This window comes from Vidua macroura, chromosome 15, assembly GCF_024509145.1.
Source record: "Vidua macroura isolate BioBank_ID:100142 chromosome 15, ASM2450914v1, whole genome shotgun sequence".
NCBI lineage: Eukaryota > Metazoa > Chordata > Aves > Passeriformes > Viduidae > Vidua > Vidua macroura.
Window position 1 is genome coordinate 6876632 of NC_071585.1, and position 70408 is coordinate 6947039.

The 70408-nt window shown below is 41.4% G+C and overlaps 4 protein-coding genes and 1 long non-coding RNA gene across 7 annotated transcripts; 2 read left to right on the forward strand and 3 right to left on the reverse strand.

The window, feature by feature from the left end:
- Positions 1-10581: 10581 nt before the first annotated feature.
- MAT2B (methionine adenosyltransferase 2B) lies at positions 10582-22935 on the reverse strand. 2 transcript variants are annotated; one of them, XM_053991117.1, is made up of 7 exons: positions 22851-22935; positions 17686-17880; positions 16736-16850; positions 16294-16446; positions 14192-14385; positions 13174-13287; positions 10582-12151 (listed from the first exon to the last, which is right to left on the reverse strand). In XM_053991117.1, the coding sequence occupies exons 1-7, from the start codon at positions 22869-22871 to the stop codon at positions 11981-11983; spliced, it is 963 nt and encodes a 320-aa protein (XP_053847092.1). In that variant the 5' UTR covers positions 22872-22935; the 3' UTR covers positions 10582-11980. The 2 variants fall into 2 exon arrangements, with proteins under 2 accessions (XP_053847092.1, XP_053847091.1); XM_053991116.1 differs by lacking the exon at positions 22851-22935 and adding an exon at positions 20818-20963.
- Positions 22936-25123: 2188 nt separating this feature from the next.
- Positions 25124-36981, reverse strand: HMMR (hyaluronan mediated motility receptor). Of its 2 annotated transcripts, none has more exons than XM_053991115.1 (18): positions 36898-36981; positions 36338-36436; positions 35666-35742; positions 34805-34885; positions 33929-34117; positions 33610-33696; positions 33230-33330; positions 32077-32151; positions 31767-31942; positions 30807-30955; positions 30297-30511; positions 29661-29777; positions 28688-28846; positions 27420-27572; positions 27211-27310; positions 26790-26966; positions 26108-26270; positions 25124-25488 (listed from the first exon to the last, which is right to left on the reverse strand). In XM_053991115.1, exons 1-18 carry the CDS (start codon positions 36950-36952, stop codon positions 25469-25471), a joined length of 2193 nt encoding a protein of 730 aa, XP_053847090.1. In that variant the 5' UTR covers positions 36953-36981; the 3' UTR covers positions 25124-25468. The 2 variants fall into 2 exon arrangements, with proteins under 2 accessions (XP_053847090.1, XP_053847089.1); XM_053991114.1 differs by having other exon boundaries at positions 31767-31945.
- Positions 36982-37197: 216 nt separating this feature from the next.
- NUDCD2 (NudC domain containing 2) lies at positions 37198-41554 on the forward strand. The gene is made up of 4 exons (XM_053990941.1): positions 37198-37507; positions 38810-38858; positions 40078-40229; positions 41153-41554. Exons 1-4 carry the CDS (start codon positions 37319-37321, stop codon positions 41234-41236), a joined length of 474 nt encoding a protein of 157 aa, XP_053846916.1. The 5' UTR covers positions 37198-37318; the 3' UTR covers positions 41237-41554.
- A 3029-nt stretch (positions 41555-44583) lies between these two features.
- On the reverse strand, positions 44584-50110 carry CCNG1 (cyclin G1). The gene is made up of 7 exons (XM_053990940.1): positions 49965-50110; positions 49319-49582; positions 48046-48299; positions 47376-47454; positions 47200-47298; positions 46761-46955; positions 44584-46140 (listed from the first exon to the last, which is right to left on the reverse strand). The coding sequence occupies exons 2-6, from the start codon at positions 49580-49582 to the stop codon at positions 46764-46766; spliced, it is 888 nt and encodes a 295-aa protein (XP_053846915.1). The 5' UTR covers positions 49965-50110; the 3' UTR covers positions 44584-46140; positions 46761-46763.
- A 77-nt stretch (positions 50111-50187) lies between these two features.
- On the forward strand, positions 50188-50859 carry LOC128814974 (uncharacterized). The gene is made up of 2 exons (XR_008439524.1): positions 50188-50422; positions 50556-50859. It is a non-coding gene; the product is annotated as an uncharacterized LOC128814974 (long non-coding RNA).
- The last annotated feature ends 19549 nt before the right edge of the window (positions 50860-70408 follow it).

Consider the following 70408-nt stretch of genomic DNA (forward strand, 5'->3'; position numbering starts at 1 on the left):
AGCTAGACCTGAGCTCAAACTGTGCCTCAGCACCACTTTCAAGCACAGCTCTATTCCAAGTATGGGCAGAGCCTTTGAGGAAGGTAACATCAAGAGTCCTTTCAACTGACCTTTTTAGAATCTTTTTATGATATAACCCATTAATAGGCTTATTGGGAATACACTCTGTGCCAGAAAGATTTGAATTGGTCTGGGTAACTTCAGCTGGAGTTTTTCTGCACAGAGCAATCATTTTGCTGGTGACAGCACACCTGTGCCTCCATTTCAGCTTCAGCTCTCCAGGCTCTCAGACTACTGAAACACAATCATCCAGTATTCAGAACATCAAGTGCTTCTGTTAGACCATGATAGCAGCAGGATATCTCCTGATCTTTTCCTTTGCAAGTGCCTTCAGGCAGCACCTATAGATTGGTAATTTAAGAAGAAAGCCAGTCTGAGCCATGGCTTTAGCTTGTAAACAGGATCTTTGAAAGAGCAAAGGTGCGAGTTTGTTTCCAGTAAAGCAAACTTGCTTTGTTGCTTGCTTTCGGCATTTTTGTGATAAATCTACAGAGTAGGAATGGATTTCCTGTCTGCCTCTGCAAACCTCCCTTTACTGAACACAGCAAAACTGCCAAAATTTAATTTTCAATGTCAACATGTGTCAGGGTCAAAGACAAGGGGTCAAAAGTGCATTCCAGGATTAGGTGCATTTCTTTTCAATACTTATGCAATCTGCTGTAGTAAGTGAAAACTAAACACTAGGATTTCCAGGGTGTCAAGAGACAGAACGTGAAGGCCCTGGCATTTTGTTCCTGACTGCCTTATTAATGCACTTCTGTCATCATGTATGAGTAACTGACACTTCCAGACGAAGCAGATGAACACCCCATTTAAAACAGAGAAATTTCACACATTATGAAAATGAGATTGTTTATATTTAAGCTATATAAACAAAACTAAATCTTGTAGAGTTTTTCCCATAGTATATTTTACAAGAAAACTCCCAAAACCAATTGTGTTCAGGATTTTCTTACCAGTCGAGAAAACTACAGTGTAACATCATGCTTGATGGCACACAAACTTTCAGACTTCGGGCATTGTTATTGCTTCTCAGCCATCCAGCATAAAAGGAGCAAGTAAACTCATTACCACACCCCTCCCCAAAAGATGATCCTATTGCTTCCAGCCATTTTACTCTGCCCGTGTAAAAACACACCTGAAATCTTAATGACAGGGTCGGCAGGTAGCATCCAGCAAGTGATGCGCACTAGCAACTAAATATCACCTGTTGTACAAGCCGCGCATCAGCGGGGAAACGAGAGCCCTATTCACGCAATTAGCACGCGTCCATCAAACTGACAAATGAAGATAAATCAGCTGCTTGGCCGCTTGCATCAATGTAAACACAGGAAGAAATGCTAAACATTTAAATTTGTAACCGCGAGCTCCCTCTGCCCCCGATAGCCTGAGACACGCGCGCCCTCCGGCGGCCGCGCTGCGCAACTGCACCCGCGCCGGGAACTGCGGCAAACGGGGAGCGGAGCCCCGGACCGCGGGTGCGGAAAAACCGCCCCAAACCGGGAATCCTGCCCCAACATCCCCGGAACCGGCACCGCGGGTGCAGAAAAACCGCCCCAAACCGGGAATGCAGCCCCAACATCCCCGGAACCGGCACCGCGGGTGCGGAAAAACCGCCCCAAACCGGGAATCCTGTCTCAGCATCCCCCGGAACCGGCACCGCGGGTGCGGAAAAACCGCCCCAAACCGGGAATGCAGCCCCGGCATCCTCCTGGCACTGCGGATAATCGCGCCGAACAGGGATTTCAGTCCCGCCATTCCACCCCGGCACTGACCACCCACGTGTTTGGCCAATTGAGGAAAATACGGAAATTCCCCAATATCCCATTCTTGTCCCTGGCTACGTGTGTTTGGTTTTATTCACCTGATCTAAGTCTGGGTAAATGGAGGGAGCAAGCAGAGTAATGCAAAACACCTGTGAGGAGGAGTGATGAAACCCACTGCCCACAAAAATAGATGGTTTTGAAGTGACTAGAGTTTTGAAGCTCCAGCTGGTTTTGATTCCTGAGGAGTGCTGGATACGTGCTCTGAAGTGTTGGCACAGCAGCAGTAAGGCTATAAGTGTGCCATGGATGGGTGTTTATGACCACTCTAACTGGAGACATGAAAAACACACTAGAGTCCAATCTGTGAAGAGTTTTCCAGCTCAGCTGTATATTCTAAAGTGAAAATGCCCTTGCTCTGCTCTAAGTTCCAAAATGTTGCATATAGAATAAAAGTGAAATCATAAGAATGGCTGCTGGAGATGGAAATGAAAATGAAGTTGGAAGCCCTGAGAGTTGTCCTAGATCCAGTGCTTTCCACCCCTGAGTTAATGCAACATGTGGTAGGTATTAAAAGAGGTTCCACCACATCTTAAAATGGGTGACTTAAGTACTGCCAGGGTCCTTGATGCCAGGCTGGACCCCTTCCTGTATCCCTCACTTCTGTGGCAGTGGATAATCACAGGTGAATACAGACTCAAGCCTCTGCCACACAAACTGCTGCCCTGACTCAGGTTATATTAGGACAGTCCTAGAGCCACTGGGGGTTACTTAAATGCAATTGAGAGAAACACAAAGCCTTAGGGGTTCACTAAGCAGTCTCTGAAAATCAGATGGGGAATTTTTGTAAAAGCGTTGCATGATTTTTATGCCTGTTGTCTCTACCTGCCATAACCCAGATCATCAGCTTTCTTAAGCTATGTTTATGGACTTGGAAAATGAGTCATCTTTCACTTTATGCAGAATTAAGAAATTTTCCCCTCCCTCCCCATAATCCAGATAAATTATATCCACTCTAGCTGTCCTGCCTACTCAGAGCTGCCAAGCACATTTATCTTGCCTAATCTTCTTTTCCTGGATCCATGCTGACTCCCCTTAAGCAATTACATATATCTAAATGTTCTGTGTGCATAATTGCTCTCCATGCATTTTCTGCTGCTGAGATCAGATTTACAAGCCTGCAGTGTTCTCAATCTTCTTCTACTCCTTCTGCTTCTATTAGATGCTCACTGGTGCCTAATGCTGTGTTTTTTCCTTTAATAAATTATCAGTAAAATACACACTTTAGAAAGAAAAAGTCAAAATAGCCACCATTAAGATTCAAGAAGGGAAACATTTTAAGTTGGTTCTGTGATCTCATGCAGCCTAGAGGCCTTTTCTTTCCTCTAGGCCTTCTTGCCTGGCCAGGGAGAAGCCAGAGGGGCAGGCAGGCTGAGCTCCTCATCCTCTGCCCACAGCCTGTCCCCAGCAGACTGGGAGAAGGGGCCTGGCAGTGACACAGTCAGACCTGGGAAAAGGCCCAGGGAGTTTTGGCACAGCTCTTCCCCACTGAGCCCCATCCTAGAGCTGACCCCACACTGCAGGCAAGCCCAGCCCCAGGGCCAGGGAAAGGGGCTGCACGGCCAGTGGCTCTCTCAGGGCCCTGACATGTATCTGCAGTGTACCCTGGTGATCTAAATCATGTCTCTGAGCCTTTCACTCCACTTTTAAGAACATGAGCTTGCATTTCTCACATCTGTTCAATATTTGTTCTGTTTCCTGCATCACTCCTTGCAGTCATTCATTTCCATACTCTGAACTTTCTGTGTTTTATCTCTTCCTACTGGAAGTCCTCTTCAAAAATCAAACAAGAAAGAGATCAATCATAACATGACATCTGTAACTAAAATAGAATTAAAAGAAAGCCTGAATTGAAGGTATTTTGCTGAACTTCCATTCAACTTCACCTGTATTGCCCCAAAGAGAGGAGGAAATAAGAGTCCTTTGCTGTGTGTTGGGAAAGGCCCAGAGCCAGTGTTTTCATAGTTCCCTTCCTTTTGTCTGGACTTGCTGTTTCTAAATCTTTCTCTTCTTTTCCTCTACATTAGTTTAACATTAACCTCCAGAAGTGATTCCTATAGATCTGTGGGGTATGCAGGCACTTACAGGAGTGCCCCCGTTCACCACAGGGTGAATGAGGTTTTTGGAAGCTGAAGAAGCTGGACTTTTCTCCTGATGAGCAAATGAGAACAGTTCTCAGCAGGAGGGAGGAGGACATTGTACAAAACTCCCCACTTAATTGCGCAGAAGATAATGAGGAGAGGGGATATCAAAAGCACAAGTAAAGGTTCAGACTAGAACTGGGCATCCAGTTTGCATGGACTGGATATGTAATACTCTCTTTGTGCTTTTAGAAGTCAGGCTGAAGTGAACAGTGCTCAGGGAGTGTGCAGGCCTGGTGCAGGCTGAGACAAGCACTACTGCTGCAGAGTGGTTCCAACATGGAGGTTTGCTCTTACAGCGTTTACATCCTGTTTGCATGAAAAGATAAGATTAATATTACACATTTTAACATTTTAGTTACTGAGTTAAGCATATCTTCATTTACACTAATGTATTTGTTTTCAGATGGAGAACTTCTGTTTATGGGTACTGGTTATCTTCTACTTTCAGTGTGTCTCTATGCATTTTTTTCTTCCAGTATTTGTTGCCTTCGTGTATCACTGTCATCAGTGTACACAATTGCATTTTTGTTGGAGCTAACTATCCACTAAAGACGTGAAACACAGATTTGGTCCCTGTTTCTTTTTCCTTTAGCTAAACAGAGATTGTCCCCAGGATGTCTGGTGCTCTTGGTCCTCAGAAGCTACTTCACCTGTGAGAACCAAGCAGCTTTTCATATTGTCTTTTTGATATTCACACACCTGGGAGGGATAAAAAATACTGCTGTGTCACCCACTGGGCTATGTTTCTGTATTGCCCTTTATTGCAAGAAACAGTAAAAGTATTGTAAGACCAATGATTTACAATTTAGATCAACTACTTTGAGAAAAATATACAGAATATCACATAGAGGAATATGTTCTGCTTTCATCTGGACCCTTTTCCTATTCACAAACTCTTCCCTTCCTGCCATCTTCATTCACAAATTGAATTTGGGCAAAATGAAACCTCTTTATATACAAGGGCATATTTGTTAATTTTCAGTTCTTTAGACCTACACTCATTTTTTGAACCTCCACTGTTACAAAGCATTTGCTGCTCAAAACGCTTCTCTTCCCACCCCTGCTAGAATATAGAAATATATAATTCATCTTGACCTTGTGCCTTGTCAGTTTTTAATACTTGTAATTGACCGTCTGCTCCAGCATAATCATAAAACCTTTTAACATCTCACTTACTCCAGTTTCCAAAATCTGACCTTCTCCTTTGAATAATGGGCCAAATGAATTCACTTAGACTACTGCCAGTGTCTGTTCCCCTGTTCAGAGCTATCTGAATGGCAGCCTTGCCCTTGAACTTATCAACTGCTCCTCACAATTTGGTGCCATCTGCAGACTTGCTGAGCATGCATTCCATCACCTCTCCCAGGTCATGGATTCATCCCATTTGTTTCTTCCAGCTGTTAAAGAGAAGGAGTCAATTTTTTTTCACAGAAGAATTGGTGCAGTTGGCATTGTCCTTCTAATATTTGTGTTTGCCCTAGAGGTGAGTTCTTCGGAGCTGTTGTTGAACTAATTGAACTTATATAGGGTATTTGTGCTACCTCTTTATATTTCCTGGGTAAACAAAACTAAGTGGCTAGGACTAGTATACAAATCCAAGCTTCTTTTTTAATGAATTCCTTAACCTTGATTCCTTTTTTCCCATACTTTATTTGTCCACCTTCACTCAGGACTTTCAGAAGTACTCTCTGATTTACCTATATTCTAATGACTCAGAATCGTGACTCTAATGGTGAGCAAGATACTAGCTATTAGATGATGATCAGTAATTCTGAAAATTAGACCTTTTGCTTGTTGAGTTAAAAATACCAGTTGAATCAACTGGCAAGATAGGCAAGAACAGAACCTTTATTTGAAATTGTTAAGTACTCAGTTGTTTTGGAAACTTCCCACAAGACAGTGGCAACAAGTACAACCAGTTGTGTGTCAAATACACTAGGCAAATCTAGCATATGTCTATAAAAGGAGGATCAGAAACTCCGAGCAATTAAAATTCCTACTGATGACTAAGAAAGATTTGTGTGCTGGAGTGCTGGTGGAGGGATGAAGAGCGTAGTAGGAGGTGAGAAAATGTCTCTATGTACCAGGCGTTAAAAGTGCATCAACATCAAAATTTCAAAGAAGCTTTTCCTGGACATATCTGCCAAATGTGTCTTTTGTGGTTTCTGGAAGCTGGCCATCCTGGAGGACTCTGAGCCTATTCCCACAACTGCTGGCCATGCAGGCTGTTCCCTTTGCTAAACAGCAGAGCCATGAGTGTTGGTCTAAGGGGACTATTTCCCATACAGTGTTTCTTCAATGTCTTTGCTTGACTTTTAGGCACTGTGAGCAATTAGCTTTCCCAGATTTCTTTCAAGTAAAAACTACAAACTCTCTTAGCCCCTCCTTTGCCTTCTATCAATACAACAGCCCCATAAAATGTAGTGTAAGCCCTATTTGCACACATTCTTACTTGTACAGCATTGTCACTAGGGCTGGGGTAGGAGCAGTGCTTTGGGGATCTCATCAGGTCCATCCCCTGTGATTGCACTCACTGCCATCATCAGTTCCTAGGCTGCAGTGAAAAGACTTGGAACTTAACTGCTGCACGCTTTGATACCAATTTGAATTACAGTATCCCCAACAGAGTACTATCAAAACTTAAAAATACATGGAAGTCCATAATCTGTATCCTTATTCACCTCTCATCAAGGTACTCCCAAGCACTGATGCTTAGAAGTTTTATCCTGTACTTAAATGTAAGCATGGTAAGGAACCCTACTGAAATCAGTGGAACATTAAGCACAGAGAGAAATCTTTTCTGTAATAGTTTTCTTAATGTAATTCCTAATCCCTGCTGCCTACACATTTTTTCTTTTTCCATACCTATTAATGACATTTTTTCATGCTGGCAAATGCCCTATGACATTACACAGCAGTCATTATTTTGGAAGTCAGTGTCACTGAACAGTCAATCCTGCTCAAGAGACCTCTTTTAGGTTATAAAGAAGCCATTTCAGACAGAAGTCTCACATCTCTAAGGTTTTAATTAAACACTAGTTCAGGCAAGTAACTGAATAAAGTTGTTATAAAGTAAACAAGCAACACTGCAAAGCCACAAGTTCCCTGAACTCAAAGCTGCAACTCAGGGACCCTCAAGACAGCACTAAGCATACCATTCAGTGTATCTCTGAAGTCTAAAAGCTCATCAAAACCAGTGATATGGTAAGAGGCTATATATTTTCATCCTGTTATACTGTTCATTTCAGTCCCTGTAATACTATAATTACTAGATGCACAAGCAGTTTTGTATGTCAGTGACTGGTTGTAAAGTAAACACATGAAGCAAATAGCTTAAATAAAGATGTGCCACTTAAAAGAACATCCAGTTTCAATTTAATTACAGAGTATGTGGGATCAGAATGGTTAAAACCTGAATAACTTAAGTCATTAGTGATTTAATGTAAAACAACATTAGGGCAGAAATGACTGATGTCATTGGAGATGATGTTACCTGCTCTGCCAGGTGCCCCACAGGCACAGGTCACAGCTCTGCAGGTACCTCCTGCAGGTACAGCCAGGTGCTTTGGAGCAGGAGTTGTTCCCCTGCTGCCATCCTGCTCTCCACAAGCAGGTGCTTCCTGAGCCTCCTGGAGAGACATGCAGTCCCTTCAGACACATATTGGGCAGTCTGAGGGGTGCCAGTAGGGGAATCCTCCTTAACAGGCTTATTTCTCCTTATATTAATCACTGAAAAACTGGTTTCAGCCAACTGTCCTAATTCCTATACCCATATTTGTCTCTGTGGCAAAACTTGAATTCACTGTGCTGAGATACAGGCTTATATATGTGCATGATGTCATAGGGGGGTGATATCAGGCAAGGCTGACCAAATTATTTCAGCTGTTTCTTATGAACTTCAGCACACAGAAGAACTTCATCCTGAGGAATTATTTTTTAATAAAGCTTTTCTTCACGGATTCAGTTGCAGTCCCTGTAATTCACAACAGCCTTTGAAACACATCTTTCTCAAAGGCCCATGGTGTGTATGGGAGGGAAGCTGCTCATCCAGCTGCCTCCTAAGCCAGCTGGAACTTGGCACATCAGTGTATTACTTCTGAGTGCACTGCAGCCCAGGGAGGTGGAGATCAGGTTGTCCTCTCTTTTTGATCAGGGGTGCAGCATTTGGTGCACTTTGCTTCTGCCTTCCTTCAGCTGCAGTAATTTAGTGTGCAACTGACAGGTGCATTGACCACTTGGCAGATGGAAAAATGCCAAAATGATATTTTGTGACTTAGAATTCTCTGTGTGATCAGAAACGTCACCAACTTCTGTCAACCTGCTGTTATTTGAAATCTACTGTATTACATAGAGAAGGGAGAGACACCAAGAGGTTGGTTTGAGCTGAGGTTTTCCTTGAGATTTTAATGTAAATTTCAAAAAATGTGGCTCTTAATAACCAAAAAGATTTCAATCATCACCTCATTTCCCTGTTTTGCTTTCACTCCATAAACCATGAATCCCAGAGTACTAAAGAAAAGCAGACATGTAGAGCTATGACAATTTTTTCTTTCAGTTTTTACAGAGCAAATATTAAATTTTGGAATTGAAGACGATCTAGCACTCCAGAATCCAGCTATGTAAGTTAATACATTTACATTTTTCTTTTTTACTTTGTCTGCAAAATCCTTAGCAAATTGGGAATTTGCCTATTAGCAAATTGGAAATTTAGAATTCAAGGAGGCAGTTTAAACCTTACTTAAAGGTTTAAACCTTATAAGCAAAAACTAACAAAAACTACAGAAGAACCATAAAACTGGCAACAATTTGCTTTGTAAGTCTAAGGGGCTTCAAATCCTAGCTCTGCACAAAAGTCCTTGGAGATTACATCACTGGTACTTCCACAGACTTTCTACTGAAAACCAAACACTTACACTTGTGCTTCCCAAAACAACCAAGAAATTTCCTGAAATGACTCACTCATGGTTGTAAAGGATGACAACAGTCAGAGGGTCTGCAAAGTTTTCTAAGTTTTATTAGTGAATTACAGACTTGGCATGGAAATTGATACCAGTTAGTCCCTGACCCCCTACATAAGCACATGGCAGGGGGTTCTACATAAAGGAGTAGGGTGAAAGGAAAGAGAGAAAGAGGAAAAGGTTATTTAAATAGGGACAGAGAAGAAGAAAGGGAGAAAAAGAGATCACCAGTCCTGGCTCCAGTGCTGATCCAGCTGATGTGCCCAGGGTCCCGGGCTTGGTGGGGATACCTTTCTCTAGGTAAGTTTTGCCAGCCCTAGAGATGAGTTTATCACTTTCTATGCACATTAGTTATCCTGCAGTCCCTTCTAAACCTTTCTGGAAATGGGTCAGAGAGCTTTGGGGTCTTTTTGAAAAATGTACACCCACTTCTGGACCACACTCCCGTGCTTGTGCTCTGTGTGTTGTGCTGATGTCCAGCAGCCAGAACAAGGATGTTTGTACCAGGACAGCCCCTGTATGGCCCCTTCACGAGACACCACCAGTCTTTGGCTGGCTCTGCAGCCATCCAGCTATCAGTGTTTCAGACACACATCAGCTCCTGCTCTGCTGGGCTTCAACAGCACTGTCAGCCTGAACAGAAAATGAGACTTTAAAACCAGTGACTTTTCTTCCTTTATGCCCACTGCTGACAGACATCAATGAATAAATGAATATAAACCTTAGCAACCCTTGAATGAGGACTCAAGCAGCACTCTGTATTGCCATACTTCCACAATCTTCCCTGGCAGAAAGTGGCACTGCTTCTGTAAAAAGAGGCCACTCTTTCCTCCCAACACCAAGACTGTGTCTCATGCAATCACAATGGTTTTCACCCTAAAAGGTGAAACCATTCCTGGGCCCTTGTGGATGAACACAAACACCTCCAGTGTCACAGAACCAGAAACAAAAAGGGAAGAGTATGACAAGTTCAACAGCAACGTATCTTTAAAGTGATTGGAAGATGACAGTGTTACTTCCACTGCCTCTTGCAATATTTATTGGTGCTTAGATTTCTATAACCAAAGGAGGGAAATGTCATCCAAGGTGTCTGTCCAGTAGCAAAATGCCTCAAGACTGCAATCTCCAAGGGGGATGCTGAGGACATGGATCCCCTCTGACAGGCTGTAACTGGACAGTGGGACTTACTTGCTCAGTGTGAAAAAAAGTTCAAATATTTCAATTTTGTCCTCCCCATAAAATGCCCAACTCATCTCACTTAGGTCCTTTATCTTTGGGAGAGAAGTCATCCTTTTTTTCTTCCTAGTCAAACTTCTCTCTGCAGGAGAAAGGACATAGAATCCTGCTGATCCAGCCCTGAGGCCCAAGATGTTACACAGCTCATATTTTCAACACATTCTCTATCTTTTGTGTGTACATTTATCACATCTCCAAGGCACTGACAGACAAATTGATCCAATCTCATCCAAGTCTGGAAATAATTATTGAATTAAAGAGGGGAAAAAAACCCCAATGCTGAAAGGGCACACAGATTTCAAGAAGAATTGCAAGCATTTCTGATGCAAATCCTGATGGTAAAGAAAGAATCAACAACTGTTTCTCATGCTGGCAATATATATTTATTGTCATTTTGGAGACAGGTTACCATGTGTGTATCAGGACTTCAGATTAAAACAAACTGAGATTATGAATGCTTAGCATACGAGTTGAAATGAAATGACTGAATGTAAAGCTGACCCTTACAAGACCTTCAATTGGTCTTATTTTTGCATGTGTCTCCCCCACACACTTGAAAAAAAAAATCTGAACATCCTTCCCTTCCCCTTCATTTCAGCCTCAGAAAAATAAATGAACATCCAACTGGACTTTTTACTAGCTTTACTAATAATCTGCTAGCAATATCAGAACATTCATATTGTTGATTCTACAACTTCAAAAGGAAGCAAAGCTTTATAATGTTCTTCCTCCACATTACCTGGCTATTGAGTCCAGCTTTAAAGACCGTCTTATATTAGTTTTAGTATGCTGCAAACCTTCAGCACACACACTTTGCTGTTCCACAACAAGCTGCAGCAGTGCCAGCTCTGCCAAAGCTGCTGCAGTGCTACATATTATTGAACACCCTTCCTCTCCATCTCCCATGTACTAACAAACATCTTCCATTAATAACAAGTTGCTGTCCCCAAGAAGGGAAGAGAAGGATGAAGATATTTTGTGCTTTCATACAAAAAACAAACAGCCGCCCAGGAAAAAAAAAAAAAAAATCCTTCAACTCCAATCCCCCACCCAAAAAAAGCCCAGGTCAAAACTATTGGTTGCCCATTGTCCCCACCCTCCCCTAGCTTTTATAAGTCACCATAAAACAAATGCATACAACTTACTGTACAAATACAAAGCTGCAGGCATTCAATTTACAGAACATTCTGAAAATATTTCAAGCATAAAAAGTACACTTGATAATTGCAAAAATAAAGTTTCACTTTTTAAAAAAACATTTTGATCAGAGCTCAAGCAAAACATTTAAGGAATCCTACTTCAGCTTAACTCCCTAAGAACACCATCTTCAGAAATTAAAAACAAAAACCTCAGATTTTTGGTGATAAAGTAACTGACCATGTTTTTTAATGAAGAGAAATGGTATATACAACAATGGCACAGACCTTAAGCATCAACAACATATTTCAGCCAAAAGTAAGTCAGCAAGTGATCTGAGTCATTCTTAGCATCACACAGTACTCATTACCAAGAACCTCAATCCACCCAGAACAGATATCAAGTTAGACTGGTATAAATGGAAGGAAAAAATCCATGACATCAAACAGGCTCAGTTTTTGTCACTGAACTTTTTTAGGCTAAGTTTCACTAGTGCAAGACCGTTTGTTTACCCAATTAAATGAAAGCTCATAAATGTCACAATTTAAGAACACTCATACAAAACTATTTTTTTCTTTTAAAAAAGTGCCACATACCATACTTTTACTAAAAAAGTTACAAACTAATGGAAGACTGTCTGTCTCCATCTCTTGTCAACAAGGAAAGGCCAAAGTGATTCTCTGATCCCAGCACGAAATGGCGTTCTCTGACCTATCCCCAGCATCTCCAACTTGGAGCAGTCCAGCTGAGCGTTCTTTGGACGAAGAGCACCCACAACTGGACTATCAGTAATCTAAAAACAGAAACAGGAGACAAAAAAAAAACACCCACACCAGTAAGTAAACAGAAGTGACAGAAAAATTCTTGTACATGTATATCAGAACATTTTCTTCACAGCTTTCTACATAGGTAGGGTCGCCTCCTCCCTTCTATTTTGTGGGGGTTTTCTTGGTTTGGATTTTTTTGCTATTTGTTTGTTTTATAGTTAACTTTATTTCAACTCCTCATGCCATGTGAACTGTCTTAAGGCAAATTTTTTCTCACTCTCTTTACTGCTACTATTTCTGTTTTTCAACATTTTATTCATATTTTCACTCTGTGATTATCATCACAAGGTAAGGAATGCTCCAGAACGCAAACAGAACCATGTCTTGATCAATATGAAGACAACCATGTCTTGAAGAGAAATAGAGTTGAGCAGAAGAAATTAAGTCTAAGTGTTCTCCAGCGTTTTTCTTCCATCCAAGTCACACTTCAATTCCAGTGTTCACCAATTCTGAATCCTTAGAATTTATTTTGTACATAGGTAAAATCTTCTTGACATGTTATATGCACATCACATTACCAGTATGTCTTTAAGAATAGTCTGAAGTGTCAATAAAACTGCAGGACAGATGTTTTAAGCAAAGCAAAAATAATTTGTAGTTCTTAAGTGCATGTACTCAGACATAAATCTGGACATTGCATAGCTTTTACAGAGCCCTATCTTCAAGTTAATTTCTATCAATCTAACATGAAAGAACAGATTTGCTTGTGACTAAGGGGAACTGTTCTGCAGAAATACCATTATACTACAGACTGGGAAACTGGTGTCTGACTGACTGTGTAATTTTCCTAATTCAGCAGGTCAAAGCAGCTGGTTTTTTTTTTTCCTGAGGTTGATACCAGCCAGTCCCCTCAGCAACAGAGCTGCTGTGCTGGACATGCAGAACCTGTCCTGAAGAGGAAGCTCACTTGTACAGCCAGTGGGAGACCTGCTACATGCAATGATCAGGCACATCTGTCTGCCTACAGGTCTAACAAAACATCACTTACTGGTCTCAAGTGGCTGCTGGGAAGGTTGAAAGCATCTGCAATTGCACAGGCCATCTCATACTTAGTCATCTGTTCATTGCCAGACCAGTGAAAGGTTCCTTTTATTGATGGGTCCTAGAGAAGAAAGAGGAAACACAGATGAGAGGAAGCATTCAGATGGTCCTCAGGCTAATTCCTGTGCAAGAACTGGCAGAATTAGCATCTAGCAAGACCCTATCTCAAAAGGCATCTTACAGCACCTCACTGATGTTCTAGAAAAATCTGTACCCTTTCAGAGAACACCTGACCAGGAACTGAGACTGGAAACTGGTGTTACTTCTATCTGACCTGACTTCACAGTTTGTGTCCTGTAGAATGAACAGGAGAGAAAGGAGCTGCCCACCAACCAAGCAAGGTCAAAGAGCTGGGGAGGAGGAACTCAGCTGTTCTGTGATGTTCACTTACTCAAAAACAAAGGCAAAAGGCATCATACACATTGTGAATGTTAAGCTGCAAACTGTACAAGTCCAGTTCATGTTTTCAAAGTTACCATGTGAAAAACACAAAGGTGGCTGTTTGTTGTTTGGTTCTGTTACCTTGCAAAGATGGTAATCTGAAGGTGCTGTGGTGAGCAAGTACAAGGAAGTAATTCAGTCCAGAGGCATTGTTTGGCCACTTCAGTGTTGCTAATACAATAACAGTGGCACATTTGAGAATGGGTTTTTTAGTTCAAACTAGGAATTTGTAAAAGGTATATCAGAAGAAGTTCAACATTTCTAATTCTCTCCTCTATACCAGGAGACACAAGACAACTTTCAGAAGGTTCTGTCCAATCCTTTCAACCACTTTTGTTTCAAAGACCACAGTACCCTCATAGTCATGTACAGATCCTGTAGTATTACAGCCAGGTCTCTCCTCCTTCCCAGCATTCCAGAAATGCAAATAATCCAGGTGATGTGCAGTTCTCAGTTGTTAAGAAGCAAAGCTGAGAACTCCAATTGTTTTCCCCTTGCAGAGGCTCATTTCTTGCCATTCTTACCAGCATTCTCTTCTCTGCTAGTTGTCTGCAAACAGCTGCTACATCCTTGACATTGGTAGGAAATCTCTGTTGCCAGTGGTCCATGTTGGCAGATTTATTACTGAACTGCACTTTATCAAACATAACTGTCACAGCACTTTCCTCCAGCCTTTCCACCTCTCCATACAAGACAGGAATCCTAAGTACTGCAGTTTCTAAAAGAGAGAATATTTTACATCATGGGTGGGTAGTGATGTAGCAGCATAATCTGAAAAGTGGAAGTGTTAAGAAATATGCTGATCATATTATGCATCTACAAATCACAAATAAAATGCAAGCAGTATGTTAGCTCATGGAATATAAATTTAATTTATATCAAAACCAGTTTATAAACACTAAGATTATAGACATTATTGTATTATTTTTTTTTTATTTATGCCATTGATTTCCAGAAAGTTAACAAGCTTTCATTAATTACATAGAGATGCCTGTTTGTGTTAGAACAAAAATTAAAAAATTAAAAAACCCGACTACTCTGTGCAGTTACTCCAGCACTCCCCATCCTCACTGGGTAAGAGCAAGGAGAAAAATTCCCACCAATCACAGGTCATCATATTCAGGCATAAATTACAAAGATTTTTCACCCATCATGCAGAAGCCTCCTGTAGAAAGGAGGATATTATTTACCAGAAAAAAAAAAAAGACATGAACCTTGAAATAAATGAAAAGCTTGACAAATAAGGAATAGGTTCACATAACACAATAGTAAACAATGTTAGATTCCAGGACAGTGATTTGAGAAATTAACAAAATGCAAAGAGAAGCATATTTTATGATGGAACACATCATACTAGTCTATCTCTGTCATGAAGACTCAAAAAGCCTCTGAGGAGAAATCCAAGACTATGACAAATTACTTAAAAGTAATAGTTTTGCTGAAAGAGAAAAGAAAAAAATCGGACCTGAAATTAGAAGCTGAAGTCATCAAAAAATTGCCATTCTTAATATACTTGGGAAAAAATGCTATAGCTATTGGAGAGAAACAGAAAAAGCTAACACAAATTATTCTCACAGAGAAGTAAACCAGAATAAGTAATTAAGAAGAAAACCCAGAAAAACAAATAGAAAACCCAATGTGACACTGATTTCCTGCTGCTCTAGATGCAGTTATTTGGTCACTCAGCAGATATGCTTTTCCTCTCTTTAAATACTAATTGAAACATCTATGTTTAAATTGCTTTAAAAAGATTCATTCTTTGAGAAGACAACTGCCTTCCTTTTGTTCTCAGCTCTCTGGCATGCGGAGAGGATCAGCCTCATGGCTAACAGCTCTGAGGACCTCCTGACACTTTGTAGTTCTATAAGCATGACTTTATACACATACATATATCTTTATAAGCATGTACTCCTTTCTAACCGAAGTAAAGTATCTTTTTAAAAAAATGTTAAAACCACTTACTGGAGATTTTTGCATTTTACAACAGAAATGGACAGGGCAGTTTTTCACATGGCTACAGATTTGACCAGTGGAAATCTACCTACACCGTATCAGCAAATCAGTGGTTGGAACCCCAGGAAAATACTTGTATTTGTATGAATCAAGAGAATTCATATTTTCAAACTCTTTACTCAGCACCACCTCAACACTCCTCCTGCTAATAATACCACTGCTGCAACCCACTGCTGCCTGACAGATCCTGCTCCAAAAGGTTACGAAACCACTTCAGTGCTGAGCTGGGGGAAGGGTCTAGCAAGATACCCACACATCCTTGGATTTGGTAAAGTCTTACCTTCATTGCCAGTCTAGATTAGTGAGCAAACAGCATCACAGTCAAATCTGGAGATGGTATTTAATCTAGAGGTGGACTGAATAACTTGTCATTTAAATTTATTTTTACTTAAATAAGACTTTTCCTATCAAAGTATTTTTTTTACAAAGTTTCTCTCTTACTAGTAATGCCAAATCCATCATACACAGCATATATTTACTTACTGGAAGACCATCACACTAATTTATCAATAGCTTGGTTTTGCAACTTCATCATTGACTTAGCAGTCTACTAAGCTAACATATAACTGAGTAAAAACAGAAATCCTGAATTAAAAATGGTTTAGTGTCTTACCTTCATTGTTTTCCAGAACTGCCTTTTCGCCCTCCAGTTTGGTTTTACCATATAAATTCAGAGGATTTGGTACATCAGTCTCTTTATATGGAGGGCTTGTTCCATCAAATACATAGTCTGTACTAATGTAGATCAGAAATGCTCCAACTCCAGCTAGGAAAAAAATGTTTATAGATAATTTATATGAATTCATGCCTTCTTTGAAATCCCAATAGACCCTTATATCTCCCAAGGATCTCATCTTCCATGCACATTCATCCCTACTGCTTTGTCTGTTCCCTGATCCTTCACAGAGTTGTGCACAGTACTCTTACGGAAAACAGATCGACAGCACACTGATGGCAGAAGTGACATTAACACTTGCACTCTTTGTACTGATGTCCCTGTATAAATAGATGCAGGATTTTGACCAGACACCAAATCCATGAGATGCTCTCCTTACCTGCCTCCTTTGCTAAATTTGCTGAAGCAGCCACATTGAGCTGAGAAGCAGCATCTGGTTGACCTTCTACAACATCTGGCCTTCTCTCAGCAGCACAGTGCACTATAACATGAGGCTGGAAATTAAAGACTAATTTTAAACAACCAACATGTCAAGAGATGGCAGTTGCACCCTAACTCTAGCGATGACACCCCTCAGGCAAAACTAAGCAATAACATTGTTATTTTTAATTCCAGCATTCCAAGGAACACCTTTTCCTTAGTATCTTTTTACAAATAAAATCATGCTGTTTCAAGATACAAAAAACATTTATCATTAATTGTGCAATTATGTTCTTCAGTAGCTTCAATCTTACAGCAACTTTGAAGTTGTGGGGATGTTTTGCTTTTTAACTCTGTATAGTAAAATATATATTAATATAAGATAGATCTCTTACACCTAAAAATTTTTAGGTAAGCTATTTACACATGGCTTACTTTACATTTGCAGATTAAGATGGTATTTACTATTTTATAGAATGGCACCCTGGATCATATATTTCAGGTTTATATACTCCTCTTGGCACTCAGACTGAAAAAACAGTGAACACTGCACACTACTACTACATACACTACACAGAGTTACTGCTGTTGTATTTAAACATTCCTCCACTTCCCCAGAATTGCCTATTGACACATTACTGAGACAATAACTCAAAAGTATCTTTTCCTTTGCAGTGTGCTGGCACGTACGGCTGTGCCTGCAGCCTGCCTGCGGCGAGCAGAGCAAAGGCCAGAGCTGTCTGTACCTACAGAGCAAACCTCTGCTCTGGGTGGGGCGGAGCACACACTTTTGTCAGAGCTCTGCCAAAGCACCAGCCCCACTCACTCCCCAGAACTCAGCAGCACTATCAGCTGACTACTGCACACATAAAGTACTCCTCCCATGCACTTTATACTCCAGAAACGTACCTGAAAATCATGGATAATGTCATGAACTGCAATAGAGTCCAGAAGATTAACATGTTCAAATCTGGGCTGAGCTCTCCTGTATCCACAACCAACTGTGTTCCAATTATTTTCATTGAATTCTTTAAACACAGCTCTGCCAAGAAGTCCCGTAGCACCAGTGATCAAAACTCGTCTACTGGGAATATCAACATCTTCCTAAGGAAATGACAACAGGAAAAGTTTTGTTTCTACTGCAATTTTTTACTGTTTTTTTCTTGAAAAATATGCAAAATAACAGTCAGAGGCTACTGTATTAAAAAAGCTTCTCCTGAATCTTTGGAGTGCCTCATTCAACACCAACATCTGTGAGGACAGCACTGAAGCCAGTCAACTATTTAAAAATATATTCAAAGGTAATGAAAACAAACTTCAGTGAGAAACTAATTTACTTCTACAACAATCCAAACCACTAGTGGAGACTGAATTTTAAATTCATTCAAAAGCTGGTAACTTTGTGCAATCTGAAAGGAGGGAACTAACTTCTTTAGAAAATGGACCCAAAAGATGTAACATATAGGGCCCAAATCCTACAGCAAATAATTCTGGATAGACTTTGCCTGCTAGAAGCTGCAGCAATACAATTTAACTTACTGCAGTAATAAAAATCTTTAACTTTATTATTAAATAGAAGGATAATTCATTGTTATTCAACACAATAGTCTAATAGTAAGCAAAACTGAGATACAGAACTCTGGTCAATTTTACAAAACGCATCTAGGAAAATTTGACAATTCAGCTCCTGCACACTTTGGTACTTGGGACAGCTGTGAACATCAGCACACATGAACTTCATCCCACCGCCCCCCCCCCACGAGAAAATGAAGTTTTCAAGACAGCAAACAGAAGATCCATGTCTGTCTCTGCAATCTTTATTTTCCTTTAACGCTTTCTTTCTGTATCCGCCATGAACAAACCCAAAAACTGCCTGCTAAAAACAAAAATGAAAGCATATCTTTACCATGCCAGTGCAGAAAAAACTTTGGGTGTGCAGAACCCACAAATCTTGGATTTCCTGACCACTTTACACACAAGGACAATTTGTGACAAATTACTATAATTCTGTACATCACAGAATACTTTCTGCTATGCAATCTCAACAGCCCAGTAATTTCTAAGCATTGTACCAGGCTGCTACTTTTTGATTGCGGCACAGGAAGCCACAGCAATCGCTCCTAAATTACTGTCTTTCACCCGTGAAGTTACAAAGCTTTTGTTCCATAAGAGAATATGCAGAGGGGCACGATGGAAACAGCCTACCCAAAACAATTGTTCCAACTTCCCAGCACAGTACATGCATTTTTCTCAACTCTTTATCTCCAGATGAAGGCTGATTTATTCCATTAGTACTAGATGAAAATTAATAATTTACATTTGGACAGTTGCCTGAAAATGACAGACTACAACACGTGATGCATCAAAAAGTTACTTTTATCCTTAAATTTTACCTGAGAACACAAGCTGGTTTACTATTTTTAAGGCTACCCAGGATTCTCTGAACAGCATGACCAAGAACATGCAATTACTATTTTCTTCTTGTCTCTTAGCAAAGTCTGCACAGTGTCACAGGACCTATGATCAAGCTTCCACAGCCAGAGGTGCCCACTAATAAATATCCAACACTTGCTGAAGAACAGAGCCAAAAGGTTCTCTAAAAACATCACTAAATATCTTCAGTAAGTAGGAAATGACCAACCCAAAACCAAATGTCATTTGCAAAATCTGATGTTTTAGAACTTCATTCACCTAAGTTTGTTTATTTTACATATCATGAAGAGGATGTTACATCAGCAGCACAGCTTGAACTGGACACAAACACAGCTTTCACCAAGCACAGCTTGTATGCTACTGTTGCTGTCTGCAAGAGTAATTAATTCCAAGTGATTCCAGTCACTTTTTCTGAAAGAGTACGACAAATGATGGATGGTTCTCACAAATCCAACACCAACCAATTACCAGTTTGAACCTCTTCTTGCCACAAGTTTTAACATTCTGGTGACACAAAACCTGAACAGATAAACTCTTCTTGCCCTGTATGCTGCCTTGCTCCTTCACAGGACGTCACCCAGCTGCAGCAGCATTTCTATGGTCCTCTAACACTACCGAAACACGCATTTTTGAGGTTTATAATGAACCATCCCATTTCATGTTATATGGTGTCCATGTTAACCAAAAAACTATTGTGTTTAGAAGTCTCAATTCACATAAACAAGTCACAGCATTATTGGATTTGAAAATAGCATTTATAGACACCAGATCACTTTGCAGACACTACCAAAATATAAAATAACAGCATAATTTATAAAAAGCACAAAACATGATGCATTTCAAATTGAAAACCAGAAACAGGTACTTTTAAAGTTTTTCATAAAGCTTTTCAAGCTTTATATTTTTATTAAGAAAATCGTAATGAACTGAAAACACCAATTTTAAGGAACGGCCACCAAAACTAGGAAGCTACTGGTGTAAAAGATTTGCAACATAATCCGATGAGATCCAAGTCACTACAGGGAAGGGAACGTGAGACTGAGCTCTCTCAGCTCCGACATGCCCTGCAGCCACAGAAAGCAAAAGGCAAAGCCTGGAGCTTTCCGAAGGCTCGGAATGACAGGTGAACCTACATCCGTGTTGCCAGAATTTCTTCTGCCCTTCCCTACACGCCCAGTCCTCATTTCTGCGGCAGCTCACTGTGGGTCCCCACCGAGCCCGCCCGGGACAGCGGGCACGGGCGCGCCTGGCAGAGGAGAGGTTGGTTCTGTGGCACCACCGCACACGGTCTCTATGGCCGAGCCCCTCCCCAGCCTCGGGCCCGCCGAGCGCGGCGCCGCGACCCCCGAGCGCCGCGGGCTGCCGAGCACAGCGTCCCGGTGGCCACTCCGGCGGGGCCGTGCGGACACAAAATGACCCAACTCCCGGAGCCCGCGGGCGCTCCCAGCCGCGGCTCTCCGGCACCCGCGGCTCCTCCGGGCGCATTCCCAGCGGCCGCGGCCCCCCGGGCCCGGCCCCGCCGCGAACGCGTCAGCGCTCCGGGCCTGCCCGCCCGGCCCCGCGCTGCACAGCGGCCCCGCGGCGGGCTGCCGGCCCCTCCGCCCTCACCTCCACGAGCTCGCAGCGTCCCGGCGCGAAGCGGATCCTGAGCTCCTTCTCCCGGCCCACCATGGCGGGGCCGGGCCGGGCCTGGTGCCGCTCCGCGCCCGCGGCTCCCGGCGCTGCGCGAGGGAGGCTCCGCGCCCGTGCCGAGCGCCGCGCCACAGGGGGCGCCCGCGCCGCGCCGCGCGCCCGACGCACGCGCCTCCCGCCGCCGCGCGCTCATTGGCCGGGGCGCGCCGGAGGGGGCGGGGCCAGGACGGGCATTTAAAGGGACAGGGGCGGCCCCGCGGGACCGGGAGGGCGCCCACGCGGCGGGGCGGAGGGAGCGGGGGGGGGGGATGCTGCCACGGGGACCCGGGGGTGGGGGGGGATGCTGCCACGGGGACCGCGGCCAGCCCCGGCCCGCGGGACAGAGCCACGGGCACCCCGAACGCCGCTGGCCTCGGGGCAGAAGGGAAGCAGAGGGGGCCTGCGCTCCCGGCGCACCGCGAGCAGGGGCTGCCTTACCTGCAGGGCCGGCTCCTCCTCTCGTGTTCATGGTGCTTTAAACAGTAACAAAGGTTACTGCGTTGCTTTTTAACATCTGACCACGCTTTTGAAAGTGTGAACTTCCAAAAAGTGTGAACTTATTGAAACTGAACTTTCTATTGTGAGTCCTAATTTGTAAAAACAAAGTGGAACTTCAGAATTAGACCACAATATCTTATGATCCTGCATATAGTTCTGTCACATATTCACTAAAAATTAATTCATTCCTCGTTTTAGAGTGGAGAAAAAGAAGTATTTTCAATTGCCTTTATCCAGAATTTGATGTAAAAGCAACTGGTAAATCCCACAGAGAAAGAGGGGTTGTTTTTGAGAGAGCAGTCACTGCTTATAGTACTGCTCCTGTATGTATCATTACATGCTTACGAGGTGACAGATTTGATTTCTTTTTCAATACAAAGTTTTGAAGGTAACAAGCTACTGTATACAAAGTGTTACTGCACCATTTCTGACCCACAAAGGCAGAGACTGTGCCTAGCAGAACTGAAGTTAAGTAGATGCATAAAAACAACTGGCTAAAACTTACTGTAGCTACTTCACATTCATATCTATGCCAATGAATTTATTTCAACTTAACTTGATTAAAATAGTTTTAATTGGAAATAAGGAAGAAAACCAGAAAAATCTACCAAAATTGAATAATACTAAAATTTTATAAAGTATTGTAAATTACCTTTATGACAAACAACTAACATTTAAAGGACAAAAAGCTGTGTATACGTAAAAAATTAAACCACTTCAGCCAGTTTCTGCCTTCATGAAATACAGATGCCCCTTTTTTCCCCCTGTAACAAACTATTCACCTTTAATTCCCTTCCATTAACCTTAGAATTCTATTTCAAAATATCAGTAATTGATAACTTGAAATCAAGAAGAATCTACAAGAAATACCAAACTGTTTAGCAGCATCGAGGCAAGAACTCCTAGTACACCTGATGTCACACCATCTCCTCCCAAAACAGCTTGGGAGAGCTCCCTGTGCATTTTAACAAAAAGCATGATGGGGAAATTAAAATTCTGTCTTCCAGGCTCAGAACAAGAGAAAAATAGCAAAAGCGTGAACACTGAAATCTCAAGCTACCATCTTCAATCAGCCTGTAAATAACTTACCATCTTTGTCACCAGAATAAGTTAAATTATATGCAGGTTTTGTATCTTCATTATATAATATAATCTGTTCTTTCCTCAAATATTTACCTCAAGTTCTGTAGTCTTCTACCTACACTTTCAATTTCTTTATTATTGTTACATCCACTTTGTGAAACACTATGATTTAACAATAAGAATTATACTGTTGTCTAGATCACAGTCACTTAAGCATTATGCATCCCTGGGTGATTAAATGGACCACTCACTAAATTAACATTTCAGACTGTAATTCACAGAGACTAAAGCATAATTAAGTCTCCCTCTCTCCTCCCTGTTTGCTTTTCCCTTGATTTTGTAACCAAAGTGTGGTAGCAACCAGTTAATGCAAATATGCAGAGCCTTACCTGCTCCATTTCCAGCAGCATTTCGGGCACTGCCAAAAGCACAGAGGGAATTAGCAGCCTAGGAAATCACTGCAGTTCAACTGTGCACTCGTCCCTTTGTCTGCTGTGCCTGCAGAGAGCACATGCACTGAGAGCAGCACTGGCTCTGCTGACCTTTGAAACCAAAACACAAATCCAAGCCCTGCATCACGTGTGGCTCCAGCTCCTGTTAAGCTTTTGGTCTGGTCCCAGTGGTACCATTTAAGCAGCTCAGTATGAGCTTAAATTTTTACCTCATAACAGCCAGCATGAGCAAGCACTGCCATTGTGTGCATGAGATCCATTCAAAGCACTGCCACTGAGTCTTATACAGTTTGTCTTTTATAGCAAACAGGAGGAGAGCTCTAATTAGGTCAGGCAGGTTGAGAATTCTAAGAGCTCTTCACGTTACATTTCAACTAAGCACAGCCCAGCTCTTGCTACAATACAGTAAGATGAACCATTAGAGAAATAACATTGTGTTAAATCATGTATTTTTCAATTAAAAAAAAAAAATCTTCCACAACATGAACGTAATGGATTCCTGCTGTGAATACTAATGCCAGTTGAGGTACAAATGTCAAGGTTTCAGTTTTTAATACTTCATTTTATAGAAGTGCATGAAAGTGAAAAAGCCTTCTAGACTGAAGTTGAGAAAAAGCCCTCAACTTCCCCTTGGACTTCCACCCTTTGCTTCTCTCCCCACTCTGCTCTATGATTTATCAATGTTTTAATGCTCAAGGATCACCCTTGCTGTAAGGCTAGCAGAATTATTTGCTGGAGTTTGTCTTTTTTTCTGTCAGTATAAGCATGCTCATGCCAGCTGTATCAAACAAGGACGTAGGAACCCTAAATGCCCAGTCCTGTGATACCTGCCATTCTTGGCTTCCCTTGGCACATTTGTACCTTCAGTCAAAAAAAAAGGTACCTTAACTCAGTGTCTCCATTTTTATGTTTTGAGTTTGAGTTTGGTGAAACCTTCCATTAACATTCCTCTAAATTTTTTTTACTCCATTTACACCTTTCAGACAAGAAAATCTTCATTTTTTTCTCCACAAGAAGAGAACTCCACTATAAAATACTTCTAGCAACTTTACCAAAATCTCTCAACACATCAGGCTGAATACCAAGTGCACTCTCTTAATTAAAATGCCTGAAAGTAATCCTCATCCTCACTCTTCAAAGGATCAAGTAATCCAGCAAATACACAAAGATGACATTAACAGAAAACATCTTGCAACTTCTTCCCTTGGACTTAATGTGCATTTTTTGTATATAATTTCTTAGGAATTATGAAGTCTCTGTAAGCTCATGATGTCAGCATAAATGCAAATAAATTCTACCAGCTAAGCTTTGAGTACTGCCTCTGCAGCACCTTTGTGTAAGATACCTGCACAGACATAAAATAAAAACACAGTTCCACCTTTGACTTAAATTCAGTATTTACTTTTGTATTAAGAGAAATAAGAATTGCAGGTTGTATGTATTGTACAGTTCAGCTAAATAATTTCCCTCAGACTAGAGAATACATAGTTTTTGAGGCAAGAATGACATTTGGCTTTGTTTTGAAGACAAGACTAGAAAAAAGAATATTAGACAAATCCCACTGTAATGTAATTTTGAGTTTTATACCTGGTTTGCAAAGGAAATGGACAAATTCTTTAATTTAAAATTTTTATTGTGCTAAAATGCTCTTAATTTTAAATGCAGTTTAACAGATTCCTTCCCCATGGCTGAAGTTCCAGTCTGCACAATGCATGTGAGGTCTGTGGTGTCCCCCCACCCAGGGGAGAGAAGTTTTGTTATTCCCTGTCACTGTAGCACTGATCACCTACAACAGCTGGCTACAAAGATTTTATGGCAGTTTAAGAGTCCAGAGGACACAGCATTGCTCTTAAGACACTAATCTTAGTCATAGTACACAAACATTTAGATAAATGCAGTCAATTTGACTTTGACTTGAAAATGCTCTCTGAAGATCAACAGATGCAACACCTAACCCCAGGATTTAAATCTGAACATATACTGAACATAGATCCTGTAGGATATCAAAATTAAGCATATAGTCCCATTTCTGCTCGGGTTCTACAGTGTTTAGGCCACAGAAGTAAAAAGGTCTCTTGGCAGTATTGCTGCCATTAGCACCCAAGCAGCTGCAAACAGCAAAATTAATTTAACATGGAATTGTATACACTGGATAGATGCAAAAAAAAAAAAAATTAAAAACATTTAAAAATCAAAAAACTCACATGAAATCCAATTTCATTTGTAATCTTATTCTCCAGTGCTTATTCTCCTTTTCCAAACTTAAAATGCTTTGTTCAAAACCTAACTAAGCAGCCTCAGCATATCCAAAACGTGCAACAGTGAACACTTTTCAGAGTTCATGCCTGTAATGATGTTACCAGGAATCAGAAACATGCTGTCACCTGTTGCTTCTCAGTATAACATAGGTTTTCTAAAAATATATAATTTTAGATCATTTCTCTAGGCCTCCTATTGATTTGTATTATATACAGCATCCAAGTTCACCTTGAAGAAGCAGTCTTGAAGTCTCCTGTAGTCATCTTATGGGCTGTTTTCTTGATACCAAGAAGACTTCAAATTTTGTTTTTATTACCTGCAATGCAAAAATGTTACTAAGTTTGAGTTTTTCACCTACTGCTCCCACCACCAATTAAGTAATTTCTTATCTCCTGGGGGCAGAAGGCCCTACACTGAACCTTGCAGGCAAGCCAGGATTTCAGACCCTGGAACAGACACTATAATGAAACTCTCTCCCCTACCCTGCTTTCCTTGGTGTACCCCCATGTTCTCTCCATCTGTTCTTCCACTTCACATTTATCTGCAGCAGTTTTACATCTTACTCTGACACCTGCAGTGGTGTAAGGTACTGCCAGGTAGCAGCTAAAGAACCAGGGTGCAAAAGGGTCTGGCTGAGCCACTTGTACTCCATGACCTGTGCAGGAGACACTTCCTGTCACCTCATCAGCAGAAACACGTGAGCTGGTGACAGAAGGAAAATGGCTCTGCTGTCTGACCTGGCACACCATCTATTCCTGTCAGGCTGTAAGGATCTGGGCTGGAAAGTACACTGGGAGTACCCCATTGATGCAGCCTCCAACATCTGCTGTGGAACAAGAGACATCATTCACCTCCCTCAGATGCAGCAGACTATGCAAGACTCTCATACCTTCTTTAGTTAAGCTTCAGAGGTACAAAGGCTACATCAAACTTACCTTCTTTTAAAGGTGTTTTTGGGGGAATATTTTCCTTGCTATCGTGCTGGAAAGCTTTGGAAGGATCAAAACGCTTTATGCCCTGTACTGCACACAGCTGCTCCTGGAGATGTCTGTTGGTTTGCTTTTCCTTGGCTAGCAATGCACGCAGTTTTGAGACATCCTGGGGAAAACAAGACTTGGAAGTTAGATGAAGAACAGGAGAAGAGCTTGCTTCATCATTTACTAAGGGAGCCCTTTTGCCTAATGCTAAACATATAGACAATTATTGGTGGCATTAAAACCCAACCCAAACACATAGGTGTAAAGAAACTAGCAGCACATATAGGCATTGTGTACCACCACTAAGCAGTATGGCACTCTGAAAGTGTCAGCACATACTTTATTTAAAGTCCTAGACTTTATTTAAAGTCTAGGACCCCAAAAAAGGTAAGAGAAGCCAACCAAAGAGTAGAGGTACTTATTTGTACTGCTGATCCCTCTGTATGTTGTCATTTCAGTCAAAAATAAAACTCTTGGCATTTCTGGAGGCTGGTGATTTATTGTAATCTGCTTCGTGCAGGGAATTTAGGAACCAAGGAATAAGTAGCTTGCAGGACTAGTCTATAAATATTTTGAACAACAAACAAAAGCATCAAGCACATTAGTAACTTACAGATTTCTAATTTTTCATTTCACAAACCTGCTTCAGGTGGGCATTGTCTTCCTTGAGCTTCATAACATGCTTGATTTTTTGCTTCATGTTCTGGTGGCCAAGTAGTTTAGCATATGCATCACTCAGTTTATTCAGTTCTTCTTGGGCTGCCCCATGCTCCTCCAGGAGAACATTCTTCTCTGCTTCAAAAGCATCTAATTGTTGCTGAAATGCATATGAACATAGAAATCTTTCAACTGAACATAACTTTTTACTGAACTAAAATCTACCAAGGAAGATTAGTTTGGGAAGGGGAATAGCTGGCTCATTGGATAGTAACTTTGGAAACCACTGCAAAATAAATGCCTTAGAATGGGAAGTAGCATATTACTTCTCAAAAGTAGAACTTGAACCAAGTGCAAAAGTCTTATGTCAACAGATACTAACAAACATCTACTTCACTACACACCTGAAAAGGCTTAACTTTGTTGTGTAAATCTTCATACAGTTTACGCCAGGTATTGATCTCTTTCTTTAAGCTAGAGGTCATATCTTCACTTATGGTTTTCCTAAAAAGCAAGAAGCAGAGGTTTGTTATGTTCTTTATTAGCTCTCAGCAGTTCTTCCCAATAAAACTTGGCTGTGCCATCTTATGCAGTTTAAGTTTGAGAAAGTCACCTTGATCTTTCTGCTTCAAGTTCTCTTTTCAGATTTTCAGTTTGCTCCTCAAGTTTCTCCTGAAGTTTAGTCACTTGTGCAAGGCACGACTCTTTTGTCCTCTCTGTTTCTGCTTCGTTTAATGCAAGCTTGGTCTGGACTTCTAAAAGCATCCTGAGGAAAATACCATAATTTCTTAATGAGCCCTTGATTTTTACTTTTTTCCCACTACACTAAATCTAAAACCCACAAGTAACCATGGTTGAAAAGCTTTTAGTAGAATTGAAATAAAGGTTTGCACAAACAGTGCCACAAATAAAATAGTACAGAAGGCAATTAAGATGAACAATATTTTTACCTTTTCCTATAAGGACGCAAGCAGTCCTTTTGAAGCAAAGAAAGATAGTGTTGCTCAATGCCAACAGCTTTCAGCAGGGATGGTTTAGTAGTCAGGCTTTACATAGAGAGATTTGCTCAAGCAGGAACTAATCAAGACTGTTCAGTGTGGATGTATGCAAGATTTCAAAAATCCTACACCTCAAAGAACTGCTCCCTCTTCAGCCCCAGCTGTTTGTTCCATCCCTTCCCTGCCACCTCAGCCAGGAAATAGCTCTTCAGTTTTTTTTTTAACAGCTCTAATGCCAACTGAAGACATTAAGCAGGTGGGAGGAAAGAAAGGGCAGCATCTTAACCAGCACAGAACCATAGAGAACATGGATCACTAAACTGCTGTTAGACAGTCAGAAGCATGTCCTCAGCAACTGGCCTAACACAACTTCTGGGGTCATATTTCTCATCAGCTGCACTGTGATGCCTCATATTAGGCAGAGAGGACCTCAGTTTATATCATCACAGTGTGGCAACTCATGGAAGATTAATTGACATCTGCTTGTGAGCAGAATTTGAGGTGACATCATTCAGACTGGAGTGGCAGAGAGTGAGTTTTGCATTAAGTATTTGCTTGTCACCTCTGGGGATCTCATTTGCAGAGCAGACACTGCAACAGACAATATTCCAACATATTTCATTCAAGTATTTTCCTTTTCCTCTATGTTCCACATATAAACAAAATTCAAAGTAACAGATTGGACAGACCAGTTTCCTAATGCATATAAACTGAATAAATTTTGTCTATCAGTATTTTCAACTTTCTGCACTGGGAAAAGCAACAAACTTCAGCTTACACCAAATACTGATCTGATCTTTAGAGCATCACATGAGGTTCTAGTTAGAAAGGCAAGCCTCACTTTGCATTCTTTAGCTTAAGGAAAAGTTTGTCTGTGTAGTACCTTGCATATTCTTCAGTTGCTTTGTTTTTAGTGTATTCTGCTTCTTGAAGCAACTGCAGATTCTCTTGGCCTACTTTTTTTAGGTTGGCAATTTCTTCTCGCAGAGAGGAATTCTCCAGTTTAAAACTGCAAATTTCTTCAGCTGATGTTTTCTTGTAGCTGGTATTACAGTATAAGTGAGAAAAACCTTGTTACTTCAGGCAAAATACAGATTGAAATGTTCACACATTACAATGAGCAATATGAGCTCATGTTAGCAAGTATCAAAGATTTTATAACCTGAAGATATGGCAGTGTACAGGCACTGATAAATCCAAAGGAAGGAAAGAAACCACATCACTGGTCCATAAAGCCATAAGCACTAACACTATGACAAATTCTGTGATACAGATATTACTATATCTTGTAGGTATTTTAAAGCACAGAGGACCTACTCTCTCTGAAGCTTATTTTAAGCAGCAAAGCACCTACTGTCTGTAGTTGGCATTGGCAAATATCCCACAGGATCCTTCATGGGTGACACACATACCTAGTAATAACAGTATCACTTTTTATATACTTTCTAAACCTGAATATTTTAAGGTAAAAGAATTGCAATAACTGTAGGAAACTTTCAATTCAGTGCAAATTTTGAGTCTGTATAAGTATTTTTGCAAGATTTTTCAGTGTCAAGAACACCATCACTAGTTACAAATCTCTTTTTGACTCAAGACCACTGAACTCCTCCAGCTGGTTACATTTTGGAAGAAATATCGAATTCCCTGAACTAGATAATGATACTGTGTCGCTATACTTGCCCAGTACTCAAGACACAAATTCCTAATGCCACCAAATACCATCACAAAATCCTCTGCTCAAATGCCATGCCAACACTAACATGTGGTGTGAAGTACCAAGGCACATAAATGAACAGTACATTTTATTGTCATCTTAGAGATAATGCCTGTCCTACACATTAATAAAACTTAAATACCTTTCAAAGTCAGCAATAGTCTTTCCAAGTTCCTGCAGTGTATTGCTGTGCTCTTCTTGGATTTTCAATACAGCACTGCTATGCATTGCCTTGATTTGCTCCAACTCTGCATTCTTTCTGCAATAAAAATTCAGCATTACACTCTGGATAGAAGCATGTGTGAACACATCACCAAATGCTGTTATCAGTTACAGAAAGCTCCCTCCCCTTGTTTTCCAAGGGAGCTGTAGAATAGACTGAAGACATAATAGTAAACTTAAACAAGAAACAGCTGGATTAAAAATATTTTTGTCATTGCCTTCTCCAGGACAGAAATAGCAAGTGCAACATGCACATATCTTACCCAGCACAGCAAGGTCAGAGCACTACAATGCCAGCCTTTCAAGGAAATCCCAACTGGCTTTTTTTTTGTTTCAAATTACAACAATGTAAAACTGACTCAAGTTACTATTAATACTGACTCAAGTTACTAGTGCTAGTGATTAGATCTCATCACTATCAGTAATCAACAATCAACAAGAAATAACTTCTGATCTGCTCAGGTCTCTAAAACATGAACTGGGCTCAGAAGCTCTGCTGATTTACTACTAATTTTTCCTTTCAAAGCTTGAATCAGAAAAAGTTTCTTTCACAAACCCTTTCAATTCTTCTTCCATCTGTGTGAGTTCAAGACCTTGAGATTTGATTTCTTGTTCCAGTCGCTTCACCAACTTTTCAGCTTTCTTCTCCTTCGCATGCAATTTATTCAGCTCCTTCATGGTACCATTCAGCTCTTCTTCCAGAAGATGTCTCTCACTTGTTAGCTCATCTTCAAACTCTAGTAACTTCTGCTGCATTGATGCAGATGACTCCTACATGCCAGAGTACCACAGATTTTAAAACTACCAGTAATTTCTGGGTAGTCAAGGGTTAATTTACAGCATTTAAGTTTCAAATCTATGGGAAGAACCAAAACTCCCATCCCACCAGCAGTGATTCTTAGTCCTATTAGGCCACACAAGCTTCTGCAGGCCAGTACTCACTTTGCCATATTAACGACAACCTAATCTGTAGAATGCACATCTTTTGCATAACCAAAACAACAATTTTTAGTGCCAATCCTTGGGATTACAATCTATTGTAGACTAGCTCATAGCCTATATTTACCTTCTCTTGCTGCAGCTGAGAGATGACCTCCTCATGTTTCTGAAGGAGGTTTTGGTGTTCTTGTTCCACCAAATCAATTTTTTTTTTCAGGTCTTCTATTTCAGCATTCATACTCAGGAATTGTCCTTTGGCCTCAGACAACTCTTTCTCTGCATGGAAAAATTGTCAATATACCATAAATTCCCTTCTCTATCTTCAAATAGCTACAATATATATTAATCATAATACTTCCATTCCATCTTTGTTTTTCCCTTGCCTAACTACGAAAAACACAGAAAGAAAACCCTCCACAAAACAAATCGATACCTACAACCCATCTGGAAACTCCTCAAAATTGGCTCGAGGTATACCACTTTAAAATAACTTTAACAGCAGAAGTGTTTGGATCAAGCAATTAGCCTTCACCAGAAGAGCAGTATGGCAGGGAACACAACTACATGAGTTCCCCAAAGCTTCTTCCACAAGCTAGCACACAGAAGGCAGCTGGTACAGAAAATTGAGTACATGTCTCAGATTGCAGAGTTGCTACTGTTGGGAGAGAAGGAGTAAGGAGGTGAAGAAGGATCCTTGCCACATTCCCAACACCTCAGTGAATCTGAGAACAAGCTGCTAGCAGTGAATTCACACACTATTTTACTGCTTCTCAGTGAAGAGTACGGAACAAGAACATCTTAGTGTTCACCTTTCAGATAGATTAAAGCCACTCCTACAAATTTCATTGCATACTATGCACCCAAGGTACCCTCCACAGAAACACCAATTCAGACTTAACAGATGACAGATGTGAAGTGATTTCTCTGTTATTAAAAACATGCCTTGATGTTTCTAGCTGGAGCTCAGAGACTTGACTTCTCATTTGGGACAAACCAGTCTAAACTGACATTTTAGAAAACACCTATTTGAGATGCTTTAAGACATGTGAGTGATCCCACATATGGAACAGTGTACAAGAACAATTACCTTTCTCTTGTTGAAGCAATTGACACCTCCCATTAAGTTCTTTCATCAGCTTACATGACTCTTCCTCTTTTGCTTTGAGGGCATTCCTCAGGATCTCAATATCTTGGTCTTTCTTACTCAGTGTCTCCTCCATCTGGGCAACATCTAGTTTGTATTTCTCAGCTGTTTCTGCAACACTACTGTAGAAAAAAAAAATCAGGCACTTGTTACCACTAAATTTTGTTTGTAAGCTTACACATGAACACAAAGGAAAATGCTTCGGATTGTTTTCAAGAGGAAAGCTGCCTTCTTGAGAACAATTTGTTGTTACCTGAGCTCTGTAATATATTCCAAGAGTTTCTCAGTGTCAGACTTTTCTTCAAATTTCTCTCTCTCAGTAGCAGACCTAAAACCAGACAGTTTTTATGACAGATATATTTTAAGAAGTCCAGAGTTAAGTAGTAACACATACGTTTGACTGAAAAACTGATATTGGCTCTAAGAGATGATTCCACCCTCTTTTCATCCCTGTTCCAAATAGTCTTCTCATTGTAGAAAAGATGCTAAGCCACATTTTGCCACAAGCAATATGCCACCAACACAATAATGCAGCTTTTGTAGAAAATCAGCATGTCATCCCTTTGTGACCTGCACTACCTGCATTATTACCTTTGTATATTTTAACAGCCAAGTTCGTGCTGCAGTGCCAATTGTGCCAACCTGACACTGAACATAGCTTGGAAGTTCATCCCAGGTCACTATCCTCAGCAATAGGCTGCACATTAGTGCACTGTTCCTGTGCAGCATGTGACATTTTTTGGGCAGAATAGAAAGTGCTGAGTTAGAACCCACTCTCTATCTACCTAGAGCTGCTGAAACCAAGAGACTCTGCAGCTGCCTTTCTTCAGAGCAGGTGTCCACATCAAAGCAGCTCTGAAGGCATCACAATGGCTCTTCAATGCACTTTTCTGGTGAACATGAATGTGTTCATCAAATCCAAGCCAAATGCCTGGCTGCTCAATTAGGATTTTAGCTCCTGCTCTAATGCTTTTCTATTCTTGCTTATTCCTAACTTAGTAGTCTAAAGGGCCAGAAATACCCCATCCATACAAATGTTCTCCTCCAACCTGAACAACAATTATTTTCTAAAGACACGTCTTTCCTCCCCATACCCAAGAAAACCCTCCCCATACCCAAGAAAACCCACCCAGTAAAACTTTGTCTTACTGGAAGACAAAGGCTTGACATGATACAGTTTGTTTTTTGGAAAAAAGGCTAGATACACTAGAGAAACAATGTTTCTAATGGCAGTTTTAACAAACCACAGCAGTTGTTAGAACTTCATTCCATGGTATTTGTTCCAGATTACAAACACTGACAATGTCTACTCCTTCTCATTTGGGAGACAGCCTCAATTTTTGATTACTCCAAAGGACAAGAAGGGAAACGCACCCATCTCATCTAATTCCCTTCCTAGCACTTACAATTTTTCTTGTAACTGTGCTACTTTTCCTTTTGAATGCTCTAGATTCCTTTGCACTTCCTGCAGCTTCATTTCCATGTTTTCCTGCTTTGCCAGTGCAGTCTTAAAAAAAGAAACAAAATACACCATATTAACATTAAAATGAGATTTAGTAAAAGAAAAAAAGGCATTGTGGAAGAGACAGTGGTGAAATGAAACTTAGTCATCACTCCTGTTTAATAACAGCACCAGCTACTATGCTAAATGTGATTGCAAGTATCCCTCTGTAAAGGGATCAGCCACTTATTAAACAACTACCACCAAGAGCTTTAAACTATACTGAGGATCACTGGTTTTATTCCTGAGCAGCTCAGAATTACTGTCCTGTACAAACGGTCATACCTTTTCCTTCGCATCCCTCATGTTTCTGAGCTTCATCAACTCCATGCACAGGCTGCTCATTTTCTTCTGCACACCATCTTCAGACAGCTTGTTAGAAAAGAAGATAAAAACACCAAGTGTAATTCCTTTCTCCGAATTGCTGTTCACACAACCCTTTCCAAGCATTCCCCTCCCACTCTGTGTTTAGACAGAAGGGCACAAGATCCCAAACCAGACATGCTTTATGTCAAAACACGAGCTGATCAGCAAAGCTTCCTCTTGCACAGGAAGCTCAATAACAGCAAAGGCAAAGCAAAGATGCACTTATTTGTCTGAATACCTTTGACTTTAGTAGTTCATTGCTTCTTGTTAACTCCAGAAGCTGTTTTTTCAGGCATGCAACATTTGCTGAAAGAGAGGTTTTCTCCTGAACTGCAGCACTCAGTTTCGCTTCAATCTTAACAAGATCTTCATCCAGAGCCCGAAGTTTTTTATCCTGCTCTCCACGTTCTCTCACTAATGTACGAATCTAAAACATGAGGTATTTTCTTTATTTCCAACTATCATTAGTTTAGCCAAGTAAACCACAAGCATAGCTATCCAAACTATTTACTTTCATTCAGAATATGTATCTGCAACTGTCATTCACAGGAAGGAATCACCACAATTCTCTATTATTACACACCATACAATAGCAACATTTCATCTGACTTATTTTATGTTACCAAGCCAGCACAGCATGTTAAAATTAGAATAGTCTTAGCTTTAATGGGCAACAGAAGCCAATTCTCCTTTTTGGCTGTGACAGACAAAAGGCAGAACATGACATTTGAGACACAAGGCACCAATTAGCACACAGAAGTGTACTGATACAGTTTAGGGTACCTCATAAGCATTAAAAGTATGACAATTAGTGAGCAAAAAAGTTCAGCTAGAGATTGTTCAATAAAACACAGCCTTTTTGGGGTAGCCAAAGAGGCCTTAGTTCTGTTTTTGAAAAAACTGACAATAGTCATTCACAATCAGCAGGAATTAATGCAAATCCATTAGCTTTGTACATCCATAATATCTGATAATCTTTCTTGTGCACAGAGCTGTTTGTAAACTACTTGTATGCTGTCTGATGCAAAAGAGCCCAATTCTACCAGCTTGTGGTTTTTATTATTGTAAGGGGGCGGAGACATGACAGAATTTCACTCACACAATGGATTCATACCTCCTTCTCCAGTGCCTTCTGTTTCTTTTTCTCTTTCATAAGCATAGCATCTTTTTTAGTCTTCACAATCCCATTAGCTGGCTTTGGAAGAGAGATGTGTTAGAAATCCCTAGCTTCATAGTAGCTGAACACAAATACTAGTATGAATGCTACATATAGACAATACTACAAAGATACACAAAAAAAGAGCAAACCTTTGTCTCTCCCAGACATGGCAGAAAAGTATCAGGTTAGGATGGGGTTTACCCTTATACTCTGAAGGGACAGCTCATAACCACAGGGACAGGAAGATTAACAAAGTTGGAAACTTTAGCTTCATAAAAACATTTTAATATCTTCACCTCAGGTTTGTTTGTAGAATTGCATGCTGCATGATCAATACTCATGAATCTAATTAGCACATCAGGGCGATCATTTTTCAGCCTGTTAAGCTATTAACATAAAATCCATATCCTTGCATAGGACATTGAGAACCTGTATATGCAGTACCATCCCCTCCCTGTTTCTTTCACCACCAGGTTTCCACTCTGTCTTGCCCAGCCCATGAGAGCAGGAACACCATCTCTTTAAAAAGGAGTCAAACCATAATTACATGGTAAGCAAGAGGAAAAGAAACCCCAAGAGGGTAGCACCAAAAATAACAAGCTGCTCAGTAGTCTCAAGTTAATTATCATGATTCCCAAGGATGCAGCAATTTCAGCAATTTTTCCGCTTAGGTCTTAAGGAGTACAGATAAAACAACATGTTCCATAGCTCACTTGGTTAGATTAATGACAATTGCATGAAGAGGCTGCATTGTTTAAGCAGTCAGAGAGATTTAGCTGGGATTTAGCAGCACTACAGACACCACAGCAGTCTTACTGTTGATCCAAGAGATGTGAGTCTCCTTGCAGTTACTGGGGTGGGTGCACTCTTCTCACTGCTCAGATTTGTCTCACCTGCAGAAGGCAGTAGAAGGGGATGGTGAAGGAAGAGGGTGTGCATGCACACAGGGAGGCAAATGTAACCAAACTACACGAGGTTAATTGACTGTGTACAAAAGACAACATTCCACCTGGTTGTTAGACTATCAGCTTCACAACTCAATACCAGCTACTTTTTTACTGAAGTCAGCCAGTTCAATATTAGTCATGGGGGCATTTGACAAAGTTTAGAGAGAGAGACTACCAGGTGACAGACAGTTTTGGTATTTCCACTTCTGCCAAGTTTCCCTGCCATGATCCAAATGTATAATGTCAGTTTTGATCTGAGGGATGCTTTAAATATTAAAAATACATGAAAATATCTCTAAACCCTATGTAAATAAGTAGTTTATTAGACCTCCAGAGGTCCCCCTCTAATTAGCAGAAATCACATATAAAGCTATTTTTGGAAGATTCCAATAGATGTCTTGACAGCTGCTCCTTTGAGCTGGAAGGCAGGCAGTGAGTCTCTGCAACAGAAACGAATTCTGAACAGCAGAACAGTAACAGCACTAACCATTGCAGCATCTAAAGATATGTTATCATTGTGTTCTGGGCAATTTTTACTTACTCTTCTGTTTCCTAACCCCTTGGCATGCTTCAGAGGACAGCAAACGTCCCACTCCATCTGATGGCTTAACGCCACGGGATCCTTGCAGAGGGGTACGTGCTAAAAATGAGATTTTCAGAACAGCGAAGAACAATGAAGGCAAATGACAGGGTTTTCAGCTTTGATGAGTTGAGGCTGATAACACATCGAGGGTAAATCTACAGCCAAAACCTCACTGTGAGACTCGTACATCAGAAAACGCTCTCGCTAGCAATGCCTCAGCCGTGACAAGCTCTGCACGTTCCTCTTACAGCGCTGTACTACCGAACCAGAGGCCAGCAAGGCTTGGCACGCTTTAGTTACTACGTACGTTACACACGTTACTGTACTTGGCATGGCAGGGCTAGACACGAAGTCGGGACCTTCTGCGTTAGAAGGGGACCCCTGCGAGAACTGAGAGAGCCCTCAGACACCGCGCTACGGGCTGCTCCTCACAGGAAGGGACACCCTGAGGCCGGTCCCCGCCCCTCTGTCGCCGCCGACGGGCTGCCCCGCTCCCTCCGTCCCCTCTCCTCACGTACCAGCGCTCCCATCGCGGTGGAGGTGCCGGCGGAGCGGCGCGCGCGCGGACGCCATGACGGCGCTGGGACCCCGCGGCCCGGCGTTCAAAGGGGCCAACGGCCGCAGCGCGCGCCGACCAGCCAATCAGCTGCCGCCGCCCCGCCCGCCTCGGCCAATCGGAGCGCCCGGAGCGGGGCAGGCGCGCTGCGGCCCGGCGGGGGGCGTGGCCGGCGGTGCGCGTGCGCGGGGCGGGCGGTCCCAGCGGGCCGGGGCGGGGAGCGGGGCCGGGAGCGCGGAGGGGCGCGGTGAGGCGCGGCGCGGTGCGGTGAGGTGGGGCGCGGTGAGGCGCGGGGCTCACTGTGCCACTGTCCCACTTCTCACTGTGCGGGGCTCTGTGCGGTTCGGTGCGGATCGCGGAGCTGAGCGCTGCCGCCGTGTCCCATGTCGGCTCCGTTCGAGGAGCGCAGCGGGGTGGTGCCCTGCGGGACGCCCTGGGGCCGCTGGTACCAGACGCTGGAGGAGGTGTTCATCGAGGTGCGCGTCCCGCCGGGCACCCGCGCCAAGGACGTGCGCTGCAGCCTGCGGAGCCGGCACATCTCCCTGGCCGTGGGCGGGCAGGAGCTGCTGCAGGTACCGCGGGCAGCCGGGGGGAGCGGGCCGGCGGCCCGTCCGACGCGTAGGCCGCGGGGCGCCGGAGGGGCACGGGCTCAGTTGGGTTATAAAATACCTCTGAGATCATCGAGTCCAGCCTGTGACCGACCACTGTGTCAGCCGACCCTGGGCTTTCCTTAAACACCTCCAGGGACTGACTCCGCCACCTCCCTGGGCGGCCCGATCCGATGTCTCGTCACTCTTTCTGTGAAATTTCTTCCTGATGTCCAACCCAGACCTGCCCTGGCACGGCTTAGACTGTGTCCTCCCTCATGTGCTGTCATTAATGGCCTGAGAGAAGGCTTGCACATCTGTGCCCTGTGGTGCGTCTCCGTTCTTCATCCCAAGCTTGATACATGAGAAATGACATTCCTTGTTCACTTTCAGGAGGTTTTACAAATGGTGCTTGTCCTCCAGTACATGCTGAGAGAGCTGGAGAGGGGCTTCTTACAAGGCCATGTAGTGATGGGACAAGGGGGAAAAGCTTTAAACTGTCAGAAGACAGTGTTGTGTTGGATATTAGGAGGAAATTCTTTGCTGTGAGGGTGGGGAGGCCCTGGCACAGGGTGCCCACAGGATGCCCCATCCCTGAAGTGCCCAAGGCCAGCTTGGATGGGGCTTGGAGCAGCCTGGGAAGGTGTCCCTGCCCATGGCAGGCAGCTGGAATTAGATGAACTTTAAGGTCCCTTTCAATCCAGTCCATTCTGTGATTCCATGAAAAATAAAAATACAATCTCACATGGATTTTAATATGAATGTGGACAGCATTTCAGTGCACAGCTTCAATTGCTCCAGAAAGCAAAAAAAAAAAAAAACCAAAACAACAAAAACCAACAAAAAAACAAACAAAAACAAACAAACAAAAAAATAAAACAAAAAACCAAAACAAACAGCCTAAAGACAGATTTACTTTCACATTTATAATGAGCTGCTCATACTACCTGTGCCCTGCACCAGAGCTAGATGTCTCTCCTGGCAAAAACTTGCATTTTCATGACAAGATTATTAGAAATGACATTACCTGCTGAGAAACACAAGCCTTTTCAATGACTCCAGATACTGAAACAAGGTATTAAATGCTTCAATTTAAAAAATAATTGCATAATAAGCAATAATTCTTTGACAGGCTACATGCAAGTATGTAGTTGTAGGGCCAGATCACTCTCTTCATTTTCAGCAGAATATAAGGTGGTTAAGTTGTGAGTAAAATTATATAACTCAATGTGAACTGGATGCTGAAGAGGTTTTACTGATTTGTAATATTATCCCTGTCTTTTGCAGGGTAAACTTTTTGACTCTACAGTAACTGATGAAGGAACGTGGACCTTAGGTAATAACCTCCATCTGAAGTGACATTATAAAGACAGTAAAATTTTCCAGTAGACACTGCAGAATAATTTAGCCCCTCTTTATTAATGGAAAAGATTACTTTCTTCCCATAGCTTTGTAAAAAGGCAATCATTATTGCTGGATTAAGGAACTGAGGTATTACAGAAGCACTTGAGACTAAGGTTAATGAGATGCCACATCCTGGAAGGTCCTCATCGATGGGTTGCAAACATTTCCATATAGTGAGAAGCTTTTTCCAAACCTTCATTTAAAGGTAAACAGTTATGGTACAGCTGTGTGGTCCATGACTTTCCATAATTATTACCTTTTATGCATTACATTTTCTTGAATGACAAAAGTGACAAAATCTGCAGTCCAAGAGAATCAGAAAGAAATTTAAAAATCACACTAAAGTTCCTACATATAATGAGGAAAAAAAGCATATTGGGCCATTATATCATAAATTCTGTAAAATATTCGAAATATTTTGGGGTTTGGCAATCATATTTGTGGACTGTGCCTCTCAGTGTTTTCCTGTGAAGGATTTTCTTTTCCATTCAATATGTATATTAAATATTTATTGATAATTTAGTAATTTAAGCCACTAAAATTAAAAGTGTTAATATACATTTTGAAGTGAAGCCCAATCTTTTTCAGTACACAAATTATCTTCAAAATACACTTCTAACACTGTATTTATTCACTTCAGTAGAACTAAACACTCTGCACATTTATTTTGAAACATGCTTCCAATATATTCTCTATGGCCATACACACTGTTTAAATAATCATCTGGTCATATGTTGCTAAAACTTAGTTCTGGTTTTTGTTGGTAATAACTCTCTGTAAAGCCTGACCTTAAATTTTTCATTATTGCCTTAGCAGAGTTGTCTATATTAATAGATTAAATCTTTGTTTTGAACATCTCCAAGAGATTGCTTTATGTTTGCAATAGAAGTACTTATGAGCTGTGTTTAATCCCTTAAAACAGCTTCAGCATCTTACAGGCCAGAAGTGGAGAGATGACTGTACAGGCTGTCTTTGCTTCAGCCTTTTTTCTCTTGTTAATGTTTATTTATTTATCAAGAACTAGGCATTGGCATTAAGAATTCAAATTATTTCACTTCTTGTGCTTGTTAACAGTGAATTCACCAAACCAAGAAAAGAACCAGCACATAGGACTGAGTTTAAAGTTTGCTGTATGTGTTTTCATTCAACAGAAGACAGGCAGCTGATACGAATTGTTCTAATGAAGACAAATAGAGATGCTGGAAATTGTTGGACATCTCTGTTAGAAAATGAATATGCTGCTGATCCTTGGGTACAGGACCAGATGCAAAGGAAACTTACACTGGAGAGATTCCAAAGAGAAGTAAGTTAAAGCACCATAATTATTCCTTATATGTTTTGTTAGCACACAGAGGTTATGGCCAGGAAAGCTGAACAAATGGCATGGAATATATGCTTTAGTTCAATATCCATAAAATGCTTACAAGGTTTTATCACTGCGCTTTGAAGAGATTGCACTCTGTCTGCAGGCTTTCTGATAAGTTCAGGTGAGTTTGGAGGGGTGCTATTGCTGTTTTAGTAATTGCAGCTTCCTAACAACTTTTCACTTGTTAGGTTACACACAACTTCTGTTATGTAGAATTATGACATAGCTGTATTTACAATAAAATTTGAACATCAAACTCTACTGGATATGCTTGTTTATAATGTAAGATGGAGTGGAATAGTTAGCTGAAAAAGATGTTCCTTGTGCTTTCACTAAAATTGCCTAAATTGTTTTGCTATACCTTTGGCACACAACTATTCCTGTACATGTCTGCAGAGGTGTAGAATTACAACATTTTACATACCAGCTGAATCAGCAGGCTATGTACTGCAGCAGAGAACAGCAGTTTTATGAACCTTGTTATCCATCAGGGCACATACTTAGATTTTCAAAAGGCAGTTTCGAAGGACACCAAAAGCCAGATCTCTTTCTTAAATTTTCCTTAATATTTCTTTTCTGGGAGATCTGACTACTTGCTAAGTCAAGAACAGCATTACAAAGTCACTTCAGCAGTAGGCAACCAAACTATGACAATTCAGAGTTTGTTGATGCATTTTCCAAGAATTTCAGTGCTGTGATAAATGTATGACAAGTTGATTGTTATATGTTCTTGCTACAATAGCAGAATATTAACAAAACGTAATTTAGGAGGTTTTTTTGTGGGTTGACTGGGTTTTTTTAAAGCATTTTTATTCTAAATAATTTACTTACTAAACAATTTTTAATTTTACTTCCATCAGAACCCTGGGTTTGACTTCAGTGGGGCAGAAATTTCTGGGAACTACAGCAAAGGAGGACCAGACTTTTCTAGCCTTGAAAAATGAACTTTTTATATGCGACCCTTTAGACAAATTACATGTTACAGTTAAGGACTGGAATCATGTAACTGTTGAAGACTTCAGTGATCTCTACAATGGATTGTTGTCAAAAGTAATTACTTCAGTGAAGAGAAAGATCTTTTCCAGCAGAATGAAGACAAAGTGTTACCAGCTGATTTATAAGCTGTGATAACTTTATGATACTAAGGCACAAACTATAGAGAAAGGTGTACATAAAAAAGTAACGTCTTTGAGCAGAACGTTTGGTTTGGGTGTTTTTTTCTTTTTAGAAACACCATAGTAAACGAATCAGTTATAAATTTACCACTTGTCTTAATGCAAGGATTCTTATTCTTATTCTTGCTTATCTCCACCTGGGAAGGAATCTCCCCATGCACCAGGCTGGGGCTGATCTGCTGGAGAGCAGCTCTGTGGAGAAGGACCTTCGGGTCCTGGTGGACAATGAGCTGTCCCTGAGCCAGCAGTGTCCTGAAGGCCAATTATATCCTGGGGTGAATCAGGAAGAACTTTGCCAGAAGATCAGGGAGGTGGTCCTGTTCCTCTGCTTAACCCTGGTGAGGCCAGATTGGAGTGCTGTGTCTAATTGGGCTGCTCAAGACAGGAGGGATGTGGAGCTCCTGGAGCGAGTCCAGCAGAGGCTGTGGAAGGGATTGAAGGATATCCCTACAAGGAAAGGCTTTGGGAGCTGGGGCTGTTCAGCCTCCAGAGGAGATACAGCTGAGAGGGGACCTCATCCCTGTCTGTCCCTGTCTGCAAGGGGGGCTCAAAGCAGGGACCAGACTGCTCCATGGTGCTCAGCAACAAGGCAAGAGGCACAAACCAAGCAACCTTTGTTAAGACCAATCTTTGTTCTCTTTTGGATTAGGGAGGGAACTCAGTACCTGCAGATAAGGAGAAGGAGGAAGTGCTTAATACCTTCTTTGCCTCAGTCTTTAGTTGGAAGATGCCTTGTCCTCGGGACAAGTGTCCTCCTGGGTTGGTAGATGGTGTCAGGGAGCAGAATGGTCCCCCTGTTATCCAGGAGGAGGCAGTCAAAGAAGTGCTGAGCTGCTTGGATGTTCATAAATCCATGAGACCAGATGGGATCCATCCCAGGGTGATGAGGGAGCTGGCAGATGAGCTTGTGAAGCTGCTCTCCCATTATTTACCAACAGTTCTGGCTCACTGGTGAGGTTCCAAGTGACTGGAAGCTGGCCAGTGTGACACCCATTCACAAAAAGGGTGGGAAGGAAGATCCTGGTAATTACAGGCCAGTCAGCCTGACCTCAGTACCTGGTAAGGTAATGGAACAGTTTATACTTAGTGTCATCATGCAGCACTTAAAGGATGGCCAGGGTGTCAGACCCAACCAGCAGGGGTTTAGGAGGGGTAGGTCACGTTTGACCAATCTGGTCTCTTTTTGTGACTAAGTGACCCACCTGGTGGATGCAGGAAAGGCTGTGGATGATTTCTATTTGGGGCTCCAGCAAGGCCTTTGACACTGTCTCGCACAGCACACTCCTGGAAAAGCTGCAGCCCATGGCTGGGCCAGGAGCACTCTGTGCTGGGTTCAGAACTGGCTGGATGGCCGGCCCACAGAGGGGTGGTGAGCGGTGCTGCATCCAGCTGGGGACAGGCACCAGTGGTGGTGGCTGGCTCAGTCCCTCAGGGTTCTGTGCTGGGGCCAGTTCTGTTCAGTATCTTTATTGACAACATGGATGAGGGTGTTGAGTCTTTCATTAGTGAATTTGCACATGACACTAAGCTGGGAGCATGTCGATCTGTTGGAAGGTAGAATGGCTCTGCAGAGAGACCTGGAACAGTTGGATGGATGGGCAGAGTCCAGTAAGATGAAGTTTAATAAATCCAAGTGCTGAGTCCTGCCTTTTGGCCACAATAACCCCAATGGCAACATTACAGGCAGAGAATGGTGTGCCCAGCAGCAAGGGACCTGGGGGTGCTGGTCAGCAGCCAACTGAACATGGGCCAGCAGTGTGCCCAGGTGGCCAAGAAGGCCAAGTGCATCCTGGCCTGGATCAGGAATGGTGTGGCCAGCAGGAGCAGGGAGGTCATTCTTCCCCTGTACTCAGCACTGGTGAGGGCACACCTTGAGTACTGTGTCCAGTTCCGGGCCCTCAATTCGGGAAGGATGTTGAGACACTCGAGTGCGTCCAGAGGAGGCAACGAGGCTGGTGAGGGGCTGGCCACACAAACCCTGTGAGGAACGACTGAGGGAGCTGCGGGTGTTCAGCCTGGAGAAAAGGAGACTCAGGGGTGACCTCGTCACTTTCTACAATTCCCTGGAAGGTGGCTGTGGTCAGGTGGGGATGGTCTCTTTCTCTGGGCAGCACTGACAGAACCAGAGGACACAGTCTCAAGCTGCATCACGGGAAGTATAGGTTGGATATTAGGAAAAAGTTTTTCACTGAAAGAGTGATAAAGCTCTGGAATGGCCTGCCCAGAGAGGTGGTGAAGTCACCATCCCTGGATGTGTTTTAAAAAAGACTGGATGTGGCACTCAGTACCATGGTTTAGTTGATGTGTTAGGGCATGGGTTGGACTCAATGTTATCTTGAAGGTCTGTTCCAACCTAGTGATTCTGTGATGCCTGTGCTCCACCTGGACATGAGGATGGCCGAGGTTGAGAATCAGGATGTTTTCTATTAGCAGCTGTGTAGCAGTTGTCTTCTGGGCAGTTTTCCTCATCTCTTGTTAATGGGCCCATCAATGTCTTGCCACCTGACTCAGAGATAACTCCCTCCAAAACCCGTTTCTGTTTAACAGGTGATTAAGAACTCACCGCAACGACTCAGAATGACATCAGCCCATTGTGGGATGCTCCGCCCAGGGGGGAGGAGCTAAGCATTCCCACCTAGATATATTCTGGGATTTTTGGGCAGAGAGGCAGCCTTCCCACAGGTTTCCAAGAGGACACAGCTGGGGTTTCCGCTGAATGACTACACCTTTTCTACAGGACCACTGCGCCAACAGAAACCACATCTGCCACTCCAAGAGGACTGCAGCCACTCCAATTTGGACTGCTACCAACATGCTGGACAAAAGGAGTGTCAGGTTGTATTCTGACTTTTGTCAGTGGTCTTTCTTTTGTATTATTGCGTGTATTTTGTTTCTTTGCCCTTTTCCCAATAAATTGTATTTCTGACTCTCACTGGTTCTGCTTTCAAACCAGAACAGAGGAAGAAGTTCTCTCCTGTGCAGAGAAAAAAAAATCTGCATTATGTCTTAACTTCTGCCTGGAAATTTTTCTCCAGGTACTGTTCAGGTATAAGTCATATTTATAGGCTTCCTACTAAGATGTTTCATAACGTACATACAGGAAAAAAGCTACTTAGTTAACCTCATTTCAACGTTTAATTTAAAGGTACATATCTTGAGACAGGACAATTAGAATTGCACATTGCATCCTCTCCCAGTAGGCTGACCACACCTTTGAATCACTTTGCACAGGTCAGCACAATGCCCAGGCAGCACTGACAGGTGTGATAGCCAGTTACACATTTTGCAGTGCAATCATTCCCATGACCTCATGAGAACACCTCATCTGTCCAGTGGAGAGCTTTGGTATGGAGTCTTCTGTGAAAGCTTTAACTAGTTTGAGATACGAAAAGAATGGTTTCCACCTCAGCTGGTACCATTACAAGCAAGGATTAGCTGACCAACACCTCATCCCACACTCTGATCTCCTCTCCACTCCATCAGTCCATATGACAATCAAGTTTAACAGCCTGCTGCCAACAGCCTCTGTCCCACAGCGGGAATCCAAGTCCCCACAGCAGAATTCAAGAGGACATTAGCAACACTCTCCCAGAACCTCTTTTTATCTAACATACAGTAATACATTCTTATTATTCACTTCCTTGGTAGCACTAGAAGCATGAATACCTCAAATATTGACCTGGTCTTCAGAACAAACAGTTGTGTTGTACAAAGCTTACCATTAAAGAGATTAGAGTTGAAGCAATCGTCAGTGTTTCTCATCTGGATTACTCCTACGCAGAGGCCACAGGGGGAACTAGCCCTGCTCCTACTGTACCTGTAACAATGTGCTTGTTCAGTGTCAGCATTTACCTCTAATACAGGAAAACTCTGGAAAACTAATGTCAGATTTAGGGCATGAAAGGGTCACATGTGACCCCGTTCCTTCCCTTAGTCCTGCATTAAAAAACTTGGTATCACGAAGTTTTTATACTCAATGAGAGTGTACAGCTCTTACACAATACTGCAGTTACTGATGCTGTACTAATGACTGTCTTTCCTAAAGGAACACAATAAAGATTCTCTTTTCTCCTGCTCTACCTACTCAACACGTTCAATGGGTATCACAGGCTAATGTTTAATGTGTCTGTGGTAGGAGGCCAGTGCCCATCCTGGCAGGAACACGTGGACACAAGGTGCTGCCCAAACAGCACACCAGGTGAGCTGCAGGCATTGGCTGTTGTCATCGAGTGGGATTAGTCTTTCTTAACACACTGCAGCACTGCACTACTGCACATCAGATTTTCCTAGTATTGCATAATCCTCAGAAAGTGAACCAGGTTTTAAAAATTAATACCTAATTCAGCACCTGCAGTTACTGTAAACCAAGGTTAGATTAGATTACACAAGCTGCTCTACAAACTTTAAGGTGTTAAAATTCCTTGTATTGGGATTGTGTTATTTCACTGACTAGTGAACAGTCTACCAAGTGAGACTGAACACTGACACCACGTACTGTTGAATTCATCACGAAAAGAACTGTTATTTGCTGGAAGGATCTTTAGTCTGAAATGTTACATGTTCTTTCCATGAGTTGAGTTCTTCATTATTAAGATCACGGTTCAGACTGTTTCTCAAATATTTGTGTGCCTGTTGACAAGGTCACAGGATGGTCTTCCCATTTGACTGTACTCCTGTAAAAAACCCAAACAAACCAGTCAACTGAAGTGCTTTCTACAAGAGCCAAACAAAGCATGAGATCTTAAAACAGCAAGACAACAAGCAAGATGGTTGTTATAGAAAAATGTGTAGCCTCTGGAAGTAAAGTCTAGGTAAGGAAGTTTACCATTTTTACAGAGTAGAACAACAGTAACAGGAATAACTGAATTACAGATTTTAGCCTTCACTAAGCAGTTATACGAGTAAAAACTGTACAAAACTGTCTGTTGTAAGTGGCTTAAGTGAACAATTTCAAGAAACTCATTCTAGCAGGCTGGTTTTCTTTTTGGGATAGGAGCAAGGCAAAGGTTTTTTCCCCTTTTGCAAGCTTTACTCCACATTTTAGTGTGAATGTGGTCCCAATGTCCGTAGAACATTTCTGCTACCACGACACACATCAGTTCTTTCTCCAGTGTTCATACTTTAATTAGGTTGTCACTTCTTTAGGTACAGCACTGGTTTAAGCATGAACATGAGAAGAGGCCAACTACACTTCTGTTACATGATTCCAGGAGGTAACCTGTAAGGACCCTGGAGGTAATTTACAGCTAATTTTACTTCTACGTTATCAGAAGTTGATTTTACAAGGACTTACCTATTAGGAGGTGGTCTCTGGAATTGTAGGAAGGTGTGTTATTCTGTAGTAGCTATGTTTAAGCTGCCGAGCTGTACGTCCAGACACAATCCATTTTAATTTCTGCACATTTGGTTTGGAACACTTGCTTGAGGAATATTCTGTAAGGCACTTTAACACTAGCTCCTTCCAGAAGGTCAAATCTCTGTTGCTTATCTACATAACAAGACATATTATCCTATGTTAACAACTAGCTGAATCTTTACCTTGTACATGTACTTTCAGCTTCTTCAACAGGATAGGCAGCCAAGCATCTCAGGCCAAATGAAAAAACCCAACAAAAGACCACAACAAAGCCACAAAAGAAACCAATATGCCAATGCACCCGTTCCTTCCCAACTGTGTAGACCTTTCCATGCATTTTTCTTCCACCCTTCCCTGAAATTTTATCTGCACATACCTTGGAATGTAACTGTAGAAATTCCAATGCCTCTGTCAACTCCAGCAGTTTTTGTTCTTCTATCTCTAGTGCCAAAATAGACAGTGCCAAGACAGAAGGCTGGAGAGAGAAGATGTTTTTAAACACTGCTTTGCTAAGTTTCAGCAGTTTAATTTTCTTTGAACTAAGATGTTTACCTTGGCTTTAGAAAACATGATTCTGCAGTGACAGGCCTTAAGCTGGGTCTCAAGTCTCTCAAAATTAAGGTATTTTCTCCTGTAATAAAAACAGATGAGTGAATCTAGAGGAATGCAAGCTTGATCAAGGCAGCATCACTCTGGGAACTCAGAGAAGTAGCAAGAATGTTCATTATCTAAACAAAGGCCTCATTTGTCCCAGAAATTCTGGGGTTACATTCAAACAGGTGTTCAGTTTTGGCAGTCCCAATGCCACAAATATATCTTGTGTTACATTGGGGAATAGTTGCATTACCAAAGCACACTTAACATGGAATTTCGGTCCTTACTAGCAAAAGGAGTCTTTTTTTAAACCAGATTTTGCAATCTTTACAATGAGGCAATACTTCACTGCAGCATAAGCAGAGATTTATTATACCATCATTATTGAGCAAGTTTGGTTTTTGGCTCAAGAGAGCAATACTCCATTTGTGCAAGCAGTATTTTAAATTACAATAATATAAAACCACAGATGCTCACATTTATGACAATTACCAGTAGGGGAGAAAGTTTGTGGCATTTTTAAAGTATAGAAAGGCTAATTACTCAAGCAATTTCCCTGCTTATTTTTCTACATTCTATATTTTCTGGTCTTAGGCAGTTATACCAAAATCAGGATTAGCTATTGTACCTTTCACAGCTTAAATTCTCATGAATGAATGAATGATAGAGCTGCAGAAATTGGAAGGCGGTTATAGCTTTGACTTTCCAACACAATTTCTCCAATATGATTTTCTCCATTCTCATCATATCAGAAACAGTGAACCTATACTGGCTTATTCGAATTAAGTCAGTGGCTAGGGGCACATTTCTCTCTTCTTCTGATGCCTTCACAGCCAAGTAGAAGCAGCTGAGTCCAACACAGCCCAAGTGTTTAGGCTGTACCTAAAGAAAAGTGAATTGTTATTTTCAAAGAAGAAGGCCTCTGATCAGCTATTACAACATGCAAGCGTCAAACCGTAGGCACCAATCTATTTCATCGAATAATTATGGGGGATGAGGGGTTGTTTTGTTTTTTGAAGATTGAAAACTAAGTCTTTTATTGTACATTATTATCTTTATTTAACCAAACGGGAAAACAGTTACGCACCATAAATTGCATCTCATTCTTATAAAAAGCAAGACTGCAGAGCAATTTTGATTGAGGCAGAACTGACTTGTTAATAAGGTTCTAAAATAGCCTAATATGAAGCTTTTAGGACTTAAAGTGTTGTACACATTAGGGGTGATAGTAAAAAATTGGGGGTTTCTAACTCTATTTTAAGTATGTATACACACATATATATGTATATATAAATGATCCTGTTTTATTCCATAGACAATGTAGTCCTGATTTTTACTGCTTCATCTGGATTCACAAGTCTTTTAAATCATCATTTTCCCATCCATTCCATCTAGCTTTCTCATTTTTGTTTGCACACACAAGGAAAACACGCTTTTGTTCTTGTCCAAACTGTACAGTGGTAATCCTGTCTTGTTAGACAATTTAAAACAACTCAGGTCAGCACGTCACATCTGCACGGAAAATGCAGTGCTAACTAATGTTTGACCAGATTTTAAGTGTTCCACAGCATCTTGATATACACAGTGCTAACTGATAGTTCGAAAAGGCAGTTAAATGAGAAGTAATTTAACGTGGTTTTGTATCTATGCAACAGGACAGGCACTCTGTCTTGGTGTCAGCCATTAACACATCCTGTCTCCCAGCCCATCGACATCCTTTAGTTTTTCCTTCTTCAGAGGAAACACCTTTCTTAACAATACCAAAATGTGAACGGAGAACACAACTTTTTAGCTCCGCACAATCAAGAATCTCTGGTAGGAGCTTAATCTTTACCTAAACCCAAGACATTCTAGCTTCAAATAGGAACTAGGCTGAGAGCTTATACTTTAAAAAGCCTTACCTTCATTTTCGACAAAAACCTATCTAAGAAATTCACAGCTAGTGAGAACGTTTCAGTGTGGAAGCCAAAGAACTGAGTTAAGCTGAGGAGATCTTTCACTTCGAAGTCCCGCAGCCGTGCGGTCATTCGCAGGCCATTGTCGTGGGCAGCCTCGAGCAGCCTGAGGCCGGCGGCGCGGGGCTGAGCCCGCAGCTCCAGCTCCAGCATTGCGGGCAGCTCCAGCACCAGGTCCCGAGCCCGGCCGCTCGCCAGGGTGTCGATCATCTGCCACGAGAAACAACGCCGGACAATCAAACAGCTAAAACGCGGCAAACTCACCAAACCCTCCCAAACTCCACGGCCAGGGTGCGGCAGCCCGGGCACACGCACGGAGCGCCCCGGGGCACCGCGGCCCGGGAGCGTGCGGGGCACGGCGGGGCCGCGCAGGCGGCGCCTCCCGGGACATGCCCGGGCCTGCCCCTCGCTGCCGCGGGGCTCTGCCGGCGGACGAGCGACCTGCGCGCTCCGCCGGGGGATGGAGGGACGGAGGGACAGAGGGACAACGCTCACCCCACGGAAGGGACGGGAGGGGAGGGGACGGGACGGACACGGCACGGGGACACCAAACGCGCAGCCGGCGGGACGGGAGCCGGCCGCGCGCCCTTACCTTGTCTGCGCGGCCCCGCTCCCTGCCCGGGAGGAGAGGGGCCGGGCGGGCCGGAGGGGCCGGAGTGTCCGGAGCGGGGCCGGGCGGTCGGGGCCGAGCAGCGTCCGGGCCCCGGCACCGGCGCGCACCCCGAGCCCGCGAGCCGCCGCCCGCCCGCGCAGTGGCGCCCTCTGGCGGCCCCGCCGCGCCAGGCCCCGCCCCCGCCAGCCGGCCCCGCCCCGCCTGCGCCGGGCACGCGCCCGCGCTCCCCTCGGCCGGAGCGGCGGCCCGGGCACCGAGGGACTGCCCCGGCCACCGAGGGACCGGCCTGGCCATTGAGGGACTGCCCCGGGCACCGAGGGACCGGCCTGGCCATTGAGGGACTGGTCTGGCCACTGGGAGACCGGCCCGGCCCAGGCCGCTGTGATTGTTTCCCTCACTGGGTCGCTGGGAGCTCCCCGAGCGTGCACCCAGCCCTGGTATTGGTGCCTTAGGTTTTAACTTTTGTGTTTTTCAGGTTCTGTGCTGCTTTAGTGTGTAGGTTTGAGCTTCATGCTAAGTGTTGGTGAGCTTTCTTCACAGGGTAGGTAGACAAAACAATTCCTTCTCTAGGTTGGGACCAAGGACGGCCACCCATATTTCAGGCCCAAGAGCATGGACAACAACGTGGCTTAACAACGTGGACTGAAGAGAAAAAACAAGAATGATGGGACTTCATAACCTAAAGCTATAATTGGACAATTAGCTCCAATATGGAAATGGACCAGAACTTATAAAAGTGAGAGACCTCGTAACCAGTTGTCCATTTTTTTGTGACCATTTGGGTTCATCTTGGCTGTAGCCCTGGCTGGGCTCCTGTACTGCCTGAGGTGTATCTATTGAGGTGTTTTAATAAATCCCTAATTTATTCTTTAAATCTGTCTAGCCTCTGTTCTAGGCTTTGTCAGCCTTGCTAAGGCATCAGTACATGTGGTATTCACATGTCCTCTGAACAGAGAGACATTAAGCTTTCTCAGGGTTTTTCCTGAGAGAAGCTGTGAGAGAAACAAAAAAGAAAAACAATTCTTATCTCACTTGCTACTGCTTCTTGTTGTGCATTGTGGAATGTGTTACAGAGATTGTTTACCCAAGGTGATTGCTTAATTAGTGATAGTGTTTTAGATTGACCAATTAGGTCACAGCTGTGTCAGGACTCTCAACAGAGAGAGTCATTGGTGTTCTAGTTAGTGATAGTTCTTGTTAATGTAATATAGTATAATATAGTTTAATAAAGTAATTAATTAGCCTTCTGGTATCATAAAGTTCTACACATCATTCTTCCCGCATCAGAGATCCCAACACCAATAAGTACAAATGGCTCTTAAAGCATAAATGGCTTCTAAACTCTAGCGATGGCTCCTGGCTTGGTTTCCAGGCCAGGGCAGACGCTGTCCCCCAGGGCTGAAGCTGGCGGGGTTAGGTGCTTTACTGCTCTCACCTCCTGCATGACTGAAACCTCTGCAGTACAAGGCATTAAAGGGTTCATGTCTTCAACGCTTTCCAGCCCCTCTGACATGGTTTGGTGTATTCATGGAAGGTGAGGTTGTCACCTGCGGGGGGAAAAACAAAAACCCTCCGGGAAAAACAAAAACCCTCCAACAACACTTGGTGATTCTCTAGTGTTAGAGAATCAAGGCACTGCTTTATTCTAGCTGGGATGTGCAACAGAAATAATTTCATCCACACATAGCCCGGGAGTGCAGAGAAAATCATTCCATGACACATCCAACACTCAAACCAGCAGTGAAAACTCTTCCAGGAGCTGTAAATAGTCCACTCCTGAACTGACTCTAGGCAAGTAAAGGGAATTGCCTACTGTAAAGAGCTTTTGTTTTGGGCATGCTTGATGCCCAAGGCATTGATTTATTTAATAAATGTTCCATTATGTGCTACTTTATCCAAAGTGATTACCAGTTCCTTAAAAAGACTGAAGAATCCATTTTGCAGACCATTATGATGGTATTTCAAATGGGTTCAAGGTACTTTAATTTTTTCTTAAAAGTGTTGAGGTGTTATTTCTACTTCAGCCTAAAATTTCCAAGATACTTTGTGAAGGTTACTGTGAATTGCTTGAAAGGCTGAAAATTCTCTTGAGGAGTGAACTAACCTTTTCTGAACAGCAAGGTTTTTAGTAAGGCAGACCTCTTAGCTGTATTTGATTATTTTCCCTCTTCAAAGAAAATACATGTTGGTATGTAACTAATACATGGAGTGATATATAGCTCTAAATTGGTTTTTGTCAGTACTGATGCAAATATTGAACATATACACGCCTTGCTGATGGGAGGAGGTGCTCTGCATCTCAAGAGGACATGAAAGAGTTCAAATACAAGTTTATTTATGGTTTTTAGAAATTATCTTAGGTAGACTAAGTTTGCAATAAAGTCTAGGTGATAATTAACCTGAGAAGAATACTTTTTTATCAGTAAAGTCTGTCAGCTTGTTTGATGTTGGGAAATCTTCCTGAAAGAAAGGTTGAGTGATTTATTTAGCTTTTAGCAAACAGTTTTGGTACCACTTTTTGCTAGCATTATTGATAGTTGAAACCTAAATGCACAAGCCAAGTCATCCTATGTAGCCTGAGAGTGGAATTTTTTTTTGTTTCTACATATTCTGCTTTTGAGCATGTTTGTTTTGCATTTGCCCTAAGTTTGGTTTCTCAAGTGCTTTATGCCTCCCTTTGAAACAGAGGAAGGTTGAGTTTAAGTGATGGGACAACTGTGAATGGTATGAATAAAATCTGGTCCCCTCTGCCTGAAATGAGCAGCGTGCTGGATTTGCTCCCAGGTGTTTGTTTTATAACTATGGAAAACTGCAGTTGTTTTCATTATCTCTGTATGCCTTGGAGTGGCGTTGTTAATGAAGATCAGCTATAAGGTATTTTTGTTCAGCAAAAGATGTTCATATGTGTGGGGTTTAAACTGTTTAGAAACACTGGCTAAAAACTGGTAAGGACATTGCGTGTGTTTTCACAAGAATGTCAACTCACCAAAGGAACGGCCTGAGCTGCTTGGAATTAGGCGGTGTTAAAAACATTGGCTCATCCTCCCTGCGTTAATGGCTGTCCTTACCAATGCTCATTGCTCGTTGCTCTGTTGTCACCCAAGGAGGGGATAATGAGAGAGCAGCTCTCTGGGAAGCCTCTGCAGTTGTGCTCTTTCCTTTGAAGAACTGTAAGAGAGGGACTGTTTGATGCATCCGTAAGCTTTATCACTTTATTTACTCAATATATGCATCAAACACTATATTCATCCTACTTTCTCCTATTGTACTTACCACGCATTTTTTGTGGGTTTGTTTAATTCTTCCTATCACCTGTGGAAATTAATTAAAATTTGTTTTATTGGAAGAACCTTTCTACTTCAGAATAACTTGCAGCAGGCAAGACTAGAAGGAAATATAGTTAGAGATGCAGAGATTTTTAAGAAAAATGTGTTTTTCATAGCAAGAGCTTGGATTTCTGGAAGGCTCAGTGGAAGTCAGAATGAGGGAGTCCTTGGGCGTGAAGGTGAAATGACCAAATACCATACCTGTGCCTCTTTCCCCTCCAAAACACTGGCATGAAATCTAAGTTTCTACTTGCTGTCCATTTCCCTTTCTTCCTCTGACCTTTGCAAACTACTGAGATGCACTGAGAGAATGCATCTAAAAGGCACTGGTTTGACCCTCATCATAATGCCCTTGATTGGAGTGTCTATTAGACAAGGAAAAGTAATTTGTTAAAAAAATGAGAGTGGAAGCATCAATCCCAGGTCTCATGCCACAGCCTATCTGAGAGAAAATTAATTGTCTTTTGGTGCTACGAAGTCTAAACTGTAAATCAATCTGTTGCTATTGGATGACATTCCCATATAATTGCCCGTGAATGCAAACTCAAGTACTTCAAGTATTCACAGATGCAGCACATCAGAAATAAAGATTATAGCAAATCAGATGTCATGAATATGGATATTTATGTTGCCAGTAAATAGTCTGAGTTATCTAAATTAAAATTCAAAATTATATATTGCAAAGGAAATGTTCTTTTTTTTTTTTTTTTTAAGAGTTGGAAAACATTTGCAGTATTCTTCCTGTCATTACTATGCACATAATAATCATGTGAAGCAAATGATACTTCTTTTCATGCTGCTTGTTTTAAATAGCTTCTATTTCTCAAATTGCTCTTAAAAATAGACTAAGGGAGTGCTGTAAAAAGCAGTGGGCCATGGATCTGGTTTGAAGCCACTGACAGCAGGCAAAATCACTGGCCTGTTTTTTGTTCTTTCAGTAAGGATTCTGGGATGAGGTGACAGCATGGAAAAGTAATTCATGTTGATTAAATATAACATACAAGTTATAATTTTAAAATGTTCTTTGGGCTTAGGCATTTGGCAAACAGAGGCCCAAAACATCTTCATGTGGCTACTGTAGTCACTTGGGCAGCAGCTTGAGAAGTGTCTTGCTCGGAGTTGCCAGACTTCACGCTGGAGTGGCTGAAGCCAGTGCACATACTCCATCTGCTCTGGAGGCTGCTGTGTGTGGATAGAAGATGCTTCAGGAGAGAGGCTGCAAACAGAGCACCAGGAGCTTCTGAAATGCATGGCAGCTGCTCCCTTGTAGCTCTGGCAGAGATGAGATAGAGGATTGACTGGATAGCAAAGATCTTCTCTCCTAGATGTCTGTTCTGCCTCTTCAGTGGTTGTCATGCCTGAGACAAGGACACACTATTTCCTTGTGGATTGGTCTGATAGCTGAGGGCACCCATTGCTCCCAGTGCCTGCAGCTATGCCAAGCTGAGAAGGGCTGGGAATGCTGCAGGGCTGGTGGTGAACCTGCCTTAGAAGCAGAGTGAATAGTTGCAGGAGTGGTATCTTCACCTCTTTTCTACTTAACCTCTGTCAGTTGTCTTTCAGAGATATGTGTTTAATCCTCACTGCTACAGTCAGCACCTGCAGGGAGTAAATATGTGCACTGGTCTCTCCTGAGATTTCCACCTATTATGGATGAGTAATGAGATGGTCGGCTCTCACAATTATGGGGTGAACATTATATGTATGTTAAGAGAAGTTTTGTAAATGTATAGTAATGTTACTGTAATACTGTAATATGTCCTCCCCTTTGCATTGTTAGCACGGGATGGCCTTGGTAATTGGGGCATTTGGGGAGGGTTGGCTTGTTAACATAGTAAAACCTGACCTCCAGTCAAGATGTAAGAAAGTGATCACCACCACTGGATGGCAAGGAAGAAGTTGACTGACAAGACTTTAGGAGGGGCTAGAGTATAAAAGGCAGAGCATCTGTTTTGAAGACAAGCACATGGCTGATAGTCACGGGGGCTCCCAGCGCTGTAATTTTTCCTTATTTAGTCCTTTTGTTGTATTTTTTGTTAAGGTTTAATAAACCTTTGCAATTTTAAAAGTGAGCAGTCATTTCTCACACACCATACTCCTTGCCCGAGGATCCAGGAGCCTCAGTAAGTTCAAGGAAGTCCAGGAAGGACTGTGGCTGGCCTTCTTCCTTGCTCGGCCAGACTTGCCACCAGGCTGGCTCTGCTCCTGCTTTGGGGTGCTGGCTTTGTTGGTGAGGTTGCCAGGATTGGCCTCAGCTTGTTTGTTACCTTCTGTGGGAAAAGAGCTGTATATCTTCTGGGATCCCATTCTCAAGACACCTAAAGATATTAATGCTAGCTTGTCACCCTTTGCTGTGTATTTTATCACTACAGCATCAGAATTAACATAAAGATTCTTACAGGTATTTTTTTCTGGGATTTCAGTTAAAAAAATTAATTACTGTTACAGCTGGAAAGGTTTCTCCCTGCCCCTTCTCTTGTGTTTGTTCCCTTATTGTAATAATTGTCTTTTGTTCGTTAACGTAATGGTACAGAAGTGCACACCAGAAGGAAAGGCAAACAAAAGGAAAGAGATGAAGCTTCCCAAGTAAATGTAGGATCCTGTAGGAGATTTGCTTTCTCTGCTGTTACTCTTTCACTGATTGTCATTATATCAAATATGTCAGAGGAGAGAGTAAAGATCTCTGAGATGGGTTTAAGTACAAGAGCTTGGGAATACAGGTGGGAGGCAGAGGAGACAAGTCTTTAACTCATTTGAACCTGCCTTAGGGAAAGTATGTTCATAATATTCAGTTCAGTTTAGGCTCAGGAGAGCTGTAGAATTCTGATTTCAAAGGCCCTATTTCAAAGGTTTCAGAAATCCAGTTTCTTGAATGTGTTTATGCATCTAACACCCACTCTCCTTAATGTAAAGAATTTAAATGTCTAAACTTCACTGAAGAAGGGTCACTGAGACCAGAGGGGGCATCAGTTAACCCTGACAGCAAGTGATTTGTTTGAAATGTAGATTAAATGAATTCAAAAGTTTCTTGTGACTTTTGCCTTACATTGCATTGTTCAGATTTTAATCAGAAAAAGCTCTACAGGCCAAAAAGAAAGGCAGCGAGCTCTGCATTTCCTTGCTATAAATAATTTGAGAGAAGGACACTTTGTCAGACCATGGAGATTGTCAAACTTTTCATAAATACCAAAACCTGGAAAGGATTTAGGTGCTGTAGTTACCTATTGATATTCTTACACTGATCTTAGTCAAACATCTGCTTTATGCTTTCTTCTCTCTTTATTTTCTTAACAAAGAAGAATTGCATGGTAATAACAGGATATCTCCTCTTTCAAACTAGGAAACTTGTTACTGTATACTGTGTGAAATTGCCAGGTTGAGGAGACTGTCAGAGGTTTCTCTACTTTGAGTGCAAAGATAATGCCCAGCCTCCTGTTTTGGATAGGGATAATGGCAGTCCATTAGCTCTTTTTTCTCTATTGCTGCACTGGAATGATATGTAATCTGTGTGCTAGTCTCCTGCATGTATCTGATATCTGAGCTGTATACTTGCTTATGTGATCTCTTTGAGCTATTTTTGTGATGTATTGATTTAAAAATAATTTTTTACCCTAAAAGTATTTATATTGACATCATCCAGGAAAATCCTTTATTGTTTCAAGTTCCTTTCCCCAGCCTTTGTTAAGAGCATCAGCAAGCATTATGAATATGACTGGTGTGTAGTTAGCTGCCCTAGAAGAAGAGGATGTGGATGGGGTATGAAATCATGGATCTGCAGTGTAAACTTAAAAACTAGCAGCAGTCCTGCACTCTTCATGGTTATATCTTCTCCACCAATAATTTTCAGCCAGGTATTTTCTCCCACTTTGAGAAGATTCAGGAGTGCTTTTTTAGGAAGAGTCATGGTAGCTGAATTTGGAACACAGGGTAGTTTGTTGAACAGACAGGGAAAGCTGAGACCAGGCCCTTGTGATGATTAATAAGCCTGCAAAAGTGTGTGTGTTTTTGTTAATCACCCCGGGAGGAGCAGCCTGGGGAAAGTGTCAGCTCTCTTCAGAAAGAACTGTTGGAAATACTTGAGTCATTACAAGACAGAAGACAGTACAAAGTCATGCTTCATGTTTCAATATTTTAATTTTTTTTTTGTTTATGGACTGAATGTTTCCAATGGTTGTGTGGGTGCTGCACATTTGCTTTAGGCTTTCTCATAATGGGCTCATTGTTCCTGACTACTCTGGAATAACAGTTGGTGAGCTGAGACTTGACATGATGGAAATACACAGTTTGTCTTTTTTTGTTAAGAAAAAAAATTAGGAAGTCAATCACTTACACTTGGAAGCTTTTTTTTCTTTTTAAAAAGGTCAACTTTTCTATAAATCCCAAGGGAATGCAACTTGAAACACTAATTGAGGGCTCAAGAGCTCTCAATGGTTGAAAACAGTTTGCTAAAAGCAGTACTGGGACTCTTTGGTACTGTGCTTGGCTGAAGAGCCCAAAGAGATGGCCCAAAGAGATTCTTTTGATGGATCATGTAGGATTTGGAGATAAGCAAAAATACACAGAAAAGATTGTTGGGGGAAAAAAACCCATAACTTGAAGACCTTATTCCTGCCACAACCTCCAGAAGCAGGGTGACACCTGATCATGGGAATTTGCCTTGGCTGGGTTGGTGTCTTTTTAAAGAAGAAATATTTTGTCCTGTTATATTTGTCTCAACTTTCAAGAAAATAGGTTCTGCTAATTCCTAATGTGATTTACCAAATGAGTTAAGTAGTTCAGGTAGTAATTTAAACAACCAAGAGTTAAATATCGTTTTCTAAACCACAGGTTCACAGTTTTCAATCAGTCAGTATCCACATTGTTGTGCCTACTCTGTGGTTAGAGCTCATCTCAGAATATGGAGTATCAGCATATTTCAGTTCATGTGCAGAACTACATTCTTCTTTTCAAAAGCTGTTTCAGAAGAAAAATGGACTGGTGTTCACGAAGGCAGAGCTGTGATTAAAGGACAGGCTGCTTCCCTGATGGCCCTTTTTGGTTTTAGTGGAGATCTTCAGATAACCTAATGAAGTGAATTTTGTTCTTGCAGGGGGAAACCATAGCAACCTGCCACTTTAGAATGCAGGGTATATAATCTATCTGTCCTTCAGACAGTGTTTTGCAGTCCAGAAATAGTCATAGTTTCCTAATGTGTGAATGTAAAATGTCAGACAAATGTAACTGGAGTGACAGTGTTGTCTCTGAGGTAAACATGAGCCCTGTTGTGCTGCTTGTCTGGTGCTGCACATTTGAAAAGCAGGTCCTAGAGGAGGGCAAAGAAAGTCTATTTTTTAGTTTTTAATATATGGGTGAGAGAGATGCTGTGAAATGTGGTAATTGAAAGAGATACTGCAGTCCCCCCAGTGCTACTCTTACCTTGCCTCTAACCTGTATGTGCCTCTACTTATTTTTGTCATAGTTTTCTTAAATTATGGTATATAGAGTTCCAAGTTTTTTGGTCAGAGGTCTCTGATATCACTTTGTGGAGGCTCAAACAGTGCTGGGAGTACTCAGTAATCCTGTAGTGGACTAAGTGCCCTGCAACCTGCTCGCAGCTGGCCAGAGCTGCTGGCTGTTTGCTGAAAACATGGAAAACATTCCTTCTTGCTTAGATAAATAAATGCTTATGAGCAGCCTCACTGACTTCACCCTTGTGTCACCCTCCCACTACAAGATCTGAAACAGCTGAGACAATAATTTCTGCAGAAACCAGCACTGATTACTGAACAGTTAAAAATCAGCTTGTGAGCCTCAGAATCAGCTGCCAGTTTTAGGGACTGGGCTACCAGTCTGAGAAGGGATGACTTAGCTTTTTTTTTTTTGTGAAAAGGGCCAGATGAGTAGTTCATTGAAGGCATAAATAGGCAAATATTTAATGATACTGCTAGGGATTGATTTAGATTAAACAGCTAACTAAATATTTTCCTTAAAAATATTATCATGACCCCAGCTTCTGTAGGGAGTGTTTAAAAATCAACTTAAATGGCACAGAATGCTCTTTATGAAAGTATGTTTTGTGGAATAGAGGCATTTCAAATAGTTTTTTTTTTTTGTTACTAATCAAATGTTAACAGCCAAAATTATTGTTTAAAATGCTAAATTATTTTAATAGAGCTGTGATTTACTTAAGAGGATTAAGAGGAGAGCAAAATAATGTTGGTTGCTTGGTTTTTTTCTGTTTCTGTGTCATAGTGGGTCAAGGCTGTGTGATTCCTTCTGCTTCTTTAAACTGATCTGGCTCCTTATCGTTTGTGACACATCAATTTGGTTTAAATTATGGTCAATCAAATTTTTCTTGTCACGACTCCATTTCCTTGCTTTTTTTGGAAATCATACCTGTTCAATAGTTCTTGTCCTTCTGCCCCCTTTAGGTTGGTTTTTTATCCACCCTTGAGTAGTTATGCCTTTATGAATAACAGTGGAGCACATTTAAGCTATTCCCATTGTCACTATCTTTTGTTCTGTTACCTCTTTCTATTTGATCTGAATCCGAGTTGTTTTCAGCTTTTGATTTGTTTGCACTGCATATTTGGTGTTTGCATTTGTATGTAGATAGATTCAGCACTGAAATCACTTGTTGCCACTGTGTGGAAGCAAATGCTGTGGATTTCTTGGTTTGGTGATTTTCTTTGTTTGTTTGCCCAGGTGTACTAGCAGGTTTTTCTCCTTGTCTTGCTTGGGGATCTAAAAGGAACCCCTTTGTTGAGAGAGAACACTTAAACTTGAAGGAAAATGTAAATGACAGTATGTATTCTCAGATCTGTAGTACCAAAACTAATGGTACAAACAATCATGTGGAAAATTAAAGTCTTTCCTGGTAGAAAGGGAGATTCAGCCTTCTCCCGGATGAGGGCAGTGGTGGCTCACAAATTGCACAGTCCCTGCTCATGTTTAATGTAACACTCATTACAGACTGTGAGATTTGCTGTACTTATATTAGGAGTTTCAGCAAAAGTGTTGTGGAATTACTTTTATAAATTCAGGGCTGAGAAATACGAGAAAAGAATGTGAAGGGAGATATTTTTATATAGAGGGCTTCAACTTAACCTCCTCCTAGAAGGATTTTTGAGTTTTGAAGAAAATCAGGACAACTTGCTGAAGGGAATAAGATGTGCTCACTTGATAAACAGAGTTTACAAATCTATATCTGAAGTTTTCTAGATTTTCAAATGATCATTTTTGCAAGAATGAAGAGTAATTTTTTCTGAAGGGTTATTTTCTATACACAGTGTTTCATTTTTACCATTTGGTTCGATAGCCACCAAATCTATTTACATGCTCTTAAATCTTGTACTTTTAATTGCTACATCCACATGTGGCTGCTTTGCAGCAGCAGTTATGGGAGTTTTAGATGAGTAATTTCCCTTCCCTTTGCCTTAACATAAGACCCATCGTGCTTTTTTAAATTGGCTTTTAGTATTGAGTAATATTAATGGATTTGCAAGAGAACAATGTTTTGTTCACCTGTAGTTGCAGGTGTTTTAATGGATGTTGTATTTGAAGTGTGACTTCTCTACCAGTTGAGGACTTTTCAATATGGCATCTAGGGACAAGGGTTTTGGGGCAGTTAATGTAGCAGTGAAGATAAGATTGTAACTAAGATAGCTTGCTGAGGTGGCAGAAGAACTGGATTGAATAATAGAATTAATTATGTAATTGGATATTATGGTTTTGAGAATCTGCTGATATTATGTCCAGTATGCTTTTGTTTGTTCTCTGTGTCTGCTCAACTTTACATAAACTTGTGCCCCAGTGAGTCTGGAAACTCTGCAGTCACAAGCCAATAATGGTGCAGAACAGTAAGCTGAGGTCTCTGCAGAAGACTTGGCAGATTATTAAATTAAAAAGAGTAATTCCTTGCAAGCACAACTGCTGCTGGCTGTTGAATGGTGGGATGTTTGTATTTATGTGCCTGCTAACACCACTGTTCTTGATGAGAGTTCCTGAAGGCTTTGCTAGAGCAATGTGAAAGATGGACATCTAATCCCTGTTTGATGAAAAGTGGTAGAGTCACTGGCTTTGAGGTGACAGGGTGACATCCACACTTCAGCTCTGAGTGTTAACTGCTAGGCAAAGCTTTTATTTTAAGCTGAAGAACAAGTATATTAGCTTTGCTTGCAAATAATTTTAACTATAATTTAAGAAATTTATCCAGCTATATTTTTCTTTGTTGGATTTATCTACTAGTACACCAGTGGAGTCTTGTACCACAGAATAACACTTCCTGCTTTCTATGCTTGGTAAGCAATGGCATGGATGGGCCTTGGAGGTGGGAATCTAAACACCATCTGTATAAAAACATGATCATGTTTTCAAAGTATGCAGGCAGCAAACTTCTGATGAGATGAGGAAGATGTTGTAGGAGTAGGTCTGTATGCAGTCCAAGGGGTAACTGCAGGCTAAATGTGCTGTGCTGTGTGGCTGCTGCCTTCTCAAAGTACAAAAGCAGCAAGTGGCACTTTCCAACTGAACTTTGCACTTTGTGCAGGAATTGTTTGTAGTACAAATATATCTTGTGTGCTTATTGGTGCCATTTTGGCACCTGCATGTCTTCAGGCACTCTGCAGATGTTCTCTTTGTGAGGAATGTTAGGTTAGAGCATCCTTGCTGGTCACTTCTTGTGCCTCAAGTAGAGGGGTCCACAACAGACTGGCTCCTTCCTTTGGGGCCACTGGTACGTGCATGGTTAGAACAGAGTGGTCAGTGACAGGAGTTTGGGAATCTTTTCTTAGAAAGTGGACAGGGAAAACACCCCCTTGTGTTTTGCTGAGCTTTGCAGCTGCCTGGAGAGCCTGTGCTTCATTAAGCACACAGCTGTAAATTATCAAGCTGCCTGAAACAAAACCAATACTGATTAGTTAAATATTTATGGACTCCCGGCTGGATGTTTATTATGTTGTAACATAGTATGGTTTTCAGGTTAAAGCTGTGAAATAAAATTAATTCTGATCTTGGCTTGGGAAATCCTTCCCTAGGAGACATTTACAGATCAGCTGGCTGCTGATCTGAATCTAGTCTAGATTCTGAGGAACTGCAGAAGCATGGAGAATTATGGTAGCATTCTGTTTGCAAACCTTCTATTTAACATTTATCATGAGGTTTGTGAATATGTGTATTGGCCAGGAAGCCTAGTGCTGTGCTCCATGTGCACTGGATGTTTGTGGGAGGGAAGTCCACATTTTGAAGCTTTGACAGGTTGTGTTCTGAGGACTCAGAGACAAGGGGCAATGCTTTTCCTTTTCATTTTGGGTACTCTTCATTACCTTTGGGAAGCACAGTTTACAAATTAAAAGGGAGTTTGTCAAAATGCCTGCTATGAATAAAGAGAGTTTTTCCATAAGGTTAAATTTCCATGTTGTTATCTCTCTTGACAAAATTGCTGTTGCTTCTATCAGTTTCTTAGGTGTCACTTCTTCTCCCTTTTTGATTTGTTCCTTGCTTCCTGTAAATGAGCTTATACATTATGCATCTAGAAGCTATTTTTCTGATATTCCTCTACAGAATAAGTTAAAATATGCAGCAATCAATGCTGCTCAGAAAAACTGTCATATTTGTGTTCCCAGACTTCTTGGAAGGTTAAAACCCTGTAGCTGACTCAAAGGTGATAGCATTCTCTCTAATGGATTGCACAGAAAATCAATAGGAAAGAACTATTGTTTGAAAATGTTATTACAAGCTAATGTCAGATTTAAAAATATATATCAATAAGATTGTTTTGGCTGGTGACATGAAAATGTGTGGTTTATGCAGTTACTCTGTATGCAGTTTCATTTTTCTTTCAGGGTAATGAGCATCTTTACACTTCAGTGTTTCATACCTTTCTTTTTCTTACATCTGATTTGATTTAATTGTAACATGGAACTTTTTTCAGACTGACAGAGGAAGACCTATAAAGGCTGTCTTCATAATCATCGCTGTGAGATAATGACCTGCAGCATTTCAGATATTTGTTTTTCTTTCAGTGCTCACTTATTGAGTGTCTCAGTTCCTACTGATGAAAATAATTTAAGGAAGATATGAATTACCAATTTACTGCTTTGTTTATCCCAGTAGATAAACAAAAAATGTTTTTCTTGCTTGTCTTGTAAAAAAAAAAAAAAGTATGGTTTTGTTAGAAAGTATTTTAGAACTTCAAGCAGAAATCAAAGGACTAGCAACAGCTTTCTCCATAAACTTGGAATTAGCAACTAATGTCTTGATTTACTTAAGAAAATAATAAGTTGAAAAACTAGCTAATAGAAATAATCTGGGTGTTTTTAATGTGAGCTACAACCAATATAACCTGTAATTTCTAAGTCCTGTGGTGCTATCCTTCTCTGTCCTCTGGCAGGACTAGATAGTGAGGGTGGTGTACTCTCAATTGTTTTTGTCTCTCATGGTCCGAGATTTCTTTTCAACCTCTTGCTTGCTGATAAATCTTCTTGGACCTGTGTGCCTCAGTCAAGAGGTGCTTTGCATTGTAGGGAAGGCCCATCCTGCTGCTGAGAATGTGTGAGGAATTTCTGCCCTGCCAAGATTTTCAGCTCTACCTTTTGATTTCCTTTCACCCTGAGCTTTACCCAAAATCTGCATTGCTGATTCTCTGCTAAGCAGCAGCATGTCCAAATGCTAATGGCACAATTTGTGCCAGTGAAGAATTTACTGAAGGAAACCATTTGGGCACTTATATTCAGTTCTTCCCTGGGCATAGAAAGGTATGAACACCCTAGGATCCATCCAGGAACTATGATACTGGTGCCTGCAGTCCCACCCTTCTAATAGTACCTGTATTCATCACTGCACCAGGCATTGACTAGACATAATGCAAGAACTCCCAGCTTTCATAGCTGGTAAGTAGTCAAAGGTTATCTATGAGTGAAGGAGAGGTGGCAGCTCTTTTGGTGAATCCCTAAATCCTCATTCAGTATCTTTCATCAGAAGCACGCTTTGCTTCTCTTTCTTTTTTATTTTTTTCACTCTTCTTAGGAAGATCTCTGAGACAGTACTGAAAGCCAGTAGATTTCATAAAGTACTCCAGGGAGGTTCTAAGCTCTAACTCATCACAGTGTTTACTTTGTAATTGTAAAGGCTATTCCTGATGGGCAGGCAAAAAGGATTTAGAAAGGAAGATAAAGACTTTACTTATTTATTATATTTAAAAATAAAAGTCTTTGAACAGAGAACTATTGATCTGTTGAGAAAACCTCAAGTATTTTTTCCATGTGACAGAAATTGCTTATTCACAACAGGTGAAGCTACTTTTCCCCAGTAGGTTCAGAGAACTGAACTCCCTGCATATCCTCCTAGCCCTTAAATATTGTGGTTTGAATCTGTGAGGTACTTAAACGTAGGCACTCAGTTTGTGGTGATTGGGATGGGGCTGGGCCCAGCCTCATCCCCATGGGCACAGCTGTGAGAAGCAGTGAGCAGCACTGACAGCAATGAGCCATGGAGTGCCCAGGGGCACTGAGCAACCACCAAAGGGAGCAGAGGCACACAGGGGCACTGCATCAACAGGAGGGTATCAAAGGTTGGGATGAAGAGCAATAAAGGGCAGAAGCTTGCAGCCTTCTGCTGTGGTATGGTGTTACTCTGTGTATTGTGGCCATCTCAACTCTTGCACTTAAACACTTAAGAAACAGGGAATAAATATTTTTTATAGTGCCTATCATGTTCTAGATTGCCTCCTGCCTGCTTTCATATAACTCCTCAGGTATTAAAAATATTAAGGGGAATTAAAAATATTTAAAATTATAAGGAGAAAACTGACACACTGTTCAATGTGTTGTGGATATATGCAAACAAAATATTGCAGAAGTACATTTTAAGTACCTAAATGACTTGTGCTTTAATGGAAACAAGAATTTCAATAGAAGATGGACATCTTTGGCTGGAGAAGAAAATGTAAATTCTAGCTTATTATACCTATAAACCAGGAAGAAAGAAGAGGCTTTACTGCAAGTCATGCAGAACTGCATTGGCTTTTAAGGTATGTTGAAATTCCCACATCTTCATTCATAATGTTTCAGTTTATAGAATGCTTTGGTTTATAGTTTAAAGTTTACTGTATGATTCACTTTATAGAGAAAAATTTTACTAGATGTGTATTTATTTCTGAAACCTCCTGCAAGTCTGCAGCCTGTGCTTAGTCTTCTTGACTGATTTGTTGAAGTTCTCTGGCACCATCCTTCTCAGGGTTGTCTTTCTTGTTAAAGAAGTTCTATGCTTTTGTGACCTCTGTGAGGTGATGATGTGACCAGAATTGTTTTGCATGCAGAGAACTTGCTCTTCCACCTGTGTTGCTGAGCATTCACCACGGCAGCTGAAGTCAACACACATCCAGCATGTCTGAAACTTAAGCCCCGAGGCCCAATCAGCCTTTTGCTGAAATCAGTGGAGAGGCTGGCAGCAGTGGGAGCTGGACTGAGGACAAAAAGTCTTTTGAGGCTAAAGTCAGAGTGGGAATGTAATGAAACATTGAGTTCCTCCCCAGCTCCAGTGCTGGCTCATCTGTGCCTCTGTTGCTTGGCTTTCTTTCTGTGAACAATCATTTTAGCACTCTGAAAGCTCCTTCTGTCACAAGATCTATAAGTGTGTGAATGGCCATGTTTTGATGGTGCTCTGGGAAAAATGATAAAACTCAAGTGTGCTGTTTCTTGGTTTGGATATTGTGGACTTTGTAGGATTTTTCCTGAGACACAGAAGCAGACAGGCCCTTGCTCTAGAGTAAATGAACATAAAATAACATAGGGACTGTTTTGCACTTGTTTCCTCCACAATTATTCCATGTTTCTCTTTAATGTGCAGCACAGTGTGTCTGAGCCAGGACTTCTGGTCAGTGTTCAAAAGGGTAATTACAGGAGATGAACCTAAGGGACTTCTCAATACTCTTGGGCAAACCCTTGAATGTTTGAATAATACTGTTACATCCCTTTTGAATGCAAGGAGCAGGGCAAGGATTTTTGATGCAGCAGCAGTCATTGAAGTGTAACTTTGAGAGCTTCTTATATGGAAAACAGCTCCTGTTTCACACCTCGCAGGACGAGTTGCAATGGGACCCCAGTCACTTGGAGGCATGAGGGTTTTTTGTTTGTGTTGTTTGGGTGGGTTTTTTTGTTTTTTTTTTTTTTTGTTTGTTTGTTTGTTTTGTTTTTTTTTGGTTTTTTGTTTTTGTTTTGTTTTTTTTTTCCTTCTCATTTGTTTGTTTTGTGCTTTGTTTGTATGAGTCAGTGTTTCACTACAGTCTGGACACTTCCACAGCCCCAAACTATCAAAGATTTATAACTTAGAATCACAAATGAAGCTGATGTTTGACAAGTCCGAAATTCTGAAAGGATGGTGTGTTTTCGTTCCTACTGCTTATTTTGTGATGTTCAAGCTTCTAAATCTGTTTCTTGACAGTTTTATCAGCTATCAAAAAGGAATCTTACTTTTTGTCTATAAACTCAACAAGTGCCAGGCTCTTGTTTCTCACTCTTTCATGTGAAGATGCTTTATGCTCAAATGTGTGGCTGAATTGAGGCAGCTGTGGAAGTTGCGTTAGTGAGTCTTGAACTGCCTGAGTGAACCAGGGGTGTTCTTACTGAAACTATATGGAAGGGAAATAGAACAAAATAATCTGCCTCTGTGAGACTAAATGCTTAACTGTTGAATGAGAGCTGGTTAAGAATTGATAGAATGCTTTTTTTAGGGTAGGTCAATTTCAACAGAAAGTTTGGTTTGAAAATGTTGAGATGTTGCTTCTGGTCAGAACTTGGAGGTTGGGCCCCAACTATCATCAGTGCATATTTCCTACTCCTGTACTTCAGTTATGGGGAACTTGGCCTGAAGCCTTGGCAATTTAGGCATTTCTGAAGTAGGGATTGAAGTGATTCTTGTCTACATCCCTGATGAACCAGAGGAATGCACTAATATTGGGTCCTTCTGGATCTTCAGAACCCCATTCCACTACTGCTTTTTAAAGGTCTCATCTTCAATAATATCGAGTCTATGCTGGCTAAAAACAGATGTGAAAAACTGTACACCCTGATGGCTGTACTATGTGTTAACAAGAGATGTTAAACAACTCTACCTCGTGTAATATGAGTCTCTAGTGATGGATCCTTCCCTGGGGTACCAGAGGAAGTCTGGGAGAGCTATTGTCACTGCTCTGTTCTTTTTTTCTTTCTTTCTGATAAGCTTCTTGATTACCAGAAGCAAACATTAGTAAGGATTAGTGCTGCTTTAAAGCATTAAACCCTATTCATCTAAATCTGGTTGTGTCTCCCAACTAGATGAGGTTTTCCCCAGCAGTAAAGGAGTTCCTTGTGCATTCCTCTTTGTTGGGTTTGCTTCTGGATGTTGTGGAATTCAGTGACCTTAGGAATAATTTGCAAAATATATACTGTTTGTTCAGAAGCTTATCTAATGCTTGCTAAAGGTCTCTGTAGTCCTCTTAAAGGTGCTTAAATTACTTGTTCTGCTTTGTTCAGCATTTTGCACAGTTTGGAAGCTGAGTAAAGCTATTAGAGGAAACTGCCATACAAATGGAAAAGTCACTGAGATGAGAGAGGGTAGCAAAGAGTAGTGGGATGTGGATGAGGGAAGCATGAAAATATTTGTAGTACTCAGTGGTACTGCAGCTCAACTGAGATAGAATAAGTATTTATGTGGGCTGTATATAATGAAGTCAAATATCCTGATTTAAATGGTGTTCATGATGTAACCATAGACCAAATTCTGTTTTGAGGTTGCAGTGGTTTGTAAATATGCATGTAGCTCCTGAACTGACCATCCTGAGTCCTTGGACTGTAAAGTCTGTGCAGAGGTCTGTATTGTTTCTTGATTATGTAGCAGGGGAACATGTCTGAAAATTAAGACTTACAATATTTTGAACTTTCCCCAAGTTCATCTAATCAATGCCCTTCCAATCTACAGAAAAAAGGAGGTTTTAGTGTGCTGGCTTCCTCTGTTTGACATTGGAGTCATTAATAAATTAGACCTGTATTTCAGATACTGTATAGTAAGACAAATAAATGATTTTAAGTGTTCCAACAGTTTCTGCTTAAAAATCAGAATACCATGCCAAGAAGCATCTTGTGTCATTTGCTGCCAAATATCATTTTGCCTCACAGAATTTGAATCCAATCAAGTGGTGTGAAAGCAAAATTAAAAATCGGCCTACTGCTGTTACTTAGAAGCTTTCAAGTGCACTTGGAAAACTGAGATCGATGGAAACCTTTACTGAAATACCAAATTAAAAATAGGGATTATCTCACTAATTTAAAAACTAATTTGAAATCAGCTATCTGCAGCAGGGATTTGTGTTCCATGGATGACTTTGAAAGTTCACTTCATGTGGCTTCTGATGAAGTTTTTGCACTTGGGTTTTTGAAAAATGGGAATTATTGTAGGATAGTCTTCCATGTTTATAAATACAGTAATACAAATTGGAGAGCTGGGTACAGTTTCAACCTGTTTTCTTCCTTTACAAATCCAGATGAAAAGATTAAACTCCTTTAGAAATATTATGTAGATACTCTAAAACCTCCCCAAATCAACTTGCATTTGGTAATGACAAATATTGTATTGGTGTATATACATAAAAATGATTCTATACCTAATGGTATCACAATCCAATAAAATCTTCTGTGTGGGAACTAAAATATTTCTGTAAGGTGCAGATATGTATGAACTGCTGAATCTGACTGAGGCTGCCCTGGCACGTCTCCACCTGGACATCCAAGTGAAACTGTGGTGCTTAACTCTGTGAGCAGTGACCATTGCTGTCACACCATGCAGAAGAGAGCAATGTTTTAGTTTCATGTAGGAATTGGTGAGTTTAACAGTTAAGTGTGTGCCAGAGGGGTTGGAGAGTTTGCCTTTGGGGCTGGGCAGACAGGGGGAAAATGCCATGTGAGTTTCCTGTGAGCTGAGTTTTCTTCTGCTGCACGGAAGAGCGACCCGCGATGCTCGTTCTGTTTGATCAGTGCTGCTGATGGATGGAGGTATCAGACCTCAGTGCTGAAAGCAGAGGAGCTCTTAACAAAATCAAAAATGGTGCTCAGTTCATGTTAGGAAAATATTATAGTTCCCAGAAGGACAGAATTCCTTATGGAAGGGAGATTACCACTATATTAGTTTCATAGTTTTTTTTTTCCCAAGAGGCAGAGTTATTAGAAGGCATAAGCATTTTTAAACTAAGCTACTTCATTGACTAGCTGTGCATGCTAGGAAAAAAAATTAAAGAGCTTACAATTTGTTCCTAGACAGTTACATTAACTTGTGTTATGTGGGTAAAGCACAAGCACCTTCTTCTGTGTTGTGAAAAGCTGTGCGTGGATGGCTTTCTGCAAGATAAAACATCCCTTGAAAGTTCACCTTCCTGTGCCATATTCTATTTTTGTTCAATAGTCCTTGAACTAGAACTGCTTAATGTCTTTCCCAATAAAGAGAAAGATAACCCCAAGGGACGCATGGGCATTGCAGGGACCTCACACCTCATCTTGCACATGACACTTGTTCTAGGATTATGTTTGGATGTAAGTCCCTCGAGTTTTTTGTCTTCACTCTCTCCCCACCATTGCTTTCAAACCTAAACAGTCTTCAGATACACCAAAGTGTGACTAAAGCTCAGATCAAAAGGGAGGAGTAGCCATTAAATAAAAAGCCAGTGTTAAAATTGGGTATATCTGTGCATCTCCTAATACTGCACAGTTCAAAAGCCTCTCTCTGCTTTAGGTAAAACTGATTCAATACTTAGTCCACCTATCTCCCATATTTCTTCTTTCAGGATTTCTGTTTTTGCTCTTGATTCTCTTGTGCAAATCTGTTTTATCAAAATGCCTTCAACTTTGTCCATTGGTGAACCAGTGTTAGAAACAACCTTTAGGGAAAAGAAAAATTAGTTATTACATATAAGTAATTTAGAAAATACCTTCTAGTCCTGTTAACTGAACTACATTCTAAAACTATGTTATTCAAAAACAAATACAAGATTTTGATGAAGGCAAAAGGAATTACTGCAACATTTGGGGTAAACATTACAACTTCTTGACACAGGAAATGTAGAGTTTCTTTGGCTTTTGCTTGATATCTAAA

Bases quoted from the DNA above. Each gene is read 5' to 3' on its own strand.
- CCNG1 (XM_053990940.1), bottom strand. From the start codon at position 49,582: ATGATCGACACCCTGGCGAGCGGCCGGGCTCGGGACCTGGTGCTGGAG. The intron at 47,455-48,045 runs GTACAATAGCTA...TTTTTATTACAG, and splicing joins GAGAATTTAAGCTGTGAAAG to GAGAAAATACCTTAATTTTG. The intron at 47,299-47,375 runs GTAAACATCTTA...TTCTCTCTCCAG, and splicing joins TCATGTTTTCTAAAGCCAAG to CCTTCTGTCTTGGCACTGTC.
- MAT2B (XM_053991116.1), bottom strand. From the start codon at position 20,880: ATGGTGGGCCGGGAGAAGGAGCTCAGGATCCGCTTCGCGCCGGGACGC. The intron at 17,881-20,817 runs GTGAGGGCGGAG...TCATTTCCTTAG, and splicing joins GACGCTGCGAGCTCGTGGAG to GAAGATGTTGATATTCCCAG. The intron at 16,447-16,735 runs GTAAGGAGAGCA...TTTTTTTCCTAG, and splicing joins AAATTTAGCAAAGGAGGCAG to CTGGAGTTGGAGCATTTCTG.
- NUDCD2 (XM_053990941.1), top strand. From the start codon at position 37,319: ATGTCGGCTCCGTTCGAGGAGCGCAGCGGGGTGGTGCCCTGCGGGACG. The intron at 37,508-38,809 runs GTACCGCGGGCA...TGTCTTTTGCAG, and splicing joins GCGGGCAGGAGCTGCTGCAG to GGTAAACTTTTTGACTCTAC. The intron at 38,859-40,077 runs GTAATAACCTCC...TTCATTCAACAG, and splicing joins TGAAGGAACGTGGACCTTAG to AAGACAGGCAGCTGATACGA.
- HMMR (XM_053991114.1), bottom strand. From the start codon at position 36,952: ATGGCGTCCGCGCGCGCGCCGCTCCGCCGGCACCTCCACCGCGATGGG. The intron at 30,512-30,806 runs GTAAATATAGGC...TCTGGCATGTAG, and splicing joins CTCAGCTGCAGCAAGAGAAG to GAGTCATCTGCATCAATGCA. The intron at 29,778-30,296 runs GTTTGTGAAAGA...TTTTTATTGCAG, and splicing joins ATGGAAGAAGAATTGAAAGG to AAAGAATGCAGAGTTGGAGC.